This window comes from Leptidea sinapis, chromosome 13 (assembly GCF_905404315.1).
Source record: "Leptidea sinapis chromosome 13, ilLepSina1.1, whole genome shotgun sequence".
NCBI lineage: Eukaryota > Metazoa > Arthropoda > Insecta > Lepidoptera > Pieridae > Leptidea > Leptidea sinapis.
Genome location: NC_066277.1, coordinates 9,670,291 through 9,742,379, shown reverse-complemented (window position 1 = coordinate 9,742,379; position 72,089 = coordinate 9,670,291). Strand labels below are relative to the sequence as shown.

The window sequence follows — 72,089 nt, the reverse complement described above, 5'->3', positions numbered from 1 at the left end:
TGATAAAAAGATTATGGGTATCGTTTCCGAGGTTCTCGAGGGTGCTGAGAACGATTTTGTGATCATTTTTCAAATCCAAGAGCGGCCGCAGCACAAAATTATGATTTTAGCAATATGGATATCGTGTCCGAGGTTCTCGAGGGTGCAGAGATCAATTCTGTAATCATTTTTGAAATCCAAGAGGGCTGCCGTAAACAATTATGTTTTCAGCAATATCGATATCGTGTCCGAGGTTCTCGAGGGTGCAGAAAACAATTTTGGGATCATTTTTAAATCCGAGATGGCCGCCGCTCAATTGTATGATAAAAAGATTATGGGTATCGTTTCCGAGGTTCTCACGGGTGCAGAGAACGATTTTTTGATCAGTTTTCAAATCCAAGATGGCCGCCGCTCAAAAGTATGATTACTACATTATGGGTATCGTATCCGAGTTTCTCGAGGGTGCAGAGAACGATTTTGTGATCATTTTGAAATCCAAGATGGCCGGCGCTCAAAAGTATGATAACTATATTATGGGTATCGTATCCAAGGTTCTAGAGGGTGCAGAGAACGATTTTGTGATAATTTTTCAAGTCCAAGATGGCCGCGGCTCAAAAGTATGATAACTACATTATGGGTATCGTTTCAGAGGTTCTCGAGGGTGCTGAGAACGATTTTGTGATCATTTTTCAAATCTAAGTTGGCTGGCGCACAAAATTATGATTTTAGCAATATGGATATCGTGTCCGAGGTTCTCGAGGGTGCAGAGAACAATTCTGTGATCATTTTTAAAATCCAAGAGGGCTGCCACATACAATTATGTTTTCAGCAATATGGATATCGTGACCGAGGTTCTCGAGGGTGCAGAAAACAATTTTGTGATCATTTTTGAAATCCAAGATGGCCGTCGCTCAAAAGTATGGTAACTACATTATGGATATCGTATTCGAGGTTCTAGAGGGTTCTGAGAACGATTTTGTGATCATTTTTCAAATCCAAGAGCGGCCGCCGCACAAAATTATGATTTTAGCAATATGGATATCGTGTCCGAGATTCTCGAGGGTGCAGAGATCAATTCTGTAATCATTTTTGAAATCCAAGAGGGCTGCCGCAAACAATTATGTTTTCAGCAATATGGATATCGTGTCCGAGGTTCTCGAGGGTGCAGAAAACAATTTTGGGATCATTTTTAAATCCGAGATGGCCGCCGCTCAATAGTATGATAACTAGATTATGGGTATCGTATCCGAGGTTCTCAAGGGTGCAGAGAACGATTTTTTGATCAGTTTTCAAATCCAAGATGGCCGCCGCTCAAAAGTATGATTACTACATTATGGGTATCGTATCCGAGTTTCTCGAGGGTGCTGAGAACGATTTTGTGATCATTTTTCAAATCCAAGATGGCCGCCGTGCAAGATTATGATCATTAATATATAGGTATCGTATCCGAGGTTCTCGAGGGTGCACAGAACGATTTTGTGATCATTTTTCAAATACAAGATGGCCGCCGCACATTATTATGATTTCAGCAATATGGATATGGTACCCGAGATTCTCGAGGGTGCAGAGAACGATTTGGTGATCATTTTTCAAATCCAAGATGGCCGCCGCACAAAATTATGATTTCAGCAATATGGATATCGTGTCCGAGATTCTCGGACACCACCACCGCCCACACGTGGAGGTTTCTGCTAAGCACCCCCTCTACTGGTTTATTTACACCGCATTTTGTATTTGAAGTATTGAAATTGTAGGATGGAATAATTAGCGAATTTAGTTTTAGTAACTGTTCATGTTTTACTAACGCACTTATTTACGAACCACAAATAAATAAAATAACTTACCATCTTTTTTTTTCAAGTGGTAACCTCAAAAATTTTTTATGTAACAATAAAAAAAATGTTCCCTTTTTGAAATATTATGTAATAATACCTATCAGGCTAGCGAAACTCTAAAAAAAAGCGATTCACTCGATTGTATGAAACGTGCAGTCATTGACAGATTGACAGATGACGGCTATGATGTTGTAAAAAAAGGAGATAGCCGAAATACACTATATTTGTTTTGTGTTGTAATTGTTTGCTTTCCAACCTAGCCAGATTATACTTCGTGGCCAAACGCGATACTGTTGTTACTACTTTATCAAACTTATGTCAAATGACTGCACGTTTTATACTATTAATGTAGTTTCATTTCAATTTTACTTAGGCAGTCCCGCCCCTTATTACGTATTATTTACATCCTCTTTCTTACCTATGTCTAGTTGTTACGTTTAAGTAAGAATAAAGAACTGATTTTTCTTATCATATGTGTTCCTATAGTATATCTGTTCATATTGTACAGTTCTTTGAAGTCTGAAATTTTTGTCTTTACCAAGGTACGATAAAGTGTCACAGACTTCAAAGAATTGATTTTCTTATCATAATGTACCTTCTAGTTTGTCGTTTCATTGAAAGTATCATATTATTATTAGAATTTAAGACATCACGGTAGTTGACTACTGAAATAAAGTCTGCATTGTACAACCTGGAATTTATGATGGTCACCCTACAATTACAAATATCAATGTCAATAATATAGCAATTGAAAGACTTGCCAATTTGGCAAGTCAATAACACAGAGTGAAGGAGACAAAAAACATCGAAAAGGAAAATTTTAAACTTTTGAAGTTGGTTGAAAAACTATATAAACAGTATTTAATATGATTAAATATGGTTGAAATTATCACTACGAAGAGTGTACCAAGAATACTGGCAGCATTTGCGCGTTGGATAGTGAGGCTGATGCGTTGGCCAAAATAAAAAATTTCAGTAGCTCCATTATGACGCGTAAATCGTCCTTTGTAGAATCTCCGCCCCTTTGGGCCTAATATTTGCTGTTGTAGACAGTCGATGCAGCAGCCCCAGCACCCTGGAGTATCCTGGACAAGAAAAGAAATCAGTGTCGAAGCAAATCCTCTCCGGGGAGGGCTCCCCGTATTCAAGGCACAACGTATGCCACTGAGTTGATGCCCGTGCTAACACATTTTTCCCATTACTCATACCCAAAAGACGTATTCTCGGATTCATGGAAGTCCCTTGTCCATCCAAACCTAAAAAAGGTGACAGCAGTCGCCTAACAGTTTTCTGTCTGAACTGTACTTCAGGCATAGAGCTCTGACACCGCGGGATGCTCGGCGGTGTTTTTCCGTTATCGTCAAGAGTCGAGTTGGAGGCGAAAAAAGCGCACAGGAGATCAGCTTTCTCTTTTGCCGTATGGGCCAGGGTGTCGTTCCTCACGTGCAACGGCGGCATGGACAGCGGCATGGACGGCTGCTTGAAGTTACCAAGAGCAGCTTTCGACAACGACCAGAACTTGCGTGTTCTGGTCGGGTAACTGGATAGCTGCTCGCCGATTTTGACGACGTGCTTTGACCTCGCACGGGCGATTTGCCGCTTAAAAAATCTGGAGGCACGGCTATATTTCCTCTTCAGAACATTGCTGTTCGGATCCTTTGTGCCCAGCGCCGCAACCCAAGTTCGATACGCCTGTTTTTTGCAGTCAGATGCTGCTTTAACTGACGCATAGAATCAGGGCTGTGATCTGCCACCGATCGGTACTACAGAGCTTAGTATAAAAATATCCATGCCCTGCAGTATCACATCGGCTACTGCAACGGCGCAGGCACTAGGATCATCCGAAGGGAAACAAACCTTGCCCTGAGGGTAGGATGAAAAAGGAACGCATCCTATCCCAATCTGCTGACTTGTAGTGCCAAACGCGGCGGGTCGCTGGTGGTCTACGACGGTGGCGTCGGATGGGCAGTACACTCCTGACCAGACAATGGTCGGACGTTCCGAGAGGGCCGTCGACAGAGACCTGGTAACTATCGGGATGTGTAGTCAGCAGAAGATCTAATAAGGACGGCATGTGGCTATCCACTTCCTGGAGCCGCGTAGGCGACTGAACCAATTGGGACAGACCATACGCCAATGCAAAATTGTGCACAGATCACCCTGCGAAATCTGTGGTACGTGATCCAAGCCATTCGGCATTGTGCCCGTTGGATTCACCCAAGACTACAATTTTCGCGGAGGGGATCTGTGCAAGCACGTCCTCAATTGCCGCTTGAACGCAGCCCATGAGATGATCGGTTTCTGCGTTACCACTATGGGACCTGTAGACACACGCATAGATGCGGACGCGGTCCTAGAAATCTTTAGAAATCTACGCGGAGCCAGAGAATAGACAGGTCCCTACCCTCAAAATTGCCGAGACGGCGACAGCAGATATCCTCCCTACACACATACCCCGGCATGAGGCAAAAAATTGTGCTCAATTTTGTACCCGGGGTACGTTAAATATGACGTATCGCTAGGTCGAGATATCTGCGTGTCCGTAAAGAAACACAAGGCCGGCTGCGCCGTCTCAAGCTGGTGGTGGACGGCGTTTAAATTGAAGTGAATTCCCCTGATGTTACAAAAGTCCACATTAAGCGTGGAGCGGGGTGCCGTGGTATTGCTGCCCTGTTTGTCCTGTGACATACGCGGTACTGCGCCCTCCACATTATACGAGAGGCAGCCCGAGCGCGAATGATCGGGGAGGGATTCCCCGGCTCTACTAGAGCCGGTACCCTCCTGGGATAATTTCTGTATAAATACCGCTCTCATATTTTGTTGGGGGGAAAGGAGGGGGAGAATGGCCTCCGGTCCTCGACACGGCCCGATTGTGCTGACGTCAAAAGACGGTAGCGTGACTCTTCCACTTTCAATAAGCCCGAGTGGCCTCTTACGACACCCTTGGGCCTGGGACTACCCTATTCTTTTTACGCCCCGGGGAAGCACAGGACAATTTCTTTGTTAAGGACCGTGTTTGGCATATGTCATGCAAGGTTTAGTGCACATATTGAAAACTTTGCTGTTAAGTTTCTGCGAGATTTCATTAGTTTTCATTTTATTTTTGAAAGACCATTATCTTCTCTAAGAACTTACCACTCTTTGCTCTATTTCCTTGTACATGAGGTTTGTTCTTATATGTATGTAATATGAAGATATTATACACATGTATCAACCTGGGGGAGGCCTTTGCCCAGCAGTGGACGTCTTCTGGCTATGATATGATGACGATGATGATTAAATTATAAGTTCACTTTAATTTAATTATAAAGCTGTAAACATGAAAATAGTAACAATATTTTCTTGCCCCCTCTCCTTAAGACCTACTTTGGTAAATGGCAAAAATATAATCTATATCTATATATTATATATATAAGTTTCCTCCGATATATTGACTTGCTTACTTATTTTACCATAAAGCGTAGAGACTTGAAATTTGGTAGGAATATTCCTTTCGCCAAGTATCAGCTAAGAACGGATTTTACGAAATTCCACCTGCAGTGAGTAGTAAAACGGATAGTTATCATAAAATTATAAAAATATGTACAGAAAGAGCCCACAGATTTATAATTAATGATAAAATATATAAATGCATTATTCAGATAGATTGATACATATCAACTGTATAATAATACACTTATTTTATTTCATTGTTATTGGCATAAATCATGTCCGTCGTAAGGGCAGAAAAAATCCGATTATTTAAAAAAAACGCTATATTTGACTTTTAACAGGATTAATTTCCGTCCGCTATTAGTACTAAAAATAATAGTAGGTACCTAAGCATTTTTTCGTCATCCAGTAATGGTGACATCTTTTGACTCTTATTTAATAATTAAAATGAGGCAAATTACATCAGTTTCTGTACATGCCAGTTGAAAAGTTACTACGCGGATTTTAATCAGCTACATAATTCCGCGTGGTTAAAAAAAACCGCAATGTGTGCTAGGCCTACCATTAAGGTCATTAGGTGCTTTATTAAAAAAAAAAAGTTATTCAACGGGTGCGTGTTCGTGTCTGCCTAGTACCTATCTACCAGGCACAACCTTTTGAAGTGTAACTTCTTTAGAATCGTTGTGATTTCAAACCGGATGCAACGGAAAAAACGACAGGTAACAAATACAAAAATGTGTAGGATGAAGCCGGCAAAGAATGAGACAGAAATATGCAAACTATTGAAGTGAAAACTTCTTTATCATCGTTGTGATTAAAAGTCGATGAAACGAAAAAGCGACAGTAAAAATAGCAGTCACATCAATTCATAATATTTGGAATGGGATTAACATAATGACATAGGAAGCATAATACAATATTTTGGTACCAGGCGATCATAGTTAAAGAAGAGATTGTCTTAAGTATGGCGCGAGTATACCTTAATATATTCTGACTCCAAGCGCACGATGTACTACTATATAGACACCAGGAGAACATATTATTATATATATTAGCAATGGTAGGAATGTCTTTCATAGCGGTTGAAATCATGGTTCATCCTAGCAACATGTACCAGGAATTCATATGCAGTTTAGAGGTTCATGCAGCTTGCAGGTTTCACTTCTGACATGTGTACTTTGTACGCACGCAATGTTTTATTTTTCAGCTTGATTCTAGCTTTTTTCCTGTTATGACCTTAAACCTAAGTTTTTATCATTTTAATTACAATCTAGCCTCAGGCAATTTGGCACAGAATATATAATAGTATCTTTAGGCTAATAAGCAATAACATTTTAACTTAATTTACTAAATTAAGCTTAGATTATTGCATAGATAAATCTGTGTGATGTAATTCAAGTAGGTACACTCCGGGTGGTAGGTATGAATGTTCAACAAATAAATACCGGCGCGTCAACGAACAACCGTGCAAGAATGTTAAGGCCGTGAATCGTGATGTGTGAATAGCACATATAGGCCTTCCTCTGTGTATTTCCCCAATACGCAAAGTTAAAACTAAAAAAAAACACGATCTTGATGAAAATGAAATGCGGGTGCACGTGCGTAGATTTCGGCGTAACATTTCGAAGTGAAAACTGTATTTAAATCGGCACAAACACACATTTTGTTTTCAAAAACAAAATTATTTTTAATGTTTCATAAACATACAAATAATTTTTAATATACAAAATTAACAAAATATTTAAAGTTCTGACGCCAACGATTTTATTATATTATGTCCCATACTCATCAATTGATGACTACCTAAAATAACAACTTACAAACTACATTAACTATGTATTCTAATTTCAAGCCACTAACAAGTCAATTAATAAATTATCTATAGTACTACTAATGTGAACATTTAGTAATAAAATTAAAAATAGCTCAGATAAAATAAAATCAACATGGCAAGTAATAAACAGTGAGACTGGAAGAAACAAACCTCGCAACTTAAATTTTAGTTTCGTTTAATACACACCTAAGTACGTACCTATAAACCATTTTCTTATGCAATGGTGGTAATAGCATGGAATATATAATAGTACAAGTAGCAATGGCAATAATTATAGTAGTGGATGTGTCGTAAAGTAAGGTTGTAGCGAAACGAAATACGTTCACATCGTACATAGCTATATACTTTAATTTGAAACTCACCCGCCAGCGGTGAGCACGCATCGTGCGCTCCGATGTCTTGAATAAATTAACCGCGAATAGATCGCGTTTCGTGGTCAGAATAATTAAGTGTTAGCAAATAATAAGTCTCATAAGTTGCAGCCATGTGCGGTTAGAGTTTGTACGTGCTTGTGGTAAATAACTTCCATTCTTGTGCTGCCGTTTCAAGGACAAGTGTGCAATAACAATGCCTGGACACGCCAGTAGCCCTTATTGGACTGCAGTGGATTTCGACAGCGAAGACGAGCGATGCCCGTCTAATAACAGAATGTATCTCGACCCATGGGATAACGACGCGTATTTAAAAATGCAGGGTGAATCCCCGGTGTCTAGTGAAGAACATCTGAATTCTTTTGCCGGCGAACCAGTTAGTGGCAGTTTTTATTATGTACCAACGAAAAATTATGATGCGTGTGAAGATAGAACTCCGGTGAAGAGAATGATACCTGAGGAAATGGTTGCGCCCGACTATCAGATTTATGGTAGAAGACATTCTAGGGCTATGGTGCCGGATTACCATGAGGGCTCTTTGTACGGCTACGGGCCCATGCGTAAGTACTTACTCTTTGTTCTTTTAGACAACCTCAGAATTTTTAATAGTTGCAATAAGAACTGTCTTTTTGAAATTAGAACTTTTACAAAACGTAAATTATAAAGATGTTGGAGGAGGAGCATGAAGAAAAATTTACCAGAGTAATACACAATTATGATTAAATAATATTTTGTAAATTACCTACTCTATGAATATAAAACAAAGAAAAAATACTTTTTCTTTAAATTGTATTCCGTATTATGAAAGCCTTGTTCAGGTATTCATTGTATCAACTGTATCGAAAATCTTAAGCATACACCGTTTTTAGGGTTCCGTTAGCCAAATGGCAAAAAATGGAACCCTTATAGATTCGCCATGTCTGTCCGTCCTTATGTCACAGCCACTTTTTTCCGAAACTAAAATAATTATACTGTTGAAGCTTGGTAAGTAGATGTATTCTGTAAATCGTATTAAAATTTTTATACAAAATAGAAAAAAAAACAATAAATTTTTGGGGTTTGAATGTGAAAAATGAGTCCCCCCGCTATCTTCTGAAATAAGAAAAGGATAAAGGATTAATTACATGTCCAATTTATTTTTTGTTATTCTCCATGTGAACAGATATCCATCGTTTATATAAAGGGCTCCTGATAACGTCAGATATAGCCGTGAGAATTTTATTTTTTGAGCTGCGCAATCGACTTCAAAATGTCGCGACTCTCGTTCTTATCACAGCGAAGAAGTCAGGGACCCCACCCTCCACGAACATACCTGATGCGCTGCAGCATCTCGGAAGACTCATAAGGGCCCTGTATGTATCATTATACTGGACCCTTATTCTTCTAAATGCTTTGTGTGTAAATGTTACCCACAGCTGACAGGTGTACATGCCTAGGCAGTAAGCTTGGAATAGAGTAGTCTTTACATCCCTACTGCATTTAGCGAATCGTCGCGCAAGCATGTTTCCTCTGACAGCGAGGGCCCTTCGTTCTCGCTCGATATCTTCGTCATCTTGCAGCCTCTCCGTAAGCACGTGACCTAAATTTGAACTGCTTAACAACAGTAATAACCGCTCCGTTTAGATATACCTCAAGTACCCTATCCGGACCTCCACCTGCAGGGAACACCATCATTTTGGTTTTGGAAACGTTATATTTCAGACCATGAGCATTAGCATAATGCTCACAGACTGAAAGCAGCTTCCTCAACCCCTTGATCGAGGGGCTGAGAAGCACCATATGATCAGTATAGCTAAGGTTACTGACACAATATAATATCTGATATAAACTAACTATTGTTCGTTAACAATAGTACCCGGTAGTCGAGTTCTGGTGTCGAGCAACATAATGGATTCGATTCCCGCTGTTAACCCGTAGCGTAACTATCTGTCAAAGTATATTTATGTATATACAGAGCGCGAATGCGCGGAATGATTAATATAAATTACCACGTGGCAACGAACCACCGAAAATGAAAACTCCATAAAGAGTGCCTTCGATTGATATGTCATACCCATAATAATGCATTGCCGCCCAGAATTCTTGAAAAATCAATATATTCTGAGCGGCACGACAATTGCGCTCGTTTCCTTGATTACTGCTTCACGGCAAAAATAGGTGCCGTCGTGGTACCCAAAATCTAGCCAGCACCCTATGCAAAGGAGCCTCCCTCTGGTAATACGCACAGGCAGATACTTCAAAATTCACAAATTACAACACCTCATATTCAATATACTTGTTTTAAATCGCTATTTGAGCGCCAAATATACAAATATACACTGTTTGTTTGAAACGACATGCCCCAGACCTGAGAAGAACGAATGCAAGAACTAGTAAGTGGGCCCCTTTTATAAATCGTACAAGTGCTTACCCGGCAAACGTTGTTTGTCACATTAATTTAATACCCCGCGCCCGCTCATCGTATAAATTATTAGTATTTGTATTTCGAATATATAGGTATTTCTAAGTCAAAAAATTTAAAGTTCCGGGTAACTAATCATCAACATATCATCTATACATATAAATAAAATTGGAGTGCCTGTTTTTAATATGTAAATAACCGTTTTTTACAACATGTATATGAATATATATACGGTACATACACCAAAATAACATTTTTTACAATTTTTGTCTATCTGTCTGTCTTTTAGTTCTAATCTCTGAAATGGCTGGACCGATTTTGACGGGACTTTTATTAGCAGGTAGCTGATGTAATAAGGAGTAACTTAGGCTACGTTTATTTTAGAAAAATTCTTTTATTTTAGAAAAAAAAAATGTTGCAATGTCCAAGAAACGGTCTAACTCTAAAAATAATTTATATGGCAAAACAACGTTTGCCGGGTCAGCTAGTTATTAATATACTAAAACCTTAAAAAGCCAAGTCAACCTATTTATTTAAAGCATAAAATATTTTCAATTTTGATATGGTCACTATAAGATGTTGTTAGACTAGCTAATTACGTTAAAACTTAAATTATTGTGTGCTAAACAAATAACAGAGAACGGCAGCAGTCAGGAGGTTAAGTTATAACGTAATTAGCTACGTAAATTAAGTAGGGACTAAATAAATTGACCGACTTGGTCTTACATGGATCTCACAACTTTTTACGGTAGAAGAACTGGGTTATGAGACTTGGTTTTTTACAAGTTATGTTTATATGTTAAGTAGGAACTAAATAAATTGACCGACTTGGTCTTACATGGATCTCACAACTTTTTACGGTAGAAGAACTGGGTTATGAGACTTGGTTTTTTACAAGTTATGTTTATATGTTAAGTAGGGACTAAATAAATTGACCGACTTGGTCTTACATGGATCTCACAACTTTTTACGGTAGAAGAACTGAGTTGTGAGACTTGGTTTTTTTACAAGTTATGTTTATATATTAAGTAGGGACTAAATAAATTGACCGACTTGGTCTTACATGGATCTCACAACTTTTTACTGTAGAAGAACTGAGTTGTGAGACTTGGTTTTTTTACTGTTTTTAATGGCATTCCTTTATGCATGCATGACAGGATTTAAAATATTATTAACTTAAATAACGATTGTAGTGTTTTACTTAACATTAAAATAAAATAATACATCACAAAAGTTTTATTTATTAATTTAAAGTTTTTATATTACAATATTTAATATTTATAATATATTTAGAAACAAATACTATATACAACACTGTCACATTAAATTTGGCGCCTAAGTATGAAATAGTATAAGTAATAGTCTGTAGTTGTGACCTACATCCATCGACCATTCTCGATTAAATATTAGGTTTATATACATCCATGGCTAAAATATTACAACGATATCTGAATTCATTATATATTACCTATTATAGTTAAAAAATCGTGTTAAGTGTTTGTCACAAAACTCCTGCGAGACGGCTTGACCAATTTTTATGAATTTATTTGTTCGTTTTTGTTTTTAGTTCGTTAGCTAATTTTTTTATTAATGTATATACCTAGCAAAACAGCCTTTATCTTACGTTATAATTTACAGATGAAATAGAAAGAAGACGTTCGGTGTATTGTGAAGAACCCATGTACATTCCTCATCCGATGATGTACGAAAGCATGTATGGTCCAGCGCCGGTACCTCATCCAGGGTACGCGCCTTCCAGGCCTCGTGTGTCTGCACCACGTCCTGACTATCTACCACTGCCACCACATCCGAGTTACGAGAAATACAGAAGACATTCTAGGTACTTACCTTGTTATCAACTCTCAGACTCCAATCACATTAGCCTGGGCCCGTCGTACTGAGACTAGAAGTAGAACTAGAGGGGGCGGTATATTAAAAACGGTAATTTCTAGTCGAACGGTAACAAATTAAAATGTATAGCGACGGACAGATATAGGGCCATCAATAAATAACGTAACGGTTACAATTGTCAGACCCCCCCCCCCCCCTTACCTAGTGTGATGTCACATATTTCTCAATTTAACATTTAGAAATTTATGTTTAAACAGCAGCTGTTCCGAAATTATTTTCTTTTCCATTTAAATTATTTTTCAATAAAATGAACATTAAATCAAACAAAGGCATGAAAATTAACAAAACAGAAAAAATTCAAAATATATTATATTTGCAAGTTTAGCATAGTATATATTATTATATCAAAGTATTACAACACCGAATAACCTAGTGTTGTAATACTTAGGTATAAAATATTATATTGTGAAAATATGTACGTAATGTCACAAAATTTGGGACCCCTCCCTGCCCCCTGTCACACCTCATCAACCCCCTCCCTCCCCCTTAACGTGTGATGTAATTTAAGGATGGCCCCTATTTCGCTGAGTAATAAGATTTGTTTGATACTAAATGTAAAAAATCCATGACACCTTCCTTTGCCTTCAAATACCATAAAATATAGAATATTTTATGTGAACAAGTTCAACGTCCAGATGATTCATATTGATTGAAATTCTTTTGCATCTTGTACTTACAATTATTTACAGATGCTTCATCGAAGCTTATAATAGAGGGAGTCTAATAGACAAATAGGCTTCATGGAAACTGCTTAGATTAAAGAATGAGGCAATAAATAACGCAGGCCCATAGGCTGGCCCTCGCTCCTCAGGTGGAGGTCCGCTCATATATGGTCTACTGCTGGCTAAATCTCTGTTTTGATGCACTCCATATTAGCTCCAATCATTTGATCGCGTGCAACGCAGAGCTGCTGAAATTGTCGCCCATCCAACCCTCGCTAACAGCTCCATTTGTCGTTGTATAGAAATATCGCTTCACTAGGGAATAGGGAAGTTCTAAGTGTATCGTAAGAGGCGACTATAAGGGCATTTACCAGTCGCAGGCTCCTTTGCACTGGATGACATGCCGGCTAGATTGTGAGTACCACAGCAGCGCCTTTTTCTGTCGTAAAGCAGTAATGTGTAAGCTTTACTGTGTTTCGGTCTGAAGGGCGCCGTAGCCAGTGAAATTACTGCGCAAATAAGACTTAACATCTTATGTTTCAAGGTGACGAGCGGAATTGAAGTTTCGCTCAGAATTTTTGGGTTTTTCAGGAATCCTAAGCGACACTGATGAAAGCAGCTCGTCTCGTTCCTTATTGTTATAAAAAAATACTATGCATCTTCTATTTCTCTGTATATATCACGGTGAGTGTCAAGTGGCGTCAGCATCAGGTCAAGCGAGCTGCTTTCGGATTCCGACATCACCTCAAACTAAAATATCATCGTACTCAACAAAACTGTTAAATAACCTTCCTTGCGCAGTATTTCCAGGTCGATACGAAATGAATATCTTAAACAAAGCGTGAACAAAGGCGCCTATGATTCCTCTATTATTGTTATATCCTCCAGTCAGGTGCCAGGCGTACGTTAGCTTGTTCTCCAACTCCATAAATAACTGCTGATAAAATTGCAACCGAAGGTACTGCTTCCTATTGTATAGTTAATGGACCTAGGTCAATCGTAGAAACAAGTTTCTCCGCGTAAACAAGAATCGTGCAAAATTCTCACAGATGCAACTTTCATTCGCAGTAAACAAAAACCCATGTTTGTTCACACGATGGATACAGCGTTATCGTACTTACATACAGTGTTTACCTCCACTCCGACATAATGCCATAATATTGACCTTTTTGCTGTCTAATGTTTTCCGTGGAATTCCTATTCATGGGAATGAGAATTTACGCGTCCAGTCACTAGTAAAAGTTAATATAGGATTCATTACTTCCGGTGAATCTTTAGTTTTTATTCCAGTAAACTTAGTGTTTTTCTACTATTCTACTGTTTAAATGAACTGGTTAGTTAACAAATAATATAAATACATATTATTTAAAACACATTTAAAAAGTGATGCAAATAATGCAATACATATTGAAAAGCGTCAGCAATTAACTTAAAAATTGTCTGATTGAATATTAAGTAATATTCACAAATTCAAGAAAGAGTCAAAATACAATAGGCTAGATGCGTTAGATAGTGGTTTAATATTCAAAAAACTAAGGAGTCAATGCCAAGCTTGGCTGACTGTTTACGACTTGTCAATCACAATAGATTCGTTTCCTTTTCTATCTTGCTGTGTCTGCTTTAGAGGCTTTCTTCTCTCTCGCACACTTCGTTTGTCATTATGCTAGTATATTGTAAGTCTATGGAACTGCCACTCACACTGACTGTTTAAAAGTGTTGTGTGAATGATATATTATAATATTAAAAGTCGCATCTGAAGGATAATTTTAATAAGTATACGGTCTATTTAAAATATTTTGGTAACATATATCTGTACCGTTTAAGTTGCAAATTATGTCGCAAGTCGACATTATGTAACGAAGCTATTTTGGCTATAATTAAATAATCATCTCGGTAATTTAGTTCATTAAATACCCACTTAGTAATTCATCTTACAATGTCCCGTACATAACAAACTAAGTAGTTAATTATGTGAAATTATTAGTAATCACGAAATCGGAATGATATTATAAATAATGTTGTTTCTTAATCAGATACAGCATTCCCGAGTCACGGTCTTTGATTCTGCATTAAGTTTTTGTTCTTCAATTTTCGTGATCTGCACGCAAGGAGATTCGTAGATGATTCTGCAATTAAACACAGTCTTTACATTAGTTTTACCTTCAACAATTACGATTTCACCTGATTTATTGAAATCTAACTTTATCACCACGAAAGTTAAAAGATTATTATATTGTCTTTTGTTGATAATCCTGTTTGCTTCATGGTTTCTACCGCTATGTTTTTATTTCTTGCCACTGAATTCCACATAATACACAAATATACTTACAACTAAACACAACATTTACTAATTGTAGAAATATTATTGCCCAAAGAATTAAAATTTAATTAAAGTAAAACCTAAGAAATTTAAGTAAAATTAAAGGGATACAATTCCACCGTGATTAACACCGACATACCACCTGCTAATTCTATACACGACCGAAAGCCACATTAACACGAAGACAGCTTGGCAGTAAACAGTTGATGTATCTTGACGAGAACAGACTCCATTATAAAATAATTATACTCAATAAAGACACAAAATTGTTAGCAATAAGCACTGAAGTTTTCGATAAACTATGGAAATCGGCTTAGTTTGCTTGCAAGTTTTTAAATCAGATCGACTCCATGTTTTTCTCTTCATCTTCGGTAAAACGTTCTTAATTAGGTACTGAACTAATATTGAATGGTTGGTTTCTTTAAAGGTAAGCGTAGACTGTAATTTCACGTCTAGTTGTTGATTGCGTGATCATTTTTAAGCCATCTAGAAAGTTCCATTACTCGTGTTTACATTCGTAACATCAAATACTGCTGTTTGCAACGAAGTCGCTAGGAAGTTTTATTTGTTATCTAATCCGTACAAGGCATCACGATGTTGATATGCTTCAGGGATTTTATGTGCACAATTATTATAATTAATACATATCAGCTGGTTTAATTGCCTTTTGGAATGTTTGTGAAACATGTATATTGAACTAGCCTGCTTTGTACTAGTTTGTGCATTTGGTCAAATATTTGGAGCGAAAATTGGCGAAAAAATTTGTTGCGAATGCTAATGATGGTTTCAAATTAGTCAGTGCATTTGTGCGAATATTTGGAGCGAATAATAGTTCGACAAGTACTGGCGAAAGCTTGTAATATAGCAGATATCAGTAACATTATATAACTGATTAATACTATACCTTAACAGCTACATGCCTTATTTGAAATGTGAAACTACAGTGACAATAATATTATCATACCTACTTACTTACTATAAATAATTCTAGTATATATGTAGCTATTCGATATAGTAATTCGCAATTTTGTAGATTAATTATTGCCATTCAAAATGCCGCAGCAAATAATCATCTTTACCAGTAATGTGTAAGCATTACTGTGTTTCGGTCCGAAGGGCGCCATAGCTAGGGAAATTACTGGGCGAATGAGACTTGACATCTTATGTCTCGAAGGTGACGAGTGCAGCTGTTGTAGTACCGCTCAGAATTTTTGGGTATTTCAAGAATCCTGAGCGCCACTGTATTGTAATGGGCAGAGCGTATCAATTACCACCAGACTCTTATTCTCATAAAAAATCATCTTTTCTGCGATTACTACAGAAATTGTAAGTATAGGTAGGTACTTAGGTACTTCCGTTTACTACCTATACACTTATTAAATCCTCTATAATGGTCTTATAAATGTTGAAGTATCGTATATGATCACTAACCATCTATTGACCGCCATGTAAGTGATCATTATGCAACCGGATATTATTCTCATATACAGGTTTCATATTCATGTCACGGTACCGATTATGGCTACTGTGTGAACTCTTAGAAGGCCTTATGCCTCTGCTACATTCTTGAGAATTCCAACTTTGTCTTGATAAGCCACATTTATCCCTGCAGCAGTTAGCCTAGGGGCCTCTTTGTATTAAGCTTAACATTTAATGAGGATATATAAAAGGTTCCAATTTCGCAAATGGTACGGCAAATGAGAGAGTCGTAGGCTGAGATCTATAGAGTGTAATTAGACTTTGCTCAGAATTTACTTACGTAAAACTTAACTGAGTGTAAGCTTAGCATATTCTATGATATTGTTTTTGTACGGCCGTTTTCAATAACCTATCTATCCTTAGTTTAACTTACTACAGGTAGACAAATCTATCCTTTTACGCTTACTTACATTTCAATAACCTATCGACAGATAGCATTGGACTATAACTAATAATAAAACTATATTGGACATAACTATGGATAGATAAGATCTTGTCATTAAACGGTGATGAGCAATATATCCGTAATTAGACATACCTCATTAAAAACGGCCGTAACAGTCGTTCCCAATATTCAGTCTTTCTCTCACTTGAGATAAAAATCGTAACTATCGTTGACTTTTCTGTCACAAAACTTATCGACGGTAACTCACCTTATCCGTACACGCCGTCTGTCAATGGGACGACGTATAGCTTACCAGCGATAGAAGTTTGTATGGAAATTGCAATTCACACGTCCCAATAATAAGGCGATAAGACTGACTTATCAGTTATATTGGGACAGCTTCAGATTATTGACAGCTAATTACTGACAGTAGAAGGAAGTAATTTATCTCCATCTGTAGATAGTTTCTATATTGGGAACGGCCGTAAGTCACTCGACAGCAGACAGCCCAATCCAAAAGTCTAGTTCGCGTCACATCACTCTCACCTAAGCCTTACCTATGTAATGGCTGAGCAAAGTCTTAGTAAGCTTTATAGTCTCAGCCTTAGTTTGTTGTATACCTACACAAGTCCAATGGATCTTTACTTCTTGGTTGACTATGAGAAAATATAACTACAAATAAATTAACAATCTAAATTTTATATGTGTGCACAAAAAGGACTTAATTAAAATTATAAATATTTCGCAGGATGGCAGATGCATACGAACAATATCCATATGAGAGACCTGAGTATGAAGATTGGGCACGGCCTATGCCCAAAGCAGCACCTGACAACTTCCACCTTTCAAGATACGGACACCTGCAAATTGATTATTCTTGCAGCTGGAATTCGCTCGACAGACTTATAAGGAATAGTTAACGGCTTATAACATGTGATACAGTTATACCCAAATTAAACGTACCGTTGAAATGTATTTTCGTCATATCCATATTAATTTTTTTATAGTAGAAAAATATGGATATGCAGACGATTAATTTAAAAGTAACGGACATCTTTATTCTTATTATTGCCTTGTACATACATGGGACATCACATTTTCTATCAGACTTATAAGGCCTATGCGCCTCATACACTTTTTCCCTTTCGTGTGGTATTTAATGTCTAGATCCTGCAACAGGTAAAAAAATTATATATTATAATATTCTATATATTATAATAAGAACAGTATTTGGCCGAATTTAATAAAGGTCATACATATTAAGTATTAAAAATAAATAAGTTTATAATGAAAATAGTAGAGTTTATAATTTTTGCCAAAATAACGGCTTTCTTGTGGATCGTACGCACATTACAAAAACTAATTACGTAAGCCTATGATTAAATGCGTTTGAAGTTTTCATTAAATAATAAGTATTAAATATTAGGCAAAGGCCAAAGATATAAACTAATTAGTTAAGATTATAGTTAGTTATTCTTATAATTACTTAAAGCTACAAATGAAGTCGCGAAGCAGAAATTTTTTCGGACATCGAACTCAAATCTGTTAATACACTGTGCCTTAATTGCGCGTCTATGTGTAAGCGAGATGGAAAGCTTGCTGAAGAATTGATAAAGAATTGTATGCCGGCGATTGATACAAGTACTAATAGGTCCGAAATTCGTCCTATAATTCTTTTGAGCGTCGTCTAATGAAGTTGTTTTAAATTAACATCAGTGTATCATTACTTACTTGTTTAAATGAAATGAAAATATTACACTTTCACGCCTTAGCCCTCGATGTCTATTGTCAGCGGCACAGAAAAGCTATAGCGTATAATCATCACCATTTTAGCAGGTTTACGTCCCCTAATGCACAAAGGACTCCCCCAAAAATTTCCATCGGTGCGGCGCTGCCCTCATCCAACCTATTCGGGCCATGCGTCTTTCAGTACGTGGTCGTCATTCGAGGACTTTACTGGCCCAATGGGCGGCTATCTGTCCTTTGATCTATGTGCCCTGCCCACTGCCACTTTAGTTTCGCAATTATCCAAGCTATGTCGGTGACTTTATTTCTCCTACAGATCTCCTCATTTCCGATTCAATCTATCAGGGTAAGTTCGACCATAGCCCTCTCCATTGCCCTTTCTGATAAGTCCCAAAGATAGCGAACAAATTATCTGCGTTCTGTATGTCATCGTAGCGTATGTATGCAATAAGAATTAAACTTGATTTTTTTAGATCCCGAGGGAAAACGATTTAAAGTCGAGTTGTCAGGCCCCTTACAATAGTGACAATATTTTGATCTGAGATGCAACTGGCTATGGCATAGCTTATCGGGATATGACTGATAGCCTAAGATGTAGACGCATATGTCTGTAACTGTTCCGGCATTCACACAGGCACATAGTTAATAGTATAATATATTATATATTCTTTATAATGTGGTACAAGCACCGACATCTACTGTACCTAAAGTACAATAGATGTCGGTGGGTACAAGCAAGTGTGAAGCTGAGTTAAATTTATCTTCTGATCTGTTTTTAACTTTATAAATTTTTATAACCATTTAATAAGCACATTCTTCTCAAATGTGTATTGTAATTTATCATACACCCACTCTTGTTACATTGTATCCTTATATTTAACTACATCAACATTGTATTATCGTACTTACACACAATAAAGTTGATTTTACATAGCTGTTGTTTCACTTATTAGCAACTCTTACTTAATTGCGGAGATATATCCAATAATATTGTTTTTGAATATGAATGAAGAAACATATACTTACTTTAAATATGAATATATGGAAACACAGTTAGAGCGCTCTAGTTTATCTAAGATGAGTGGTCGAGAATAATTATTATTATTGTCACGAAAGCTAGCTCTAGCTCTTGTATGTGACAATAATAGCTTCTAGCTCAAAGGAAAATACCCTTATAAAGGAGGATGGCGAGAATGCATGTATTTTGGGACCCACTCAAATAAGTTGCGTACATAGTGGAAACTTATTAATAATTGTAGAACGTAACAAAACTTAAAAAAAGAGCAAATCGTAAGTAAGTCTAAAAAAGTGAGAGAAAAAAGATATAAGTAGGTACCTAAAAGTAGAATATAGGTAAGCTAAAATAAGTAATCAACTAGCTGACCCGACAGACGTTGTTCTGTATATAATAAATAAAATAATGTTATTATATGAATTTGTCAATAATATATCATAAAATCAAAAATTACTTCGTAAAATATGCACCCTGCTGTCGTAATGAAATTGTTTCACAGCAGATCTGTCAAACCGTGCGTCAATAAATTCTCTCATAGAAATTATGTATGGACACATCAAAGTAAAAACAAATTTGTTGTTTTTATTTAATTTAGCAGCATTTTCCTATTTATTCACCTTTTAAACCCTCTCTGGATTTCCACAAATAATTTAAGACCAAAATTAGCCAAATCGGTCCAGCCGTTCTCGAGTTTTAGCGAGACTAACGAACAGCAATTAATTTTTATATATATAGATTATTTAACCGCAGCATGAATTGAGCCTACGTTTCGATAGAATCCACTTTTACGAGTTCAACAATGACACTTTTTCACTTATGTCATTATAATTTATAGATCGACGCAGCAATTAGCAAGCGGCAATATGAAACACATGATTTTCATTTAGATGAGATGTTGAGATAATTTGTAGAAAGTATTCTGTTAGCTAATAGTCTCACTTTCTCTCCATTATAAATCCTTCGTAATGTTACTGCAGAAAGCAAAAGTTTCTAGAACTGATCTGAAACATTTGCACAGATCTTGAAGAGTCTGCACATGTCTCCCATTGAGATCCAAATTTTTATTCGACGCTCTGGACAAGACCGTCTGTTTTTTTTAAGTTGTTTGCTAGAGTTGAACATCATCATAAGCCGGAAGACGTCCAATGCTGGACAAAGGCCTACCCCAAAGATTTCCATGACGATCGGTCCAGCGCTGCCTTCATCCAACGTATTAGTAGTTGAACACCAGAGTTTAATTATTAATTGTTTTTTGTTATGGATATGTATGAACCTGTTATGTTGAACGTATATTATGCTAGCTGACCTGGCCTTCCTTGAGCTTCAACGAATCTATTACAAAAGATTTCATTGAGATCGGTCGAATAGTTTAGGAGTTATTAGGGAACATACAAACATACATTCTCTTTTATATATATAGATAATATGTATGTATCAAAAACTATTTCGTATAATTAACCTTGCCTTAATGAAGTTTTCACTTCTATCTTGTGGTTTTTATAGCACACACCGTTATTTCTATAACTCATAACTGTTATAAGTATGTGCCTGAAGCCGACGTCGACGATATAGAGCAGAGCTCAGTCAGCTCAGATGTTGTGTAGTAGTAAGTCACAGGCTAAATAAAACACGAGATAAAATATTCTCATATCTTTTTTATTTCAAACAAACTAAGTAAAAGAAGACTACTTACTTACTACGCGAATCTATAAAATTAAGGAATAAAAACACATTAAAAAATATAATAGAATCTACTCATTACAACACAAAATATTATAAAGCATTAAGATCAGTCTAATCTTTCCCCGCTGTATAATTTTCTTTTCTTGGTAATATTAAAGGAGCTTTTTTTGTCATTCTTTCTTGTCTTGCCATCGTAGTACATGACTTGCAGTGTGTTTTGTGCAGGCCCTTTGTTTATAGGCATATGGGATGTTTGATTACCAAAGGCGGATGTTTCAACAGAGTATGACGAATTGGGTTCTACAGAATACGGCCGTTCTACTTTGTTTTCGTACTGAGAAGGGCATGTACTTTGTGCCAAGTATTCCTTGAACTGACTCTGTTTTAGTTTTTCTTCTACTTCTTTCAATTTCTATAGCAAACAAATAGAAAATAAATACAATAGATATATTAGGTTGTAAAGCTCTAAAGCGGCATAAAACATTATTTTGTTTTATGCCACTTTTCAAAAATTAATAAACCTTAATACTTTTCCCGTAATTACCATTTGCCCCGTTTCTACTTCCTCTGAGCGGTCAAAAGATACGTGTATGTAATGTAAGTGTCGTTGAAAGAATTAAAAAAAAACTGAGAAAATACATTTTTTATGACAATAAGGTACGAGACGAGCAGGGCGTTCAGCTGATGGTAATTGATACGCCCTGCCATTACAATGCTGTGCCGCTCAGGATTCTTGAAAAAACCAAAAATTCTGATCGGCGCCACAATTGCTCTTGTCACCTTGAGATATAAGATGTCAAGTTCCATTTCCCCAGTAATTTCACTAGCTACGGCGCCATTCAGACCGAAACACAGTAATGCTTACACATTACTGGCAGAATTAGGCGCCGTTGTGGTACCCATAATCATCCAGCATCCTGTGCAAAGGAGCTTCCCACTGGTAGATCGACTTTTATCGTCAACCAAAGATTTTAATGTGAAGTGCCATTATATTTCTTTTGGTATAATATTCTACAATATTAAATAGTAGATAATATTTAAAGGAATTAATAATATTGTTTTCTAATCGTTTCGGCTTACTTTACGAAATTGTATTATGTGATCTATCTATTATTGCTTAAGTGCTTAAAATTCCATTAAGGAAATTACGCTTTCTTTCATTACCACATTAATACCTCGATATTGTTTTAAACTTATCTAACAATGCAGTTTTATTGTATTACGTAGGTACTTATTATTACCCATGACCACCCCATGACGAAAGTGCGTATGGACCTTATTTTGTGGTAGTTAAAAGGGACAATGCTTGATTACGGCGGCGTCGTCTACCGGGTCGTCTGCGTTCATGAAATATGTGCGACGGGAACGATGGCTAGTCCATGCGTAACTCGTGAACGAATGCTGCTTGTGACACCTGGTCGACATGTTATAATGACGATTCAAAGATTCAAAAGCGATTCAAAAACGATTCAAAACATTTAGTTTAAGGCTATTTGAATTTGATTTGAATGAGTTTCTTGCCCCTACTCATTAAGCTCAACCTTTTCTAATGTATAACTTTGATTAAAGTGATTTTTATTTGATCTGATTTACGATCCCCGCCCGTCTATGTAGATTTCCATAAACACTACCCGCCTTACAAATAAACTTGGTTTAAAATTATAACTGAAGATAAACAAAGAAAATGCAAAATGTTTACATTATCGTTGACAACACTGTCAATACAATGATAATTTTGAAGTTTTCCGAATGACAAGCTGCCTTGCAAATAAACGCGGGAAACGTTATACGTCCGAATAAACCATTCGTAAAGCAAAATGTCTATTTGTAAACATTTTACATATTCTTGGTTTATGCTTAGTTATAACTTTATGTCAATTTTATTTGTAAGGCCGTACATATACACTACTTTTATGATTATAATGACATGTCGTACATTGTTACTTCGATTACTACACATTTTCTCCCAAAACTGAGGTCTAATCAATTTGTTGAGCATTTTTACAATCCGAAAACTATACGAATAACATTACAAACGGCCATAAGTGACGATGAATTTTATCACAATCGTTACTATGCAGAGCTTTGAAGTATCAAATAATATTGAAAGAGTATGTGTATTGAATGAAATTGTTTATCCAATAATCCGCGAATTAGTATTGCGAAGACATACATATCTCAAGCATATCTCATAAAATTCAATTTAAAATATCAAACGCCAGTGAACGTCGGATCCAGCCATACTATGAGTATCATAAAAATAAATCTATACTAATAATAATGGAGAGCCGTTTTTTTCTTCGGTTACACTGCGAAAACTACTAAACCGATCGGAATAATACTTATACCATAAGTTGCAGCGTGTTTTGGAGAAGGTTTAAGTATAATAATTTATGATGATTACTTATCCGGAACCTATATTTTTTTGCCTTAGAAATACCTATATATTTGAAATACAAATAATTCAGTTAATGATATATCGTACATATCGCAATTCATACAATGCGGAGTACTTTATTTCAGTGCCGGATTAACCACGTAGCAAAAGTAGCAACTGCTACAGGCCCCACACGAAAGTGGGCACATTTAAAACCACCTATCTCTGCCTAAGCGTAATTATTTGAGTGAAACTTATTAATATTATGTGTTTTTTTTTATGGAAGAGAGGACAAACGAGCGTACGGGTCACCTGATGTTAAGTGATCACCGCCGCCACATTCACCTGCAATACCAGAGGATTCACAAGTGTTCCTGGCTCTTTTAAAAAATGTACGAATGTCGTATCGTCCTGAAAACATCGCATATGGAAGCTCATTCCACATCTTGGTCGTACATTGAAGAAAGTTGCTTGAAAACCGCACTGTGGAGAAACAACCCACATCCAGATGGTGTCGATGCTGTCCTAATTACTGGCGTGGTAAAGGTGGAATTCGGCGGCAGGAATCATGTCACACAGCTCTTCGGAACGCTCCCCGTGATAAATTCTGTAGAAGCGACGTCGCTACGCAATGCCATCGTGGTCTATTGAATATACTTGATGTCACAAAACGTAAAACGTTACAACTTTTCTACGAAACAATCCACGGTAGACACTCGGTAACCGATTATATTAATATAAATTAAGGGCTCTTTGATAGCATTTGCTACGGGCCCCACGTAAGACGAAGCCCCGCATATTTTAACCCACTCATCTCTGCCTGAGCGTATTTTTTTGACTGAAACTTGTTAAGGAGTGGTAAATTGAATTTATTTGATGTCACAAAAACAGGAAATGTAACAACTTTTCCTCCTAAGACAATCCACGTCAGACACTCGGTAACCGACTATTTCCAATAAAGCTTAAGGGCTCTTTGAAAGCATTTGCTACGGGCCCCACGTAAAACGGGACCGCATATTTTAACCCACTCATCTCTGTCTGAGTGTTTTTTTTTGAGTGAAACTTATTAAGGAGTGGTAAATTGAATTTACTTGATGTCACAAAAACGTGAAACGTTACAACTTTCTTACGAAACAATCCACGTCAGACACTCCTCCTAAGACAATCCACGTCAGACACTCGGTAATCGACTATTTCCAATATAGATCAAGGGCTCATTGATAGAATTTGCTACGGGCCCCGCGTTTGCTTAATCCGGCACTGCTTAATTTACTTTTATGGCAAAACAACGTTTGCCGGGTCAGAACTTTATATAGCAGTAATACATACGCGGTGATATTCATGAATGGTAGCGTTGGTTATTGAAGATTCCCTCGAAAGTTGCTCCTGTAGCTGGACAACTTGTGCCGCACTGCGTTGAATCTTCTCTTCATACTCCAACACTACTACGTTTATCTTTGAGATAGAAAGTCGCATTAATAAATATTAAATATAGTGTGATTCAAATTATTATTTTATTTTTCAAAATAGGCTATGAAATTTCTTAGTAAACGTTTAAAACTACCCCATTCGAAAATTTATGCCTATGAAACTCAGCAGGCTTCTTTTTTTTTATAAAATTTCGTTACAATCTAATTTATAATTTAAATAGCCTGACGGCGGTCGCTCCATTCGCAATATGTGGTATCATTCATCGTCTTTTAACAATTATTTTGAATTTCGTGATACATTTGTTTTAAACATTTTCTGGGAACATCTTGTAATAAATGTAAAAGCATATAATACGACATCGATCTACAAAAGACTAATTAACTCGAATTAGCCGAGTAGTAGGCATAATAAGTTTATGCTTGTTCCTTGCGACAACTCTTTCTACATATAAATTGTATCCCATACTTTAACACCGACGATACACGGAAAAGATAACTCTTTAAAGTAAGTTTGATTTCTGATGCATGTTCCTTACTTTATATATATATTTCAAGAAAAAAACAGTCATATTCGAGCATAATTACATAGTATATTATTCAAACAGACCTAGCAGTTCCATTACATATATACAGGGTGGGTTTTCGAGAAGGGCGATGATGGCTGAAGAGAGCTTACAAAGCTCAAAGGTAGATATTCTATAGAGGATAAATCCTGTCTTGGTATCAAATGCAGTAGTCTTCCGTCAAAAGTTCAAAAAATTATATAAAACTATTTATGTAATTATTATTTTCTTATTTATCGAGGGCAAGACTCTTTTCACGACTTTTCACTAAGTCTCACAGTTTCCGACTTGGCCATCACCGCCCTTCTTAAAATATCCGTTACTGCTCGTTGCAAAAACTTTTCAACTCGTTACCAAAACTAGAAGTAGGATTAGCAAGTCTCCTAAAAAAAATTGCGTTCGTACAAAGAACAGATGTCAGAAGTGAAACCTGCATTGTGCATGAACCTCTAAACGGCATATGAAGTCCTGGTGCATGTTGCTAGGATGACACATGATATCAATGGGCTATTTGCCCTGTGCTTCCCCGGGGTGTAAAAGAGGTAAAGTAAACATTTTAGACTAAAGGTAGGTACCGTTTTCTATTATTCTTGGTTACTTTCATAAAAACCTTGAGGATGGCTCATATTGATGAGTTTAAAAGTAACATAATACCTGCTTCCTAGTTGCCTAACAAATAACAATGTGTTCATGTTCATTGAGCATTAAACAGTCACCTACCTGGTCTCGATGTTCACGCTCCATGTCTTTTTGCTTGCTACGTAACTCTTCAATGAGGTTTGTCAGTTGAGCTACATGGGTGTCGGAGTCAGCTTGGATCTGTTGAACTACGAGACGTTCATGAACAGAAAAAAATACGCAATTTCAGGAGTTCTATTTTGGGGCTGCAAGGATGAGGCTTTTCGTAGCTGCTTCAAGAGAGCATAGACGGCGGTGATCTTCTGGTCCTATTTCTTAGAGTAGATCCATCTGATGTTAAGCGGTATTGGCTCTCTATAACAGTGACTATATAATCTTAGGCGTAATATCCCCATAATCGCGATCTCCTAATGTATCTATCTGACCTAAAGAGGTATAAAAACAAGGGAGAAGTTTTAAAAGTTAGTCTGACTAAGCGAAAGCTTAGATAATTTATACATTCTAGATAGGCTAAGAGCTGTGATCACGTCGAAAAAAATGGCGGCGAACTGTTAATCTCTATTTTCAGCAACTTACGCACACTTTGACGACCTGTATAGCCGAGTGGTTAGCGATCCTACCTACTAAGCTAGAGGTCCCGGGTTCGAATCCCGGTAGGTGCAAGCATTTATATGATAAATATGGATGTTTGTTTCCGAGTCATGGATGTTTAAATGTATTTATGTATGTTTAAGTAAGTATATCGTATCAAATATATCATTGTCTTGTTACCCGTAACACACGTAATATGCTTAACTTGGGGCAAGATAATTTGTGTAAAAAGTGTGTCAATATTACTTAATCAAAATGACATACGTATCGCGAGTGTAAGACGTAGCTTGTCACGAACACTAAAGTAATAAACCTGGCCTATTGTCATGCGGAGCCTAAGAGCAAGATGCTATATCTACACGTACTGATAAAGTATCTAAGAGCGAATGCCTTTGATTGAGTATGGCACAAGGCGCTTCTCCCGAAACGTTCAATTTATTGGCTTTATTTGATCACCATCTACTAGCTCACTAGGCTCATCATACAAGTTGTTGCTCAGACCCCTAAGCCCGAGAACGCTGGCATATCAATTATATGTTCTAATGTAAATATGTAAATCTTCGACCAGTGCTGGATGAAACTTACATCTTCTATCTTATCTTGGATGGGCACAAATGGCCCTATTAAATGGCCACCACGTTCACCCGATTTAACACCGTTGGATTTTTTCATTTGGGGGTAACTTAAAGGTAGAATTTATGCAGACACTTACAACTCGGTACAAGAGTTAAAAGACGCAGTGCATTATCATTTGAACAACATACATCACAACGCCTTGTCTAAAGCTACCAGAGGTGTTCTGAAACGCGCTTGTGCCTGCATTCGACAAGAGGGAGGCCACCTTGAACATTTACTTTAATGTAAAATTATTTTATTAAATTTACCTAACTTCTGCTGTCCCGATTTTTTTCTTCCCATACAATAAAATGATCCCCTCATGAAACTGAGTAGATGTGCGTCAAAAAAAAATTTCATCAAAATTAATCATATTTAGGGACAACTCACACTTGACCAAAATTTTGACTATACCAATTTTTTTTTCACAAAAAAGTACCTAGTGTTTCCTAAGACAGTTTCCCTGTATCTCTTAAAAAAACTACACTGTATATCTCTGTTGTGAAGGCCACAGAATGGGGAAAATTTAACTGTGATCAGTTTTACACCAAATACCTACATGCAAGTTCGCGACAAGGACATTGCGCATACCATGAGCCCTACTGCTACTGATACTAGATAATTAATGTGAAATAAAAGTTAATTTATTAAAACAAAACAAATCTTATAGCTATATTTACAATACTATGACTACATAAAATTAAAACTATCATTACGTGGAAGCGTACCAAGAATACTGGCAGCATTTCCGCGTTGGATAGCTAGGCTGATCCGTTGACCGAGATAGCTGCCAGCGCTTGGGTTTCCAATAGCCTTATTGAGGCGTGAAGATAGTATTTTGAACATTCTCCGCCCCTCTGGGCCCCACGGGCCAAGTCTCGACACCAAACGGCACAAAGATGTATGACTCACTGAGACCAACATATTTGCGACGCTTGTCGTCTTCGGCAGTCGAAGCAGCAGCCCCAGCACCAACTGACGTAACTTGGACATGAGAAGGAGCCAGAGTGTCGACGCAAGTCGCGTCCCACACCAGCACCCTTCCCCGTGCCCAAGCCACCAGCGTCATTCCATCAGGACGCTTGAGCGTTCATGTCAATTTATTAAAAATTGTATTGAAACGGCGTTACAAATAAACTCGGTATAAAGTTATAACTGATAATAAACTAAGAATATGCAAAATGTTTACAACTAGACATTTTGCTTATGATTGCTTTTTTGGACGTTTTAACGTTTCCTGATTGATATTATTTTGATATTATTATTTTGTTTGATGATTGATATTATAGTTGTCAGCGATATAGTGAACATTTTGCATATTCTTGGTGTATAACTTATAACTCAGTTATAACTTTATACCAAGTTTATTTATAGGACCGTACATGATTAAGTTTTTTTTACTTTTTATATAAGTAATATGAGATTTATTTTACTTTCATGAGTGCACTGAAGATTTACAACAATCAAGTTTCTGTGTTGAACTAAGTTCAGACGACTTTCCCCAAAGATTCTAAACGTTGGCTACGTCGAACATATTTCCCCGGGAAATGTTTCGAAATACATTTTATATTTTGTGTCAACATGCGACATATTATATTCATAGAATAAAACTACGAATTATTGATTTATTATAATATATATTGAAGATATTAGAGAGAAATTTGTCCCCGCTAAAATCGGAAGTAATTTAACTTGTTTGGATGCGATGATTTCCAAGATGTTATATAGAAAGCTAACCATAAACTTACCTTTCCTTTCATTTTCATCTATTAACTTTTGCAACCGTTTATCATGTTCTTTTTGTAATTCGGATAAGACTTCATCATGCTTGTGGCGAATAGTTTCTTTTTCCTACAAAAACGATATTTTTAACAATTTAATGATGCTTCGTCAATGTGGAATAAGAAAAGGTAAGTACTTGAGTCTAATCTTCTCAGGCTTTTTTATCTTCGATTCGGTGGCAGATTCTGACTATATTCAAGTGATTTTAAAATTTAACCACTTCTATAAGTAATAAATAAAACTGTGGAGTCGACGTGTACATGGCATATTTTTTCTAAAATTGTACATTGTAGGTGTAGTTTTAAGAAAATTTACCGTTAACGCTAATCTCTGGAACTACTCGCCAGACTTTCACGAATGCCTTCAGCAGAGACTGGACAAAAATTTACGCTGTATTTGATCAAAATTCGGTGCACGGAGAAAAAAGTTCTGTTTTTGTTTGCATCTTTTACATTAACAATAAGCATTCAAACTAACGCACCCTAATTTACGTGAACAAAGACATGGACACAGCTACACAGTTTCGAATATAATTAAAAAAAAATATAAAACCACTTCGATAGAAGCGAGGAGAATAAACTGGTGCCAAAATGTGCAACTTAATTTTTTAACAAAATGTGATCGGAATGAATTTTTTTTAATGGAAGGAACCTTGGAAACGAACATACATATCGGGTCACCTGATAGTGTGTGATCAACGAAGTTTGAGTACGTACCTACCTACCACTCATGTTTTATACAGTCTTGGTAAAATTCTCGAATTAGCATTACAAACGAAACACGCAAAATATGACTTTATTTTTATTTTACTTGCTTTGGCTAGTCATAAGGTAATTTTTGTCGTTATATTATCTGCAATCAGAGGTATATTATAAGATACATTTTATGATATTTGTATGATATAGGTAATATGTACCTATCTCCTAGATCTTTTTCTTCGTGACACTCTTGGCAGAGCGGTCGTGGTCATCAAGAAGTGACATCTTTGATTCGTCCAACGAGCATTCGCCATCTTTCCCTGCTGGCCGACAGCCACACATACGTTCAATGGTACACTCGTTCAACGGACCGCCCACAGAAGACTTAATTTGGTTTGGTCTACCATACCTACTCTTAAATTATAAAACAATACAGACCCGTTCTATTATAACAATAGCAGAATCCTTAGAAGAAATTTCTTCTTTTAACTTTTTCACGTCACGCTTTAAATAAGCGAGATGTGAAACAGTCTCCTGTAAATTAGCAATCATTTCACGCGATGTAAGCAATTGATAACGATGAGACTTTTCTAATTCTCGTGTTTCCTTTAGCTCGCTTTCTAATTTTATATTAATTTCACGTAATGTTGAACACTCATTGCTACCATTTATATAATTCTGTAAGAAAATAAAAAATTAGGTAACCGATAAAATACAGGAATCACAATTTTTTTTAAAAGCTTTTAGAATTAAGACAATCTAATATTATGTAAGTAATTGATTATAATATTAGGGAAATCCTTACGAATTTGCATTTCGTTAGGTTATTTAAAATATTTTGTAGTCTTTCACTTAATTCGCTTTTATCTTGTGCTTCCATGCTTTTGTAGGATTATCTGTACACTTACGAGCAACGAAAGTAAAATGTATCATATTTTGCTAAAAAATAAGAAGTCCCGCTTCTTTTGTACTAAAATCCCCAATCCCGCCATTTGTTTTTTTTATATCGACGTTTTGGCTTAACGTTCGTCATAGATAAAGAATTTGCAGCATTTTTTTTTGCTTTAAAAAGGTATAATCAATAATATAACAATTTATTATTAATATATATTATATTATACTGAGAAACTGAGATGAACACTTATAACTTCAAAATTAAATGTTGATTTCTATGTACCTAAGTTTTTACTAATTTATCAGCCGTATTGAAAGCTTCTGGACTGGCATTTTGTAATACAATAATTTAAAAAACAATAGCAGTATTTGAAAATGGAACAGGAGTGGGTCAACTTTTATTATAGTTTTTTTACCTACTCGTAATTTTTTCCACAATTTGGCATCAAAGAGAATTAAACCACTGTGTGGCATTACGAACTTAGTGTGGCGACAGGAATGTCATTCTGTACACGTAATATATGGTCGTATTAACGGACATATCATTCGCAGCCTGATAGTGGTCGTGTGTCAAGGTCCGAATCAAATCTGAATTAAATTAATGTTTTACATTGCTGCTTATCGACCAAGAATATTTTAAGCAACTCGAGTAAATACGAAAATGTATAGATACACTAAGCAGTCGAAAAAAAAATTAAAAAGCGGAAAGTGTGAGTATAATTTATGCAGCAGGTCACAGAACACTATTACTCTAACAAACAGGTATTCTGTAGCAATGAAATAACAAGAAAAAGAAAGACTTTAAATAAAAGTATATGCCTTAGTGGTTATAAATCAGTTCAGTGTGAGCTACTTTGCTATTAACATTAGTAAGGTGTTTAAAAATAATCTTAATATTATATTATTGCATAACAATGTATAATTTCTATGTCATAGTTAATATAATGATAACATTTCAACAGATCAATAATCTCTGCAAAATGTATTTACTGGTTATTTATCAAAAAGTTATAAAATATTATTATTCAATAAATAAAACAAAAAAATCAATGTTTGAAATTTATTTATTAATCTAAGATTGTCATTCAACTTCCAACTCAATCCTCTTGTCTTGCAATGTTGACTTTAGCTTAAATGACTTCTGTAAATTTTCTATGTTAAAATCAACTTTTGCAAATTGTTCACTGTCTGGTTTATCATGCAGTGTAATACTAATATCTTTCACCTCAGAATTATTATCAATGTTAATGACGTTTTGTGTGAAAAGTGCACTTCCCTCTTTAAAAAGCTTTTCTGTTTGATCAAAATATTTTAAATAAATATCATGGCCAAGGAATTCTACTTCAGTATTCATATCAGTTAATGATAAATTAGGAAAGTCTAATATCAATCCTGCTTGCTTGGCACATCCAACAGCAATGACTTCATCAGGATTTATGCCTGATAATACTTCAGCATTGGGTAACAAGTTTGCAATAGCCGACTGCAACTTTGGAGTCTTCATACTGCCACCACACACAACTATTTTATTTATATTTCCATCAAAGCTATCAATAACTACCTGAGCAGGTTCTATATATTGTGAAATTTTTGATGATATTATATTCTCAAACCTTGCTCTGGTCACATTTTGACTCCAATCTACACCATCTAACAGGGATTCAATAAAAACATGGGCTGAATTCAAAGTTGACAAAACATGTTTACTGTTATCAGCATGATGCAATAACTTGGCTACTGCTCGTCTGCTCTCTTGAGGATCTAACTTCCACTTTTGTTTAAATTCTTGGGATACATAATTGGCTAAATCCTTTGTAAGGCATTGGCCACCCAAGTCTGAACGAAAAACATTTTTTTCAACACTAATAAAGCCACCAGAAACCTTAACTATAGAAGCATCACAGGTTGAACCACCCAATCGGTAAACTAATACATTAATGTCTTCAGTGGATTCTTCTAAGTTATAAGCTAATATTGCTGCAGCTGGCTCACTTATCACTTGTAAAACATCAAAACCAGCTAATTCTGCACATTTTGCGAGCCTTTCTCTACTTGTGCTTGACCAATGCAATGGTGCAGCTAGCACTAACTTTAAGTCCCCTTCATCTTTAACCGAGTGACTGGCTATAGTAAACAATTTCGCATAAATCTTTGTAGTGATATTATCGGGATTAGAATACAGCTTTGTTTCAGATGTTTCGAACTCGTACACTACTTTTTCTTCATTTTGTACACTACAGGATGAAGATGCTTCAACATATGCTAGATCTTCTTCATTCCAGTCAGAATTCATAAGACGTTTGTTATGTTTGATAACAGCTTTTGATGATGCTTGTCCAGATTTTGCTGGTAATCCCACTTCCCATTCTGAACCGTTCAAGGCTACCACAGCCGGTGTAACTCTGTCGCCCGCATCATTTGCCAACACGGATGAAGCTCCATTAGTAAAAGCAGCCAAACAACCAGAACTGTTACCTAGATGAATTCCATACGCAAGGGCCATTTTAAGTTTTTAGGTAAGGGTTTGTTCTATACCATGCGTTTATAGGTTAGAATGTTTTCATGAAATCTAACCTTTATTATGTTTACACTTTGCACACGAAATGGACCTATTAACCTATTCTAATCTTATAAATCCCTTTGTAGTTAATATAGGTACACTTTTCCTCGCTACATTAAAATGCACAATCCACACATTCAATGGGTAACTGTATTAACAAAATATAAAATTCTTATTTCTTTTTTTGTTGCTTATTTTTTTATTTTTTCGTCGATTATTAGGACAGGCAAAGGGTTCAAGACCATACAGCCATACCTTCGGCGTTCTTTTTCTTGTTCAAGTCCGATGAAAATATTTGACGTGACAAAGTTTTATCAGTCGATAAACAACGGCTGTATGCACAAAAAAGCATTACTTATTGTTACGTTTAGGGGTGAGACGTATTTATCGTCACAGGTATTTGTAACAGGTATTAAAATATCACCGGTTGTCACTGTGACAGGATATCAAAAATAACAGTGACAAGTATTAGGATTATTTTTTAACAACTAGTATTTTATAACACCTAGTATTTTAGTAACGACTGTTATTTGAGTAACACCTGTTACTGAACAAGTAATTGATAACAACTAGTATTTTAGTAACAACTGTTACTGAACAAGTATTTAATAACAGCTAGTATTTTAGTAGCAACTGATATTTCAGTAATACCTGTTATTGAACAAATAATTAGGAGTATTTAGTAGATATTTTTTTAACAGTATTTTGATACAGTTATAATTGTGTGATTTGTAGGTCTGTTATATTATTTTTAATTCAATGGGTAATGACATAGTTATGGTTCAACTATTCTTCTAAAATGTATGGGATAAGAAAAACCCTGTTTACTTTTATTGTTTACTGAATATTTTTCTTTTAGACACATTTGTAAATAATAGATACATCACTTTCATACATTTATTTAACATACTATTATTAAGATTAGATAGGTAAGTAGGTACCTAATTAAAATATTGAAGTAAATTTCAAATGCAAGACCCTGTCTCTGATATCATTTTTCGTAATCGTATTTATTCACAGTTATATTGTGCCTACGAGCAGGAAAATACGGCTCACCTCTTCGAAAGAAAAAACCTATATTGGTAATTTGATAGTACCTACTGAATAATATATTTTTATGATGTTTATTTCTACTTTATTGTTGAATTATTCGTATTATAAGGGCACATTTTTATTGTGTACTAGGTAAGGATCACTGTTTAAGCATAGGTAGTATTGAAACATAATGAATACGAAATTATAATGATTATTTTTATTACATCAAAACTATAAAAATAATGAATAGGTCTCTACAGCTTTACCTAAACAGAACTTTTGAAATTCGAAGTTACCACAAGAGAAAGTACTATGTAATACGTATAGATGGCGCTAACAAGTAACACCAAACAACGAAAAATATACGCCTCACTATAGTATCTAGTATTAAAATAACAGCTAGTATTTTGTAACAGGTATTTGTCGCTGTTACTTTTGAGTCACAGTCACCGTCATACCTAGTATTGCATTTTTAGTCTCAACTCTAGTTACGTTCTGCCTGAGCCGGTCGAGCAAGCGAGAGCGTGGAACAAGCAACAAAGAGGCACCATCGGCCCAAGGTGTGGTTTAGTTTTAGTTTTATCTATTTAGAGCATTTGTAAATAGAAGTACTTATTCTGTGGTCCTAAATTTTCTAGACATAGTATTAACATTTTACATTCTCTTTTATACAAACGGCAAACGCTAAAATGCCAAACAGTAAAATTGTGAACATAGTGGTTATATTCTCTGTGCAAAATTGCAGCTAAACTGCAAACTTCAAACTTCAAAGAGAATGTAGATAATAGAAAGGGCGGGAAACTTAAGATCGGTCGCATGTAATTGTGATAATTTTTCATTTTATTTTTAAATTTCATGTAAATATTTAGATATTTTGATCAGATAAGTTGTAGTTTGTATATATTTTAGTAGTTCGTTTTTATTAAAGTGTTAATTTGTGTAAATTTCATCCTATTGGTAAGTCTTCTTTTCTTCACTTTTCTATGATATGATGGACCCCCCGGATGATCCTGGGGGGACAGCCCCTGATATAGGTCATGTAGTGACAATTTCTAATAATGACGAAGGTAGCGCTATGGATACAGATGGTTCTGTGTCTCAGACATCTAGTGGCCGTAAAAGAGTGTCAGCTCGACCCAGAATATGCAGACACTGTAATAAAAGACGACGAAAACACCGTGGTGATAAGAAGGATATTAAGGAAAGTGATTGCAAATGTGTAGACATTAGTGACAAACAAATTCTTTCCAAAGTCGATTCCTGCAATAATTCTTCTATAGTAGTAGAGACCATACAAAAAAATAACACAGACACTCCACAACAGCCACAGCCCCCTGTTGCAAGGCTGTTATATAACTCATTAGATGCTGCTCCTTTTGTTGTACACATTCAGAAACAGTATTCATCTCCCGATGATAATGTTACTTTACATCCAGTTACATTTGGTCGTTTTCTCAAAAGAAATTCTATTAAAAATATTGTGAATGGAAGTTTAAAAAGGATAGGCCGGAATAGGTTATCTATTTCTTTTTCTAAGTACCAAGATGCAAATGACTTTGTTGAAAACAAAAATTTAGAAAATGAAAAATATAAGGCTTTTATTCCATCATTTTCTGTGAGTAGAATAGGAATAGTCAGAGGAGTACCAGCTGAGTGGTCTGAAGAGGAAAGATAATGTTTCTGTTCCTATTGGCTGTGGCCCAATCATAAAAATTAGGAGAATAAAACGAAAGATGATGATTGATGGACAAAACCATCTTAAATGTACTAAGTCTGTGGTATTTACTTTTGATGGACAGTTTTTGCCTAAACGATTATATATGTGCTACACTTCTCTTACTGTTGACTTATATATATATCCTACTATTCAATGCTACAATTGTTGTCGGTTTGGTCATGTGAAATCACAATGCAGATCTAAACCAAGATGTTTTAGATGTGGTCAAGGACATAGTGGTGATAACTGCTCTGTTCAAGATGATTTTATATCTTGTTGTTTATGTAAAGGTTCCCATATTGCAACTGATAAAAAATGTTTAGAATATGAAAGACAAAGAGCTATAAAGGAATCAATGGCTAAAAAATGTATTTCCTATTCAGAAGCTTCAAAGATACATCCATCTGTCTCTCGAATTTCATATGCAGATACATTACTCTCATCACCTAACATCACTCCTAATACTTTTCCAACCCAGCATCAACATTCAACACCTAAAGCTATAAACAATACTTCATATAAAAAAACTGTTTTTGTTAAACCAAAGCCTCCACCTACACTTAGCAAAGGATATGACAAATCTGCTCACCAAGAAATTTTAAGGGATTTTAATATTCCCCAACCCTCTAATGGATGTGCATTAATTAACAAAGAAAATGAAAATCCTTTGGAATCCTCAGTAATTGATTTAATTATTTCTCTTATAAAATCTCTTAGACAATCGAATGAATTTTCACCGTCCTACGCTGCCTTATTAGTTTCTGCAATTACTCAAATTTATAAACCAAATAATGGACAAAGTTCTTCAATGGAATTGTCAAAGCATCACTCCTAAAAAAAGTGATCTTATTTATTTATTAAATAAATATAAACCTTATATCTGTGCTCTTTAAGAGACATGGTTGAAACCAGGATCTTTATTTAAGATTCGTGGTTATTCATGTCTCAGAGAAGATCGTGTGGATGGGCATGGCGGAGTTGCCATGCTTGTGAAACACCCTCTTTCCTTTTCTCTCTTCTCTATTCCTTCTCACAGTAATGATTTTTCTATTATTGCTGCTTTAGTTGAAATATCTGTTATGTATCTATTTATATACCTCATCCTTCTTCTGCAATCTTAAATGAAATTAAAGATATTATTTCCATTCTTCCGAAGCCTTTTATGATCCTTGGTGATTTTAACTGTCGCCATGAATCCTGGGGTTACTTATCTTCTAATAGTTATGGTAACACATTAATAGATATATTTGATTCAGTGAATTAGTGTATATTAAATGATGGTCGTCCTACACGACGTTCTCATCCTGACGAGGGCCCAAGTGCTCCAGATTTAACAGTCACTACACCTAATCTTGCTTCTTTGTCCTGGGATCCATTACGATATACTTTTGGTAGTGATCACTTCCCACTATTATTATCATTTCCAACCTGCAATAATAACAATAAAGTATTACATAAAACTTATTCTCCTCGTTTAAAATATAAGCTTAATGATGTTGATTGGGATTTATATAAATATCTAATAAAAAACAAAATTATTACACTTCCAAAAATTAATCCAGGTACAGAATCTCAGTGTGCAGATTCTTTAGCAAGAATATTTATTGAGGTTGCCAATGAGATATTTCCAAGTAAAAATAGCTCTTTGGGTTTTATTCCTTCTCCTCCTTGGTGGGATAACGAATGTTCTGAGGCAGTAAAGAGAAGAAAATATGCTGAAATTACATACTGTCAATGTTCCACTGATGAGAATTTTGAAATTCTTACAAAGAGTATGTCAGAAACTTCAAAATTTCTAAAGAAAAAGAAATTTGATGGCTGGAAAAATTTCTGCTATTCAATATCACCTGATGTCAAACCATCTCTTGTATGGCAAAATATAAGAAGGTTTAGATCTGCATACAAAGATTCATCCCCAAAATCAATCCCTTTTCATTTAGTTAATAGCTTTTTAGATAAATTGGCTCCACCTTTCGTTCCTGAAGACTTCATAATTGATTATCCTGTAATAAATATAAATAATGATAACTGTTTTGGTTTAAACAGTATATTTTCTCTCACTGAACTAAAAGGTGTATTGTCTCATGTTAAGGATTCTGCTCCTGGACTGGACGGTATTCCGTATTCCTTTATCTCTCATTTAGATGATGATGCTTTATTTTATTATTTATCTCTTATAAATTCCATAGTGACATCTGGTAACATCCCCTCCACGTGGAAACGTCAAGAAATAATTCCCGTACTGAAACCTAATAGGTGTTCTTCAGACCATTCTGCCTATCGCCCAATCGCACTTTCTTCTGTTTTGATGAAAATTACAGAACATCTTATAAAAAATCGTTTAGAATGGTTTGTTGAGCATAACGGTCTATTATGTGAATCCCAATTCGGTTTCAGACGTGGGAAAAGTACTATTGATAGCTTAAGTATATTCATTTCTGATATTCAATTATCATTTTCAAATAATAAATCAGTAATAGCTGCGTTCTTAGATATAAATTGTGCCTATGATAATGTCGTAATAAGTATTTTAAAGAGTAAGCTTTTACAACTTAATATACCTTTGCTATTAACAAATTTTATCATAAACATGCTTTCCGAAAGATACATAATCCTGAAACTAGATGACAGGAAGTCAATTACTCGACTTGTTTCAAAGGGCCTCCCCCAGGGATCAGTACTTAGCCCAATATTGTATAATATTTATACACACGATTTAAAATCATCACTTAATAGTGTAACTGTTCTTCAGTATGCTGATGATCTACTGTTGTGATATTTCTATTGAAAAAGCTAGTTCTTCTATAACACAACCGCTGATAAATTTAAAAACTTGGTTGGACTTAAATGGCCTTGATCTATCACCTGAAAAAAGTACAATAGTTTTATTCACGAGATCAAGAACTCCTCCTCCTATTTCTATATTTTATGAGGGTTATCAGATTCCAGTTAAAGATAATGTTAAGTTTTTGGGAATTGTCTTAGATTCGAAACTAACTGGTATCCCACATTGTGATTACCTAAATGCTAAATGTGAGCGTACTCTTAATATTTTAAGATGTCTGTCAGGTGTTTGAGTTTGGGGTGCGCACCCTTTTTGCATGAAATTGTTATATAATGCTCTTATAAGAAGAATATTAGATTATGGTACATTCTTGCTGGAGCCTGGTAGTGTTAAGACATTTAAAAAACTAGATCTCATACAGTCCAAAGCTTTACGAGTAGTTTCTGGTGCTATGCGGTCAAGTCCTATCAATGCTCTTCAAGTAGAATGTGGTGATCCTCCACTACATCTACGTCGTCAATATTTAGCAGACAAATTTATATTCCGATCTTTTCAGTTTCTTAACCACTCTCTTTATAACAAACTTCAGAAACTTTCTCATCATATAGATTCATCTGCATATTGGTCAAATAAAAAACCACCTTGTCTAATCAATAGTTTTAAGAAATTTATCAACATAAAAGCTCCTATTCATCGATCCATTAATTATCCTCTTTTCAGTACTAGCTTTGAAGCATTAATGTTGCTTCCAGAAATTAATTTTGACTCAGGTTTAAATAAGCACGATATTAGTACAAATTTTTCGTTTAATCTTCTTAAAAATACTATTTGGGTTGATTACCATCATATTTACACAGACGCGTCTAAACATTCCTCCTCGTATCCCGTTGGTGTAGGTGTCTATCACGCTCAATTTAAAATATCACAGAAAATTAAACTACCTCTGGAAACATCGGTGTTTACTGGGGAATGTTATGGTATTTTTAAGGCTATTGAATATATTATTCTATTTAAACTTCCAAAAACAATAATTTTCTCTGATTCAAAAAGTGCCTTAAAGTCTCTCAATAGGTTCCCATTTAAATCAAAAAACATTTCTTCTGTTGTCATAGAAATAAGAAATCTATTAAATAAATGCAATCACTTTGGTCTTTCTGTGTTGTTTGTATGGATCCCCAGCCATAGCGACATTCCTGGTAATATAAAAGCAGACCAACTAGCTAATGAAGCCGTGGTCGATGGCGACATTTTCCCTTATAAAGTTTTTTGCCAGGATATAGGTGCTCTTCCTATAGTTCACCTTCAGGATTGTTGGAATAGACTTTGGACTGAAACTAGTCAATCAAAAGGCAGGAAATATTTTAACCTTCAGCCACTTATTTCATTTAAACCATGGTTTTTCCGTGCCAAATGCAATAAGTTAGTATGTTCTTCTATCATAAGAATGCGTTTGGGTCATGTTTCCACTCCTGTTCATCTTAATAGATTAGGCATTGTATCTACTGACATGTGTGAATGTGAATCCGATAAATGTGATCTAGATCACATTTTCTTTTCATGTTCTCTATACGACCGCTCCTCATTCCTGAATGATCTAATATCTCTTAATGTTCCTTTTCCTACCTGTATATCCTGTCTAATTATGTATCCATGTAAATTTTATAAAATATTGTCATCTTTCATTCTTCAGAATCATATTAAAGTTTAAATATTTGTAATGTTGTGTAAGTAGCAAGTATATATGTATATTTATGAAATTTTTAATATCCGTTTCAATCCTCTCTCTACTTATCTGATCCTTTCCCGTGTTCCGTATCCTTTTTTAACTTAGTTTCCCAATCTTTTAATTTACGTTATTGGCAAAAAGTAAACGCTATTGCCAAAAGAAGAAGAAAAAAAAAAAAAACTTCAAAGAATGTAGATAAACAAAGTACAAACATGAAATAATCTAAATCTTAACAAAAAATATAAATTTTCTTAATCGGAACCCAAATAATAATACAATGAATATCAATTTATTAAAGTTTGTGTTTATGTACTTGTTAATTACCTGTGCCTTAAATATTTCCTGTATTAAGCCGGACGATATACGCAATTATTTGGCGACTCGTACACCTTACCGTTTCAAACATAATAAAAACGACACTAGATTAAACTTTTTAAGTAAGTTATGCGTGATAAATTTTAAAATTATAAATATGTGTTTCATTTCTTATGTAGGTATAATATGTAAAAAGTGCATTTAATAATAAGAAAACCAACACTTGTCTTAATCTTAATGCTATTTTATATTATTATTTTTATTCAGTACAATTTTCTAGAGTACAAACATTGCATACACTGGATGTTAAGTGATACATACTCTATTACAATACTTGAAATTGAAAAAAATTTATGCTCCTAAGGAGATTCTTTACCTACCATTTAAAAGATGAGTAGATATTTTTCTCATTGGCAATTAATGTCTTGTGTGCTAAACAAATAACAGAGTACTAAAAGGTCTCATGCTGTTGCCATATGGCAAAGGCAGCAAACTAGAGGTTAAATTTAGTTGACCTTAGTACATATTTAATGAACAGGTAATCATAAATAGATAAACCAGGTATTATTAGAAGTATTTTGCTTGTCCATTATGTCAATTTTGATAAATGTGATCATAACATTTTCAGGTTGTAAGGAGCGAAAAATCTGGATGTTGGTGCGTCATGGATCCCGATTGCCAAGTGCAAAAGATATAGTAGGTGCACAAACATATTTAAAGGATTTGAAGTATGAAATTTTAATGCAACATAGAAATGGTAGAGGTGTGTAATGTTTTAAGCTTTTTTAAAACATAAAAAACATCATTGAAGACTGAATGTAAACGGCAAAAGAAAAGTTTCAAGTTTTGCAATAGCTGCTAAATCTATTTAAAAGAACAGTAGCCCCATATTACAGATATTATTAAAAGGCATAAAAGGCATTTATTTTCTCATAATTGATTCCTTTAGAATTCTTTTTGATGTCATTTCTAATAACTACTAGATACTACTACCGCTTCGGAAACAAATAGCGCTCTCAGAGAGAAGAATTGGCGCAAGAAACTCTCCCAGAATTCTTTTTTTGTGCTCTTCAATAAAAATATACAATATTGTACATTCATTTCTGTCGCTATAAAATAATCACAATCTAGTCCCAGGCTGTCCGATCATTTAGATATTCAGCAGTGGAGTAATAGGATTTACGGCAGAGCCATTTTTTTATAAAACCATTATATTTTTTTATAGATAATGCCTGAACTTTATTATAGAAGTGTATACATTTACCCTTAAAGCTATTATAAAAACAAACCTATGAAGCCTACTAGAATTAGTTACAAGCAATCCCTTATTTCTAGTGTTATAATAATGAAATTCACTATTAAGAGCAAAAAGGTAACGATTTTTGTGAACATATATTAAATTTTCATAAATGTACTGAGAATGATCAGTCATAATATTTATTTCTTTAATTTTTTCTTTGAGAGACTGTCTATAACCAAGCTGAAAATTACATTGAAACTCACCAATGAGAAAAATTAATAAATCATTATATTTCTATGATTACAAATTGTAAATAAGAAAAATAAATTATATCAAGTAAATTTATAATATGTTGTTAGATATTTTCCCAATAATGTTATGTTAATTTTATTAATATATCAATATTCCATTCTAATTCCATTCCTTAGCTTCTCTTAAACACTAGGCCAACTAGGCGTATGTTGGTATGAAGTATTGAGAACATACAAATATTGATTTTCAGTATAATAAGTACAATACAAGATAAAAAGAGTAACAACATACCCAATTATAAAGGTTTGGAGACCTCTGGATGTGGCTATTTTTATTTTTTCCCCTCCCACACTCATTTTTTATTTTTTTATGGAATAGGAGGACAAACGAGCGTACGGGTCACCTGTTGTTAAGTGATCACCGCCGCCCACAATCTCTTGCAACACAGGAGCGTTGCCGGCCTTTAAGGAAGGTGTACGCGCTTTTTTTAAAGGTACCCATGTCGTATCGTCCCTGAAACACCGCACAAGGAAGCACAGCTTTGTAGAACATTTCATTTCATTCCGCCTTATTCATTTGAGCCGCCGCCCAGCTGATGTTAGCTATAGGCCATTGGACTGAGTTCAGGGCGATGACCTTAATTTTCTGGTAGAATAAATAAGTCAGGGGCTCTCAGGATTTTTGAAAACATTTAATATGCAATGTCTTTTTTACTGTAGCATTTAATCAAAGGGTTTTTTTTTATTTCATTTTTAGTGGTGTCTCCGCATTCTACATCACATCAATGTCAATTATCATACTGGGATTTTTATATAGACAGATAGTAGTACATTAAAATTCAAATATTTAATATAGTATTGACACACTTTTTACACAAATTATCTTGCCCCAAGTTATGCATATATAGCCTGTGCTATGGGTTACAAGACAATGATATTTATACTATATGATATTTATAATATATATATTTAATACAATATACTTACTTAAACATACATAAATTCATATAAACATACATTTAAACATCCATGACTTGGAAACAAACATACATATTCATCATATAAATGCTTGCACCTACCGGGATTCGAACCCGGGATCTCTAGCTTAGTAGGTAGGATCGCTAACCACTCGGCTATACAGGTCGTCTATAGATAGTTTTTAAAAACCCAACTTTTTCAATATTCATATTCATACAATTGTTAATTTTTTATTTAAAATAGGAGAATTAAATGAAGAACAGTTAAGGAGACTAGGGGGATGGACATGTGATATGCAAGTTGAAAATCAGAAGTATCTGACACTTGAAGGACAAGATGAAATGATATTACTTGCAGAGAGGATGCAAAAAAGGTTACCGAAAATAATAAAACATGAATACCAAAATCAAACATTCCAGGTTTGTTCTAAGCTCAATTTCATACTAATTACTATTCATAGGATGTTGTTATATTAAACCTGACATTACGTCAAAATTCAAAATTTCATCCGCATCATGTGACGTCCGGCATTCTACAACCGTGCGACTTACAAATATTTCTTTGCCTTGCACAGCCACTTTGCGGAATCAACTACAGGTTACTCTTTTCCATAACAGACATGACATACTTTGGCCCTGCGGATGTCCATGGGTTGTATCAACACATTCATCATGTGACCCTCTGCCCGTTTGCCCCTCTTATATATATAATATAAAATACCAACAATATATTAGGCATTTAAAGGCGTAGTAGAAGCCCTTAGGGCTTCTAAGTTTAAAAAACCACCAATTTAAGGGGCTGTTTCACAATGTAGAAGTAAATTGTCATAGGCTAGATAAATTAAACTGATAGTGTTTTGCACAATCACTTCACAGTTATGTTTATGTACTAGATGACTTACTGATGATGAAGGATATGGTGGGCTAGTCCGCTGTTTAGCAAGCTGTAATTGACTTTCAATTCGAGCATTCGACCCTAAAAATTCACCTCCCAGAGTGTAAATTTAGTCACGTGTCACGGTCAAATGTTTTCGTTCATGTCCGTTTTCGCTTCCTATTTGATTTAAGATTAGATAGACATGTGAAACTGTAAGATTATACCATCGTAAAATACCATGTTTATACGCAAATAAAGAATTTGATTGATTGATTGATAATTTTTTTAATAATTTCTCGAACGGGTATACGATAAGTATTGTTATAATCGGGGACGTAACCGCAACCAAATTTAAAGCTCTGTTCAGTGAGGCAAATAACGCGCGGGACGTGGGACTTAGAGCAATTGGCTCGCTTGCTTAGCCTCTCAAACTGACGCGACGTCCCGCGTGTCATTTTTGGTTCTACAGTGGAGAAACATCATGCATTGTGAGCCCCTGCTCACAATTTTCACGCCCATGCGTGTATTGGTTTTCTAGCGAGGTAGGCACTCTAGATTTAACTAGTCGTAGTTGTGTTTAGTCCGACAATACTAGGTTTTCAGGTCTAAATATTGAAGTTGTACATCGAATATGCAATCTGGAGACGGACTGCCTACCATAGGTATTTAGGATTTAGCGTAAGGAACCAAATTAAATTAGCTTTAACACTAGTGCTATTTTTATGTATGTTATAAACAAGGTAGGCACTGCCTAATTGCCTATATGGTATGCACGCCCCTGATTGTGAGATCAAACAATCCCGCTAGATGTCGCCCTCTTGTTTCGCTTCAACTTGAGCGACTACTCGCGTCAATTTGAACACGTCCATAGAAGTTAGCTGACACAATCGGCGCGAGCGACACCCGCGTCCCACGCGTTATTCGCCTCAGTTTGTAAATATATATATAAAGCTTAATTTTGTAAATATATATATAACCTTTCACACACACCAACTCCTGCCAAATGATGCTAGATCCAACCGAAAAATTTTATCTCTTTAATGGCAGTGGCAAACATTAGTCCAATTCAACCCCAAGAAGACACAAGTTTGTGCGTTCACCACTAAAAAGTCTCCCTTTGTCGTATCCCCTCGATTCGAGATCACTCCTCTAACTGCCACAGCCTGTATTGGCATACTTGGCGTCGATATATCGAGCGACGTTCAGTTCCGTGGTCACTTGGAAGAGAAGGCCAAACTACTTCACTAAAAGCCACCGCCTGCAACCTTATAAGGCGCAAATTCGGCCTCACATGGAGTACTGTTCTCACCTCTGGGCGGGTGCTCCCCAGTACCAGCTTCTTCCATTTGACCGCAAACAACGAAGAGCGGCTCGAATCATCGACGATCAAGTCATCTCCGATCGGCTTGATTCTCTAGCATTGCGTAGAGATGTGGGTTCTCTCTGCATCTTCTACCGCATTTATCACGGGGAGTGCTCAGAGGAGCTGTTCGGGTGGATTCCAGCGGCCGAATTCCACCATCGGACATTACGTGCAAAGTACCATCCGCATCACGTAGACGTCTGGCATTCCACAACCGCGCGTTTTCTTCGAAATTTCTTGCCTCGCACAGCCACATTGTGGAATCAACTACCGGCAGCGGTCTTCCCGAACAGATACGAATTAGGGACCTTCAAGAAAAAAGCAAACTCCCACCTTAAAGGCCGGCAACGCATTTCTTGACACACCTGTTGTTGCGGATGTCCATGGGCGGTTGCCTCACCTCTCCCCATCCCGTGAGCCTCTTGCCAGTTTGCCCCCTCTCATATAAAAAAAAAAACTAAAATTCAATTTAAATAGGTTTAATTCCATTTATTTATATTTAACCAATATTTTATACATTACAGTTCCGGTACACTCCCACTCAACGTACACAACAAAGTGCGAGATACTTTGCGCTTGGTTTGTTCGACAAAAAAATAGCCCAAGATGTTGTTTTTGAACCCGCCGTCAAAGTTGATACAACTTTACGTGTAAGATTTATTTTATTATATTAATACGTTTATGTCTAACCGAAGATGAAACGGTCACTCATGTAATCCTGGAATGTTACCTGCCACCCCAGCGGTGGCCAACCAACGGGCACAAACCTTAGTAAATACAAGGTCGCTCCAGGAAGTCTGCGAACACCCCAGGAGTGTTCTGAACTTCTGGAAGGAGCTGGGCTGGTTGGAATGACTGACCAACACTGCACGCAAAATTGACCCAATTAAGCGGTCTAATTGCGGAAACAGGAGCCCTTTACCAATACCAATACGTTTATGTCTTGGAGGAATTACCCACTGGACCCGACGACCCTTCGCCGTTTTTGCCTTTACCAGTCCGTCACCTTAGTCAATTACTGATAGCTCTTATAGCCTCAGTAAGCAATAGGCATAGTTGTCAGTATGCTGCGAGATCTCGAAGTGAAACATTATTAGAAAAATGGGCAAATGCGCTGTTTTCTTCAGTAAAACTAATATCCGGCCATCAAAATATGTGTCTTTTCAAATGTAAGAACAATTTGAACCTATTATAGTAGCAAGTTTTTGTGAAATAAGTGAAACATGGCGTGTAAACAAAATATATAATACTTCAGTTTTATAAGTTCACTGTGCCACATGCTTCAAAGATGTTGCATAAGTAATTTGGTTGGATTATATGTATCACTCATTCATTCACTCGTCATTTTTATTTCGTACTAGCTGACCCGACAGACGTTGTTCTGTATATAATAAATAAAATAATGTTTTTATATGAATTTGTCAATAATATATCGTACATCAAAATTACTTCGTAAAATACCACACCCTGCTGTCGTAATGAAATTGTTTCACAGCAGAACTGTCAAACCGTGCGTCAATAAATTCTCCCATAGAAATTATGTATGGACACATCAAAGGAAAAACAATTTTGTTGTTTTTATTTAATTTAACAGCATTTTCCTATTTATTCAACTTTTAAACCTTCTCTGGACTTCCACAAATAATTCAAGACCTAAATTTGCCAAATCGGTCCAGCCGTTCTCGAGTTTTAGCGAGACTAACGAAAAGCAATTCATTTTTATATATATAGATAGACAGAGCTTGAAGCACTTCTGTCATTATCTGTAGTCCCTATTCAACCCACAAGAATTCGCCTTCTGGTCTTCATGTCCAATGGTTGATTCGTCTACGGCTTCTATATAATATAACCCACGCGCGTTGGAATATGGACTGATCAAATCAAATCAAATCAAAGCGTTTATTGTATCATTGATTTACAATGGCTTAAGTTCAGTCATACACTTAATTTCATAATAATAAATAAATAATATCAAACAGATAAAATTAAAATCAAACAAATCAAATTAGTAATATAAATAACATCAAACAATTAAAATCATATAAAACAAATCACACTTAAGTAGAGCAATTAAATTCCAGGCTGCTTTATCATTTAAATAATCTTGGATATTGTAATAGCCTTTGCTGCTTAATTTACTTTTTGTGAAGACTTTGAATTTGTTTATAGACATATTTACTATATGTTTGGGGAGTTTATTATAGAAGCGAACACACTGACACCTAAAAGAATTACTGACTTTATGAAGTCTTGTGGCAGGCATGGCAAGTCTACCCTTATTTCTAGTATTGATACTATGTAAGTCACTTAGTTTTGTGAACTTATTTTTATTCTTTTGTATAAACTGAACCTTGGAATAACATGTAGTGATGGCTGATCGGTGATTTTTAAACCGTATGCCTGGACCAAACGTCACTATGACGTCAGCAAGATGGCGGACAGTCCTTACTTTAACGCACGGGGATTACAGCTTTTTATCTTGTTATAATTGAAGTTAAATAATATTGCCTAAAATTATTTTTTGCAATAAATATTTTCAGTTTTACAAGCATTGTGACAGGTGGCAAAAGCAAGTAAAGAAAAACCCTGAAACTTATAAAGAGCAAATGCTTTATGGAAACAGTAGAGAAATGAACGATACCTTGGAAATTGTTTCGAGAAAGTTGGGCTTTGATAGGGTTTTAAGCTTGGGTTTGTAATAAGTTGTCAAAAATTTATTTTGTGTAATTAATCCCAGAATTGAGGGTTGTCTCTTTGAAAAAATAACAAATTGTTTAAACATAGTTAGATTTCTCGTGCCGCTTTTAAAGCAGCCTAATAAATATACTTTATTCTAACTTTCATCACTAATAATGGTTAAAACTTAGCATTCCCGTAGCATGAATTATGAGGTAAAAAATATTGTAATTGATAGAGCTTTAGCCCACGATTATAATGATACCACTCTTATTACAAGGTAATATACCGTTCCAGAGAAAAAAGCATTATAAATATTATAACCTAACCTCAAATTATGGCATTTTTAAGGATTGGGACATTTTTATGGGGAGGAAAGAAAGGGAAACGCTTAGAATTCGTTTCCGGCACTCGCCGCCCGCTGCCGCGGCCCGCTACGCTCGACTCGTGCGTTTTTTAACTGTTCTAACATAACCTAACCTAACCAATGTTTATAAATTATAGTTGATAAAGCTTTGGTCCACGATTATAGTGCTACTAATCTTATTATAAGGTATAATGCACAGTTTTCAAGAAAATTCGAAAATAATTACAACCTCTAAACGGATAAAACACAGAACACAGGAAAATTCACGCAACTACGATAATAACGGAATAAAATATAAGCAATAAACATTAAAGGAAAACGGAATAAACAACATAGGAAATCTAAGAAAAATAATTATTGTTTTTTTACTGGCTTTACAAGTTACAACTCTGGGTTCTAGCCTTTTTAGTTCAAAAATTATAATTGATGAAGCCGTCCAGTCTATCACACACTATTTACGTTTCATTTTACTGTTTGACATTTTTAATTGACAGTTATTAGCAAGTTTTTTGCCTCCGGGCGCCATGAAAGCGCGCGAAAGTTTTATTTACGTGATTTACCCGTTTTAGGTTAGCAGTTAGAATTTTTTTTTCTTATTTTCTTAAAAACGGTGCATTACTTTGTAATAAGAGTGGTATCATTTTAATTGTGGAGTAAGCTCTATCAATTACAATATTTTTTTCCTCCTAATTCGTGCTACGGGATACTAAGTCCAACCCCTAATAATAATATATTATACTATGATTTTTATTGCAATCATGAATTTTCAGATATTGTGGCACTGATGTATAGAATATGTGGCTTTGAAACATCACAGCACAAACACTCTACTTCACCATGGTGCTATGGATTTGATGAGAGAAGCATTAGGGTAAGTCAAATAACTTATTACTGAATCCGAATAACCGAAATATGATTAAAATGGTGCTGGATGGACACTCCGAAGGGATTTCAACTATGTATCGAGGCAAACCTAGAACCCTCAAGGAATACAAACGCAACAAGGAGAAGAAACGCGGCCGTCCAAAGCAAACCTGGCGGCAGACTGATTTTGTTGAAACGAAAGACAACGGAAAGTGAAACGACCTGGAGTGAAATCAAGAGATATGCTCAGTTTGCGTTTGCGATGGAGATGCACTTTGGATCCTTTGCCCCAGCTAAGAGTTACAGGAACTTAAAAAGAAGATGAACAACTAAACGGAGTTCAGTTACATAAAAATAATGTTCTTTTAATTGTAAACCAGAGCGATGATCAAAAAAATAATACTTTTAATTTTAAATGTGCAAAAATATTTTATATTTATATGGAAATTTTCAGGAATAAATAGGTATGATACTTTTTGTTATGGGAGTATTTTTTTGAAGATGTAGGTATTAAACGTGATTTGGCCTTTATATGTAGTGCAGCCGGATATTAATACCGTCTATGTGCTGCAAACGAAAGCTATTCGCACTATTTATAACCTTGGTCCTAAAAAATCATTAACAGCAAAATTTAAAAAAATAAACATTTTAACTGTTGCATATCAATATATTGTTGATAATGTTCTGTATGTTCATAAGCACATTTTATTAAACTTCGCGTTCTATGCGAGCGCTCTTCCACTGAGCCAACTGTTCGAGTGACGTTCATCTTGATATGTCTTTTTGTTCAACTCTCAGGTTGTGGCTTCATAAAGAGCGCTCGCACGGAACCTGAGAGGTCGCGGGTTCGCGTCCCGCGTCGTTCATAGATTTTGTTGTGAAAATTAATTTGTGTTATGTGCATTTGTGTGGTGTGGAACTCGAACCCGCGACCTCTCCCGTTCCGTGCGAGCGCTCTTCCACTGAGCCAATTGTTCGAGTTACGTTCATAAATCTTGATGTCTTTTTGGAGTTTACTCTTTAAGAATCTATTTTCATATAAGGCTCCCGTAAGTAGTAGGGATTCGCCGGTTCTGGCTCACAGTAGTAGGGATTCGCCGGTTCTGGCTCCTCGATTCTGGCTCACTTGTTCGTGATGCCTACTAAAAAAAAAAAAAAAGAAGTTTGGTGTCAAACTGGGGGTTTTGAAGTATTTCTGAGCGATTGCGCTGATCCGTTTTTCGATATCTCTTACAGTTTCAAAGTTAGCTTTTTAAGTTAAACAGATCCATACTCATTACTAATCAGTGATAATTAACCTAATGATTGGTGAGCGACTCAATGTCGATTCTTTGAAAGTGATAGATGTAATTAGTAAATTACCTCTCACATTCGTTACTACGATTAAAACGACAGTTTTGTGCTGTGTTTATTATTAAGTTAACAGATGATATAAATAAAGTATATAATAAAACATCTTTGCAGATTGTATCATTTTAAAAATATTTGAAATCATTCAAACTCTTCTTATTAAACTTAAAGTATAGACACATTAAACAGTACTCTCAACACATGCTGCGGTAAATAAATTCTTTACTCTTGTAGTTTTGTAGATATACTTTCTGCAATTGCTTTGTAAAAACCTCAGCTGGAATCCCTGAGTTGGATGATCATATGAATTGAAGTATTGTCCAATACCCTGCTCACCAATGTGTATTGCAACCCAGTGAGAGCCTGGCTTATTTTCACTATTTACATTGCTGACAATATAACAGGGCGTTACAACGTATATCGACAATCGATTTGCTGCGTAAACATTATTTTGAATACTGAGATCAATTTTATTCAAATAATTCTGTATCTCGATTGTATTCGTATTACCTTAGAATAATGTATTTAAAAGTTATTGGATTACAACTTACAATAAAACAAAACATCATTTTAAGTACATATTTAATTTCAAAATTATAAGGCAATATAGTAGTAAGTTTAACTAAAACGAATACACACCCTTACAAACAATCAATTCAAACAAAAAATCAATCAAACGATCAAACATAAACATAACTGCGGTAATCTACTGAAATATTATGATTTTTATCAATTTTATTGTACAAGAGCTTACTCAAAACGAACTTTGATTTATGAAATATGTAACTTGAGTTAAGTGATAAAGCTCTTTATCATTTTCTTAATGTAACAAATTTTGGGATAAATAAAATACACTTTAGTTTCTGTGATTACTTCCTTTCACGAATATATCAATAATTCGACCATCAGATTTCCTCATCGGGTCATTAATTATTTTTAGTATTAGTTTAACATTTTTCTTCCGCCAAACATATTATAGAGATCAGGTAGTTATATCTTGAAACTAATTGACATGGTTGAGATTGTATAAAGGTTTCATTTCATCAATGCATCAGGTGATTTAGATACAATTTGTGTCACTGACACTATTCAAAAATATTATAAAATTATTTACGAAAACTGATTTTCCACACCCACACACAACGCACCCTCTACTACAAAAAGGGTTCATATAATATAATGAGACTATTTATTGTTAAACTACCATTTATTGAATATATTTAAATAGAACAATCTATAAGTAAAACAATATACAGTATCTACATCATAACTTACTCCACAAGTTATATATCTAAATAAAAGATGTATCTACTCTCATTCTTTTCAAAAAAATAATTCAAACTTAAAACTTATATAACATTTATTTTATTTTATGATGACTCCAAGCTAAGGTATCATTATAATTTGCTTAAATATACCGTTTGGTATGACAAACTAGATTTATTTATTCGTTAAGTGAAAATATTATGCTTTATTGACTTAAGTCTATGCATTGAACAATATTCATTCTTATTTTTAAATAGGCATTATTCATTTCCATATACTTACTTAGTAACATTTATAAAATTTGGAGTTGCATTTTCCCGCAACATCTTACACATATCTATCTAAGTCCTAGGAATTCATTAAATATGTTAACTTTGTTCCATCTTTAAAATAGCCTAACTATTATTATTTTATATATTGAGGTTTAGATAACAAAATATTTTTTCTGCATTGTCAGATGTTTCGAAACGCAAGTAAATCAGGTTTTATATCTCTTTAAAAATTTATACATTAAAATATAAGTATCAGTGTACAATAATTTTAATATATTTCGAAACTTATTTAACATATAGTTATAGTATAAGTCATCGTATTAGAGTTTTAGAAATATCCAATATACCTGCAATATACCAAATAAATATGTTTATTGAGGAACAATTTAGTCTTTTGTAATTGAACTGCAACCAATTTTCATTTTAAAATAGATAAACTTTGGAATTCTATCTTGGCAATTAAATCATACAGTGCAATTATACATTTACTCTTTTTTCAATATTTTCCATTGTTATTTAAATATTTGATGTATTCATTCATTTATAAGAATCTTTTCGAAATCAGATGTAGGTTGCTTGCATGTTTGTATTTAAATCTATGTAATTTTGTACCCATACGCTTTGTTTGAATTTTAAAATTCTATGATTTTTTTATAATGAGACGATTTATTGTTAAACTACCATTTATTGATTATATTTAAATATAAAAATTTATAAATAAAACAATATACAGTACCTACATCATAACTTACTCCACAAGTTATATATCTAATCTATTCTTTTCAAAAAAATAATTAAACCTTAAAACTTATATAATATTTATTTTATTTTATGATGACTCCAAGCTAAGGTATTAATATAATTTGCTTAGATATACCGTTTGGTATGACAAACTAGATTTATTTATTCGTTGAGTGAAAATATTATGCTTTATTGACTTAAATCTATGCATTGAACAATATTCATTCTTATTTTCAACATCTAATACATACGTTTAGATCTAAGTCCTAGGAATTTATTAAATATGTTAACTTTGTTTTCATCTTTATAATTATCGTACCGTACTTCTTTTTATTGACTTTTGGGTAGCAAAAAAATTTTTCTGCAGTCAGAGGTTTTGAAACGCAAATGTAAATCAGGTTTTATATCTGTATAAAATTTTTATATATTAAACTATCAGTATCAGTGTACAATAATTTTAATTTATTTCGAAACTAATTTAACTAGTGAAAGTCATCGCATTTGAGTTTTAGAAATTTTCAATATATAAAATCCCAACTAAATAGGTTTATTGAAGAACAATTTAGTTTTTCGTAATTGAACTGCAACCAAATTTTCATTTTAAAATAGATAAACTATGGAATTCTATCTTGGCAATTAAATCTTGTACAATTTTACATTTAATCTTTTTTCAATATTGTCCATTGTTCTTTATACATTGAGCTATTCATTAATTTATAAAAATCTTCGAAATCAGATGTAGGTAGCTTGTTTATGCATGCTTGTATTTAAATCTATGTAATATTTTAACCATGAGCTTTGTTTGAATTTTAAAATTCTATGAATATTTTGTTTTTTGCTGTGGGTGTGTGTGTGTGTGAGACATTGCTTTAAATTTCTAAAGTAAATGACATATGTATTTTTATTACGAAGGTTTTGAACAAATTTTATGCTTTTTGTATCATCAATACTTACATTTTATATTCTCGGGGCATAAGGATAGGTCAGAATGTAAATCATGCAGTTCAATTGAATATTCTTGGTCTACTTCCAAAATAAAACCAAATTCAAAATCATCCGGAACATCAAAATTTGTAGGAACATCTACCCATTCAAAACCTTCTGTAGGAAGGAATGGAGATATAGCCCATCCGTAAAGGTTATTAGCATCAAAATAAGTTATAAACGACTTTCGTTTTTCTTTGTCCTGTTCTCGCATAGTCAAAGTCGAAGTTCTTTATTTGCCAGAAATATTCACAAGTAAAGTCGTTACAAATTTAAGAGTAGGCACATGTTTCGTCTTGAGAGACATGCAAATATTTCAGTGGTTTCTTTTTATAATATTGTAACCTATACTTAATTGTTTAAATTCGCTTTTTCATAACGATTCCGACATTGAGATATACAGTCTCAAATACCCGATCCAATAAAAGCTATTTGTTCAAAGCCCTTAAGTAATTCTAATTTAATTTTTGTGCATTTTAACATAGCACCCCAACTTAACCCAATACATTTACCGACACACACATTTCCGATGAAGATTATAAGTTAGATAATTCAGATTTATATCTTAAAATCAATGTTTCACTTTAAACAAAATATGTATTTGAAAATTTCCCAGCTCTATGTTTACAGACATAATATGGTCTAGATCCAGCACATTATTATACAGCGCTTGAGTTCTGCGGTGGGAGTTCTGAAAGTTTAAAGCAATCGTGTGGTGTTATAAATTCAAATGGATCAATTCTTTTTTTCTAAGACGTAAAAAATTATTATTATTTGGAAAATTTAGTCTTAAATTTTGAAATTGTTCTTCCTTCAAATATTTGACAAGTTTGTCTAAACTGAATGGAAAAATTTTAAACGAATCAACATGTCAGTTGAATTTTACGATTATTTATTTTTATAGTTTTTGTGAATGCCTTGTATTTTTCTTTCACAAAGGAATAATATCAATTACTTTTTCAATAGAATTTAATGCATGAACAACGGAAAAGATATTATTCAAATCATCTTACAAGTAACCTATATAAAAATAACGTAATGCAATTATATATTACTTTTAAAACGTCACAGTTAATGATCAGCTTTTTGTAATAGAATAACTTCATATTAAATTAAGAGTAAGTAAATCTTACAAATTACAAACATTCGAATCACCAGAAATGTTTTTGAACTCTATTAAAAATGATGTGATATATATTTGAGAAATCAGTTCTATTACAATTTTTTACGTTAATTTTAGTCTGCACACTGATTTTATTCAAGAAAAAAAATATTTCTAATGAATGTTTGTGTTTGTTTTGTTAATGTTTCACTTTAAACAAAATATGTATTTGAAAATTTCCCAGCTCTATGTTTACAGACATAATATGGTGTAGATCCAGCACATTATTATACAGCGCTTGGGTTAAGTTGGGGTGCTATGTTAAAATGCACAAAAATTAAATTAGAATTACTTAAGGGCTTTGAACAAATAGCTTTTATTGGATCGGGTATTTGAGACTGTATATCTCAATGTCGGAATCGTTATGAAAAAGCGAATTTAAACAATTAAGTATAGGTTACAATATTATAAAAAGAAACCACTGAAATATTTGCATGTCTCTCAAGACGAAACATGTGCCTACTCTTAAATTTGTAACGACTTTACTTGTGAATATTTCTGGCAAATAAAGAACTTCGACTTTGACTATGCGAGAACAGGACAAAGAAAAACGAAAGTCGTTTATAACTTATTTTGATGCTAATAACCTTTACGGATGGGCTATATCTCCATTCCTTCCTACAGAAGGTTTTGAATGGGTAGATGTTCCTACAAATTTTGATGTTCCGGATGATTTTGAATTTGGTTTTATTTTGGAAGTAGACCAAGAATATTCAATTGAACTGCATGATTTACATTCTGACCTATCCTTATGCCCCGAGAATATAAAATGTAAGTATTGATGATACAAAAAGCATAAAATTTGTTCAAAACCTTCGTAATAAAAATACATATGTCATTTACTTTAGAAATTTAAAGCAATGTCTCACACACACACACACCCACAGCAAAAAACAAAATATTCATAGAATTTTAAAATTCAAACAAAGCTCATGGTTAAAATATTACATAGATTTAAATACAAGCATGCATAAACAAGCTACCTACATCTGATTTCGAAGATTTTTATAAATTAATGAATAGCTCAATGTATAAAGAACAATGGACAATATTGAAAAAAGATTAAATGTAAAATTGTACAAGATTTAATTGCCAAGATAGAATTCCATAGTTTATCTATTTTAAAATGAAAATTTGGTTGCAGTTCAATTACGAAAAACTAAATTGTTCTTCAATAAACCTATTTAGTTGGGATTTTATATATTGAAAATTTCTAAAACTCAAATGCGATGACTTTCACTAGTTAAATTAGTTTCGAAATAAATTAAAATTATTGTACACTGATACTGATAGTTTAATATATAAAAATTTTATACAGATATAAAACCTGATTTACATTTGCGTTTCAAAACCTCTGACTGCAGAAAAATTTTTTTGCTACCCAAAAGTCAATAAAAAGAAGTACGGTACGATAATTATAAAGATGAAAACAAAGTTAACATATTTAATAAATTCCTAGGACTTAGATCTAAACGTATGTATTAGATGTTGAAAATAAGAATGAATATTGTTCAATGCATAGATTTAAGTCAATAAAGCATAATATTTTCACTCAACGAATAAATAAATCTAGTTTGTCATACCAAACGGTATATCTAAGCAAATTATATTAATACCTTAGCTTGGAGTCATCATAAAATAAAATAAATATTATATAAGTTTTAAGGTTTAATTATTTTTTTGAAAAGAATAGATTAGATATATAACTTGTGGAGTAAGTTATGATGTAGGTACTGTATATTGTTTTATTTATAAATTTTTATATTTAAATATAATCAATAAATGGTAGTTTAACAATAAATCGTCTCATTATAAAAAAATCATAGAATTTTAAAATTCAAACAAAGCGTATGGGTACAAAATTACATAGATTTAAATACAAACATGCAAGCAACCTACATCTGATTTCGAAAAGATTCTTATAAATGAATGAATACATCAAATATTTAAATAACAATGGAAAATATTGAAAAAAGAGTAAATGTATAATTGCACTGTATGATTTAATTGCCAAGATAGAATTCCAAAGTTTATCTATTTTAAAATGAAAATTGGTTGCAGTTCAATTACAAAAGACTAAATTGTTCCTCAATAAACATATTTATTTGGTATATTGCAGGTATATTGGATATTTCTAAAACTCTAATACGATGACTTATACTATAACTATATGTTAAATAAGTTTCGAAATATATTAAAATTATTGTACACTGATACTTATATTTTAATGTATAAATTTTTAAAGAGATATAAAACCTGATTTACTTGCGTTTCGAAACATCTGACAATGCAGAAAAAATATTTTGTTATCTAAACCTCAATATATAAAATAATAATAGTTAGGCTATTTTAAAGATGGAACAAAGTTAACATATTTAATGAATTCCTAGGACTTAGATAGATATGTGTAAGATGTTGCGGGAAAATGCAACTCCAAATTTTATAAATGTTACTAAGTAAGTATATGGAAATGAATAATGCCTATTTAAAAATAAGAATGAATATTGTTCAATGCATAGACTTAAGTCAATAAAGCATAATATTTTCACTTAACGAATAAATAAATCTAGTTTGTCATACCAAACGGTATATTTAAGCAAATTATAATGATACCTTAGCTTGGAGTCATCATAAAATAAAATAAATGTTATATAAGTTTTAAGTTTGAATTATTTTTTTGAAAAGAATGAGAGTAGATACATCTTTTATTTAGATATATAACTTGTGGAGTAAGTTATGATGTAGATACTGTATATTGTTTTACTTATAGATTGTTCTATTTAAATATATTCAATAAATGGTAGTTTAACAATAAATAGTCTCATTATATTATATGAACCCTTTTTGTAGTAGAGGGTGCGTTGTGTGTGGGTGTGGAAAATCAGTTTTCGTAAATAATTTTATAATATTTTTGAATAGTGTCAGTGACACAAATTGTATCTAAATCACCTGATGCATTGATGAAATGAAACCTTTATACAATCTCAACCATGTCAATTAGTTTCAAGATATAACTACCTGATCTCTATAATATGTTTGGCGGAAGAAAAATGTTAAACTAATACTAAAAATAATTAATGACCCGATGAGGAAATCTGATGGTCGAATTATTGATATATTCGTGAAAGGAAGTAATCACAGAAACTAAAGTGTATTTTATTTATCCCAAAATTTGTTACATTAAGAAAATGATAAAGAGCTTTATCACTTAACTCAAGTTACATATTTCATAAATCAAAGTTCGTTTTGAGTAAGCTCTTGTACAATAAAATTGATAAAAATCATAATATTTCAGTAGATTACCGCAGTTATGTTTATGTTTGATCGTTTAATTGATTTTTTGTTTGAATTGATTGTTTGTAAGGGTGTGTATTCGTTTTAGTTAAACTTACTACTATATTGCCTTATAATTTTGAAATTAAATATGTACTTAAAATGATGTTTTGTTTTATTGTAAGTTGTAATCCAATAACTTTTAAATACATTATTCTAAGGTAATACGAATACAATCGAGATACAGAATTATTTGAATAAAATTGATCTCAGTATTCAAAATAATGTTTACGCAGCAAATCGATTGTCGATATACGTTGTAACGCCCTGTTATATTGTCAGCAATGTAAATAGTGAAAATAAGCCAGGCTCTCACTGGGTTGCAATACACATTGGTGAGCAGGGTATTGGACAATACTTCAATTCATATGATCATCCAACTCAGGGATTCCAGCTGAGGTTTTTACAAAGCAATTGCAGAAAGTATATCTACAAAACTACAAGAGTAAAGAATTTATTTACCGCAGCATGTGTTGAGAGTACTGTTTAATGTGTCTATACTTTAAGTTTAATAAGAAGAGTTTGAATGATTTCAAATATTTTTAAAATGATACAATCTGCAAAGATGTTTTATTATATACTTTATTTATATCATCTGTTAACTTAATAATAAACACAGCACAAAACTGTCGTTTTAATCGTAGTAACGAATGTGAGAGGTAATTTACTAATTACATCTATCACTTTCAAAGAATCGACATTGAGTCGCTCACCAATCATTAGGTTAATTATCACTGATTAGTAATGAGTATGGATCTGTTTAACTTAAAAAGCTAACTTTGAAACTGTAAGAGATATCGAAAAACGGATCAGCGCAATCGCTCAGAAATACTTCAAAACCCCCAGTTTGACACCAAACTTCTTTTTTTTTTTTTTAGTAGGCATCACGAACAAGTGAGCCAGAATCGAGGAGCCAGAACCGGCGAATCCCTACTACTGTGAGCCAGAACCGGCGAATCCCTACTACTCCCGTATGAGAAAAATATGGAGAGTAGAACCTACTAATCAAATGGCATAGTAACGTTTTTGGTGCGCATCATTTCTCGCGCACGTTTCACTTTCTTATATTTTATTAATATGATATGTATTGTATATATAAAGATGTGTGCTTTGTATTTATTAAATATTGAATTATTAATATAGTTGAAACAAATTTATATGAGCTATGCACATAATTAAATGGTTAATTTAATATGAAGAGTATATATAGCGCATTTCACGCGAAAAAGACAATTTTTAACCTATTTTCAGTACCTGTTCAAAGACAATCGTTCTTGAGGAGTAAACTACAGTCATGTGTCGGAGCTGACACACACACTTTTTTGTTTAACTCTCAGGCTGTGGCTTCATAAAGAGCGCTCGCACGAAACGCGAGAGGTCGCGGGTTCGAGGCCCGCATCGTTCATAAATTTTGTTTTCAAATTTAATTTGTGTTAAGTATCCCAGAAGTAAGAGCAAATAACAAATTACTGTAGTACATTAATTAAAAGTATACATTTTATTTCAGAGGCTGGAATATTATTACGACTTAAAACATTACTGGCTCGACGGGTACGGGCATGAGTTAACGTACCGGCCTGCTTGCATGCTGATGAAGCATTTAGTTGACAACATGAGGTATGTATACCAGTGTACTATAAAATAAATAAAGCTATTGCATAGCATTTTTTATCAACTTATGCAATTATAATTATTTATTTATGCAACATTTTTTTTGATAAAATTAATTTTAAAAAAAGCAAACGGGTAGTGAGTAAAATTTAACTTGCAAGATTTGATTACAGACAGACAACGGGACAGGTGAAACTAAATAAAAATGCTTGTCATAATAATAAAAATAAGAATTTAATGAAAAAATCAAGATGTACCCCAGGCTCGAACCTGGGACCTTCTGCACAAAAAGCATACGTGATAACCGCTGTTCCACGGCAACTGTAATGACCGTGCCGAAATATCTATATACATCTAGTAAGTAAGTGTTAGGTTATTTTCGTTACGGAATTTCTGGATACGGTCTCCACGTTCAAGGCCCGCGATAGAAGCTATGCAATAGCTTAATAATAAAATTATAAAACCAAAAATATGTATATTATCATAAATTATTTCGCTTTCTCAAGATATACATCTTTAGGCGCGTTATGAAAAAATGACGAATGTGAAATTTTAAGATGCGCGCGCATCACTGTAACACAAAAGTAACAGGGTCAAGTTTTCTGACGTTTGCGACATTCGTTATTTTTTTTTTTGGTTTCTTCGTCCATTATTAGGAAAGGCAAGCATATACCATATTCGTTATTTAATAATTAATTGTCAAAGCCAAAGTTGCAAGATTTTTACAATATTGTTCTTTCTGCAAACGTAGAATAGCGCGAGGAATAAATAATTTTAAGGATTTTTGCTTTGTTAGGCCAAAGAAGTATAACTTCTTGCGTGCATACATAAGTACACACACTTTTATATGAATATTTATGGTCTCTATACTACTCGGTTACATTATCTCGGGACGTGGTGTCGATGACGTCACTTCGTCGCTTTGTTACGGTGAGAATAACAAGCATCACTAGGATATTATTACTAATAAATAAACTACGATTTTTTTGAATAAAATCTGGGTTAAGTAAAATGGTGTACTTATGTATGCACGCAATAAGTTATAATTCTTTGGCCTAACGAAACAAAAAATTATTTCTTTTATTCATCATCATTAAAATAATTATGATATTCTATGTTTTTGGAAATTTTGTAAAAATCTTGCAAAGATGGCTTTGACAATTAATTATTAAATAATGAATACGGCTGTATGTGCTTGAACCCTTTGCCTGTCCTAATAATGGTAGAAGAAACCAAAAAATAAAAAAATAAACGAACGACGCAAATGTCAGAATTTTTTGGGAACCAACTTCAACCTATTACTTTTGTGTTACAGTGATGCGCGCGCATCTTATAATTTCACTCTTATAATTTTTTCATAACGAGTCTAAAGAAGTATAGCTTCAAAAGAATATTTACTTTTCTGGCAGTTCTATTATAGCCACAGAACAATAGAAACTAGAGAACAACAAAAGACAACGTAACCTACCTAACGGCAATGAAACTGCAAACCGTACTGACGCAACAGGTCGAGCGCGAGGGGGTGAAAGGGGAGGGGGCTTCACTTCCAGCGAGGTCCAGAGATAATGTTGCCGTGTAATAATACACATTTATTCACATATCATAATCTCACACCGGAATGCCACGGGCTTGTTTTGAAACAGATAAAGCTGACGGCTTGACGAGTTAATATATACATTTGACAATTTTAAGAAATATTTTTTTCAAACCCTTATAATTTTAATTTAACTCACAAAAATAAATACAAGCGGCCTAGTGCGAGTTGAACTCGCCCATGAAGGGAAAAATAAAAAAAAAATTTAAGAGTGGGTCACCCTTATCGTTTAGGGGTATGAAATATAGATGGTGGCCGATTCTCCGACCTTACCGATATGCACATAAAATTTCATGCACATCGATTCAGCCGCGTCGGAGGAAATTGGTAACAAACACCGGGACACGAGAATTTTATATAATAGCCTAGCTGACCCAGCAAACGTTGTATTGCCGATATTAAAATCGCTATACAAAAGTAACTACTGATCGTAGATGGGTGAAAATCTGAAGTTGTATGTATTTTTTAATCAAATTTTAAAAAAAATGTCAAAAAAATTAAAAACAAAAAATTTGGCGTGGACCACCCTTAACATTTAGGGGGATTAAAAATAGATGTTGTCCGATTCTCAGACCGACCCAATATGCACTCAAAATTTCATGAGAATCGGTCAAGCCGTTTCGAAGGAGTTTAACTACAAACACAGCGACATGACATTTTATTTATTAGATTTTGTTGAAGGATGCAACGTTATTAAAGTTAATTTTACAGAACGCAGCGTCGAAATGCGACATTTTTGTTCGCCCATTCCGGAACACTGCTAAAGCTATTGACACACCTACAGCTGTACAAGCCAAATTCTCATTTGCGAGGACATTCCATAGATGATGATAGGACATTTAGAGTTTCCGACATCGATTGCTTTGCGTCTAATATAGCATTCATCTTGTACAAGTAAGTAACTAACTATAGAATAGTTTAACAGTCGGAGGAATCCTTTGCACAGGATGTCGGCTAGATTATCGGTACTACAACGGCGCCTATTTCTGCCGTGAAGCAGTAGTGTTTACGCATTACTGTGTTTCGGTCTGAAGGGCGCCGTAGCTAGTGAAATTACTGGGCAAATGAGACATGAAATCTTATGTCTCAAGGTGATGAGCACAATAATTGTAGTGCCGCTCAGAATTATTGGGTTTTTCAAGAATCCCGAGCCGCACTGCATTGTTATGGGCAGGGCGTATCAATGACCTTCAGCTGAAAGTCCTGCTCGTCCCTTACTGTCGTAAAAAAAATCTATATTCATTTTCGACAAGTCCATTGAGTAGTACACATACTATGTGCCTTTAGGGCAATGTTTCAAACAACTATTTCGTGACGTTTGATAAAAACACCTTAAATTTCATAAATTTTGCGGATTATATTTACAGGCATCCCAGGAAGTTAGTCAAGGACACTTGTGATGGCAATTCTCGTTCTTCCAGCGTACATTTCAAAAGATTTACTAAAACTTAAACAAAAAGAATACTTTGTGTGTGTGTGTATGTGTATGTGTGTATGCGTGTGTGCGAAGCGAGAAATGCAGGTATGTTTGAATGGCAAGTGATCCCAAATACTCTTGCAACACCACAAGAATTACAGGAGCCTTGCCGTCCCTTTAGAAAAATGTCGTATCGTTCTGAAAACAGCACAAGGAAGCTCATTCCGCAGCTTTCTTGTACGGGGAAGAAAGTTCATTGAAAACTGCACTGGAGGAAAGCCAGATATCCAGATGGTAGGATGATATCCTAATATGTGGCGTGTCGTGCGAAGGTGGTATTTGGCGGCAGGAATCAGGTGAAACAGTTCGGAACACTGCCCGTGATAAATACGGTAGGAGACACCCAATGAAGACATCATTTATCTAAAAGCAATTGGGATATTAACTATTATAAGATGTTCACAAATAAATATTATATGTTTATTTAATGATATCCTTGGAGGATCGTAGGCAAATCTATGAACAGATATTTTTCTATAAAATCATTAATGGGATGTTGGATTGCCCGCAGCTATTGAGCAAGATAAATATTCACATGCCAACTAGAGCACCTCAACTTGCAAAATATAAACCGTTTATACCTGATCGAGCGAACTCTAATCTCGGATTTAACTCCCCACTGAATAGGCTGTTGCGTCAATACAACACTATAATTTCAAACAAGCGACCTATAGATGTTTTTGGATTGCATTAGTAAAATGTAATGACCTAATTTATATATATATATATATATAAATCAATTGCTGTTCGTTAGTCTCGCTAAAACTCGAGAACGGCTGGACCGATTTGGCTAATTTTGTTCTTGAATTATTTGTCCAGAGAAGGTTTAAAAGGTTTGAATAAATATGAAAATACTCAGAATTAAATAAAAAGAACAATTTTGTTTTTCCTTTGGTGTGTCCCCCGTCGTTCAGAAATCAAATTGAAAGAATATTTTAAAATGAATAGCTAATTAGAATTTTTATATCTTTCTAAATTTCGCAGGAGGTAAAAAAACTTAATATTAGCTAACTACAGTTGTTAACTATCTATCAGATTATTTTTATGTAGATTGATAAGGATTAAGTTTTGTCACAAATTAAATTTCTGAACGCAAACAATTTTATTTGTCATTTGAAAACAATCTATATTATGTAGATTGATAAATCTTTAGTTTTGTCAAAAAATAAAACTTCAGAACCTAACGGCACCACAAAACAAAACAAAAAATAGAGTTTATCAGAAAGCTTTAAATTGATTAACAGACATTTACAAAATATATTGTACCTATATTGTATTTTAGTGATTATATTGAAGTGACTGTATTGTAGCTTGTAATGATTTGTGGAATTCATTTATCTTTTTATATTGTTTTGACATGTTAGCGTTATAGGACTTCAATTTACTTTTATATAATCAAGAACTAAATTGTTTGTATGTTTATGTGCATGATGTGTTCACCTGTAATTGCAGGAACACGGTTTTTGAAATTTATGTTACAATCTTATGAATTGTCTTGTGTGTTCTGTGTTGATGGACCTTGAATAAATAAATAAATATATAAATTTCAGATGCAAAGACGGTGATAAGTTGTTGACTCTACACCAGGAAAAAGTCGTAAGGCTTCCGATGTGTGATGAAGAACTGTGCCCTTTGGATCATCTCATAGATTATTATAAACACACCATAGACAATTGTATTTATGAAGATATATGTAAATTGTAAATAGTCTATCGACACTATAAAATTGTTTGTTTTCCTTTGTTTTATAAATTTCTCGTTTGTTATTATGTAGCTCTTAAAATCGACTGACTGCTGTTACGTATGACAAGAAATAAATTCATTAAACAGATCTCAATTAATTTACCATGATTTTTATTTTACCTGTATTTTGCATTCAGTAATCTTGTTAAGTTGTATGAAATGTCTTTCATTTTACAATTAAGCTTTTCAATCCGGTTCAAGTTTAGTCTTCAGATTTCAATGAGCAAATTTCGATTGAGTTACGAGTTTGATTACTACTTCAAAATTAATTTCCCAACACAATAATTAGTTTTCATTGAATACAGAATAAAAGCCTACCTGGAATATTAATTACACACACACACACATACTCACGCCTTGTTCCCGTCGGGGTAGGCAGAGACAATAGAATGCCATTTGCTTCTATCCTTACAAATCTCACGCGCTTCCTCTACATTCATTACTCTTTTCATACATGCTCGCCGGTTGCGGGTGCTTCGGACCTCTCCTTTTCTCAAAACGTCCCCAATTTGATCGACGAATGTTCTACGAGGTCTCCCGCGACCGGCTTGCCCACACACACTTGCCTTATATATTTGATGCGTCATTCTTTCTTCACTCATTCGCTCCACGTGTCCAAACCATTTAAGCATTCCTTTTTCAGTCCTTGTCACAACATCCTCTTTCAAACCACAGCGCGCTCGTATTACCGCATTCGGAATTCTATCAGTCAGTCTTACCCCACACATACTACGCAGTGATCGCATCTCAACTGCGTTAATTCTGCTTTTATGCTTCTTCTGCCATACCCAACTCTCACTTCCATACATTAACGTGGCGACAAGCACTCCATTATGTACAGCCATTCGCGCTTCTTTTGGCACAGTCTTACCGTTTATAAAGGCATGCAGCGCTCCATTCACACAATTTCCCGCAGTCACTCTCCTTTCAATATCACCTTCATATCTTCCGTCTCTTGTAAACATGCTACCCAAATATACGAATTCTGTAACTTGTTCTACCCTTTCATCTTCAATCGTGAAACACTCAGTCAACCTTTCATCCTTCTCAAATACCATCACTTTCGTCTTTCTTGCATTTACTTTCAAACCTCTCTCTTTAAAGCTCCCGTTCAAACAGTCAATCATTTGTTGCAACTCATTTACCGATGATGAAAAAAAGACTTGATCATCGGCGTACAAGAGGCACTTAACACACAACCCTTCCATATTGATTCCACATTGCGTTTCTCTCACATCATTCATGCATCTATCCATGAACAGGTTGAACAACCAAGGCGACGCTACACAACCCTGTCTGACACCTTTGGAGATATCAAACCAGCCCGTATAGGCACCATTAACACGAACACAGGCTTGAGAATCCCTGTACAGAGATTTCAGAGCCCTTATCAGAAAATTGTCCACCCCATACATAGATAAGACCTTCCATAATGCCTTTCTATTCACCCTATCATATGCCTTTTCCAAGTCTATGAACGCGCAATATACTTTCTGGTTTTTTTCCAGACATTTTTCAGTGATGCAGCGTAAGGAAAAGACTTGATCCGTACATCCCATTCCCTTCCGAAATCCCACTTGCACATCCCATACCTTGTCATTAGTCATATTCATTACTCTTTCAATCAATATTCTGGCATACACTTTTCCAACAACACTAAGAAGGCTGATCCCGCGATAATTTTGACATTCCTGCTGCGAGCCTTTGCCTTTATAAATTGGGACAATCACTGCCTTCGTCCAATCGTCTGGAACTTGGCCCTGTTTCCAACATAAATTAAAAAGGCGATGCTGCAGGCTCACTATTAGTCCATCGCCAGCCTTCAACATTTCAGTCGTCACTCGATCATACCCAGCAGACTTTCCCGACCTCATACCTCTTAACGCTTTCATAATTTCATCCAAACCTATTTCATCACTCGGGTCCACAAACATATCTATTATCTCTTCCTGCTCTTTTTCACTTACATCTTTCTCGTATAAGTTCTCAAAATAATTCTTCCAGCACTCTAGTATCATACTTTCTTCATGTATGACCTCACCTTGTTCATTCCTAATCAGTTTCATAGATGAATTTATATTTGTTCCCCGCGCTTCTTTCACGAGTTTCCAAAACAGTTTTATATTATCTCGGAAACTTGCGCCGAATTGTTCCTTATATTTCACCTTTTTCTCATTCCTTTTCTTCTCTATACATTCTTTAACTTTCGCTTTCACGCATCTATATTTGTCCTTGATTTCTTTAACATTATCTTCATTCATACCGCCACTCGCTCTATTTGTTGCTTCTATTGCCAAGACATCCAGCCATGCTTTTTTCTTTTCCTCAACCATTCTTCTAGTTTCATCATCCCACCAGTCGGCATTTTGGCATTTCTTGCGCCTTCTTTTACTCACACCGCATACATCATCAGCACATTTAATAATGTTGGTTTTAAATACCGACCATACATCATTCACACTTTCCTCATTAACATCACTCCAGCTTTTTTCTAGCCGTTCACTCAATTGCTTTTTATACATCTCTTTTACTTGCTGATCTTTCAATCTTTCCACTTTTATACGTTCTAATTCAGTAGTTGACCCTTTCGATCTGTGCCGCCAGCGCTTAAACAAACCACTTATTCTGCTAATTACCAAATAGTGATCTGTGCCGACATCTGGTCCACGATAGGCTCTAGTATCCACTACTTTCATTTTTATTCTTTCATCGACTATCACAAGATCTATCATACTCCTTAACACAACATTGCCTTCCTTCTTTTGCCACGTGTACATATGTATCATCTTATGCTGAAACCACGTATTTATCACAGACAGACCCATCTCCACACATATATCTAACAAGTATACGCCGTTGTCATTCACACTCTAATCCCCAAACGTCCCAAGCACATTTTCATACCCATCACGCTTCACTCCAACCCTTGCATTGAAATCTCCAAGCATGACAATACGTTCATTCAACTTACGCAATAACAAAACCTCTCTCGTTTGTTCCCAAAATTCTTCTCTTGCCGCCTTACTATGGGAAGAGTCCAGAGCGTATACACCTACCAAAAATAGAGGTGTCAGACCTACTTTCAATCGGACCCAGATAAGGCGGGGACTTACGCACTCATACTCTCGCATGCATTCTGACATTCGCTCTGAAAGAAGTATACCGACGCCTTTACTGCCATGTTCTTCATCTGGAAGTCCCGACCATTTTTCTGTGAACGGGCCGCGCGTCTGTATCTCTTTCCCTTTACGTTTTGTCTCATTCACACACAGCACATCTAATTTTCTTTCATTCATTAACTCGTAAATTTCATCCAGTTTCTCATTCATTCCTCCTCTAACATTCAAAGTCGCAAAATGGCATTCCGATGCCCACTTTCCGCCCCGGCGAGAACAATTTGGACTTAGGTTTTGGCGTGACGTATGGCGAATATCGTCGCCGCCTACAGCTGTTAGGTTGCTCCCCCCAGAATACGAGGAGCAGCCTCGTCCTGCAGATACAGGAGGAGGAGGGGATTCTCCGGCTCTGCCGGTACCCCCCTGGGGTACAGTTACAGTATTTTTTCCTACAGCCATGTTCCCGACGGTAATTGTTTGTTAGGCTGTATGATGTCTTTGGGGTTTGACAGCCAGCCCCTAAGCGGCGGGACAGAATACCGGGTCTATTTCAAGTTTTCCTTCTCTAAGATCGGAGACGTTAAAAGCTTGATGATATTATGGACGTCAAAATACCTTAGTCGGCTTTTACGACGCCTCGGTAAGAGTGAGGGAGGTCTATTCTACTCTGCCGGATACCCCACGGCACTATCAATATACTAATATAATAACACACGAATATTAATTATCCGAGTATATAACTACTAAAGTTACGCTTACGGTTTTTTGTGTAAGAGGGGGCAAACGAGCAAGATACTGTAACGCGTGAGTCCTTTTAAACTATATTTTATAGTGGGCCGAAGGCCGACCGTTCTTACTTTACTTCATTTCTATTCTCTATTCAATTACTATTCGATTGTCTTTTGATCCGCGTCAATATTTTAAATTATAAAAAAATGTTCTATCTTTAACTTGACGGCCAGCCATGGAACAATGAGTTCTTGAATGCGCATAACAACTCCTTGTTTCAATACTCACATGGGTATTGTTGAGGCATCGCCCATGGACACCCGCAAAACCAGGGATCAAGAGATGTTTTGCCGGCCTTTATGTTGGGGGTATTTCTCCGCAGATTTAATCCAACTAGGATTATCCATTTTTTAATAATAATATTGTCCCCACCTAACACATTTATAGTCTCACAGAGCTCAACACCGCACGAAGTACCTTCGCACGACACGCCACAAGTTAGGATATCATCCCCACCATCTGGATGTGTGGTGGTCCTCCACAGTGTCTTCCTCCACGTACTGCAAAGCTGTGGAATGAACTTTCTTGTGCGGTGTTTCCGGGACGATACCACATGGGTACCTTCAAAAATGCGCGACACCTTCCTTAAAGGTCGGCAACGCTCCTGTGATTCCTCTGGTGTTGCAAGATAATGTGGGCGGCGGTGATCACTTAACACCAGGTGACCCGTACGCTTGTTTGTCCACCTTTTCCTTAAAAAAACCTACATATTTGGCATTAGGAACTAAAAGACAAAAGTGGATAACGTGACAGTAAAAACATAAGATTTGTTTATTTATATAACAAAGGCGAAAAAGAACGGTTTTTATAATAATATTTCTTTTGTATTTGGTACGATATCTGAAACTAAGTACCTACACACCAAAAAAATTTGATTTTGAAAAAAAAATTGAGAAACTTTAATCAAAAAAATAAATAAGTCGGAATTTTTAATAAAGTTGGAATTTAGTTAAGAAATATTTTACGATGTTGCTATATATGAAAACTGAGAACCAAAGAAAACAAAAAGTTTCTTACATATTTAACCTCTTCGTCACTCATTAAGTGCAAGCGAAGCGTCTGTAGATACCGCGGGCTCTAGAAAAAAACTAGTAATAGTAGTTTACATTTTTCAACTAGATTTTCAAGATGAAACCTCCGGCAATAGGTCAAATACTATATAGGGCTCTACAGAAGAGCAGCTATGTTCCCATTTATTTTGCCGGCTAGTGTTATGGGAGTGTGATATTTATGATAGGGGATACCCGTAAGGGGGACTCGCTGGCATCGTAAGTACATCAGGACATAAGACTTTCATGTAAAAAGAAAAAGTGTAGAGGATATCACAAAACCTCGGGGAAGCCCACGGTTCACGGGCTTGAGGACTGAAGCAACAACCATCGAAAGCAACGCACGCACTGCAACCAGCGAGGAACCTGGTCATCCATTTCAAAACTCAATCACTCGATCAATGACTTGTATGTGCGAACGCCATATGCTCAATCAATGATGAACTGGCGGTCTACTAGACATACCAAGACCTGGCAGTTAATGAATGCTCTCCATAATTTTTGAGATCAATGGATTATTGTTTAACGCCTGTAGTTAACCGGAATCTGATCTTTTTTATGGATCAAATAGACTGGGACTAATTAGGTACAGTAAGAGGGCCTAGTATAGTGAAATTTCTTGGCGAATTAAACTTAACATCTTATGTCTCAAGGTGACGAGCACAATTTTAAGTGCTGCTCTGAATTATTGGGCTTTTCAAGAATCCTGATCGGCATTGCATTGTAATCGGCAGGGCGTATTAATTACCATACCAGCAACGTCCTGCTTGTCTCGTTCCTTACTGTCATAAAGAAAAATGGCAAATAATGGCAATTTTGAAATGACAGATAATCTCGACCTCCTATTTATTTTGGCTTAGATATATGTTTTTGTACCTCAAAGAGAAGGGATTCGAAATGAGAACTCTAGCCGATCCGTTTTTAAAGTAAAGTAAAGTATTCATTTATTCATGACAACACAAAACATTATATACATAGTAAAATTAACAAATTTAAAAATACGGCGTCATGAAAAGGACGCCGTTCCCACTCAGTATTTTTTGGAATTGAAATAAGGATCACCCCAATTCCAACACTGATTTTCAGTAGGTACCTACCAAGTCGACCTGTTGACAGTAGCCGTAGACAACACGGTTCCTTTATTTATAGGTCTTAAAAGTGACCGTCTACAAATATTACAAAAAGAAAAGAAGCTAAACTAAACTAGATTGAATTCTAATGGAAGTTTTAAAAGTAAATGACGTTGCCTGTGCCTTTTTGTCTATGCCTGCAGAGCAACGAACGCTACACGAGAGGTGGACGAAAAACAGGAGAGCTCCTGGTGGACGAAAATCTTTTTAATTTAAACTAATATAGCTGAATGGTTAGTGACCCCGTCTACTAAGCTAGAGGTCCCGGGTTTCGATCCCGGTAGGTGCAATCATTTATATGATGAATATGGATGTTTATATGTACATAAGTATGTTTATATATGTATATTGTATTAAATATATCGTTGTCTTGTACCCATAGTACAGGCTATGCCTAGTTTGGGACAAGATAATTTGTGTAAACGTGTGTCAATATTATTATTATTATCATCGTCTCTTCTGACAACTCTGTAACCTTATAAACTTCTGTAGTGAGCTCGTAAAATAGGTAAGTTTCTGATTTGGCCATCCACGCCCATTAGAAAAATTCATTCTGAAGATATACTAATAATTAATATCTACAGGATAAGATTGCTTACCTATAGAAATTCATATTATCCTAGTAGTTATAACTTATAATGGAGTGAAAAATAGAGCCCTAAATCTGTTAAAATCATATTTAAGCGAAAGAGTTCGGATAGTCGATGTAAATGGCAAACGGTCTTGTAAATGTAAATGTAAACCTGTGGAAATAGGTGTTCCACAGGGTTCTATTCTCGGTCCTTTCTTGTTTCTTATATATATTAACGATCTACCGTTTGTGGTAGATGATAGCCATGAGATTGTATTGTTTGCTGATGATACTTCACTTATTTTTAAAGTGAAGCGACGTGCGGATATTGATGACGAGGTAAGCAATGCACTCTCAAAGATAGTGCGTTGGTTTGAGACGAATAATCTGCACTTAAACAGTAAAAAAACAAAGTGTTTACGGTTCATTACACCAAACACAGCGGAGGTACAAACCAACGTTCTTATGAATGACCAGAGATTGGAACTTGTGGACACTACGGTCTT

General features: G+C 34.9%; 4 protein-coding genes and 1 long non-coding RNA gene across 6 annotated transcripts; 2 read left to right on the top strand and 3 right to left on the bottom strand.

Moving 5' to 3' along the window:
• The first annotated feature begins 7,454 nt into the window (after nucleotides 1–7,454).
• On the top strand, nucleotides 7,455–19,288 carry LOC126967454 (uncharacterized). Its single transcript, XM_050811921.1, has 3 exons — nucleotides 7,455–8,011; nucleotides 11,491–11,692; nucleotides 17,358–19,288. Exons 1-3 carry the CDS (start codon nucleotides 7,648–7,650, stop codon nucleotides 17,527–17,529), a joined length of 738 nt encoding a protein of 245 aa, XP_050667878.1. The 5' UTR covers nucleotides 7,455–7,647; the 3' UTR covers nucleotides 17,530–19,288.
• Nucleotides 19,289–21,106: 1,818 nt separating this feature from the next.
• On the bottom strand, nucleotides 21,107–30,719 carry LOC126967453 (uncharacterized). The gene is made up of 6 exons (XM_050811920.1): nucleotides 30,554–30,719; nucleotides 30,187–30,426; nucleotides 29,017–29,119; nucleotides 26,144–26,250; nucleotides 24,760–24,885; nucleotides 21,107–21,465 (listed from the first exon to the last, which is right to left on the bottom strand). Exons 1-6 carry the CDS (start codon nucleotides 30,626–30,628, stop codon nucleotides 21,160–21,162), a joined length of 957 nt encoding a protein of 318 aa, XP_050667877.1. The 5' UTR covers nucleotides 30,629–30,719; the 3' UTR covers nucleotides 21,107–21,159.
• Nucleotides 30,720–31,688: 969 nt separating this feature from the next.
• Nucleotides 31,689–33,543, bottom strand: LOC126967449 (heat shock 70 kDa protein 14). The gene has a single exon (XM_050811914.1). It carries the CDS (start codon nucleotides 33,143–33,145, stop codon nucleotides 31,724–31,726), a length of 1,422 nt encoding a protein of 473 aa, XP_050667871.1. The 5' UTR covers nucleotides 33,146–33,543; the 3' UTR covers nucleotides 31,689–31,723.
• Nucleotides 33,544–36,627: 3,084 nt separating this feature from the next.
• LOC126967456 (uncharacterized) lies at nucleotides 36,628–38,510 on the bottom strand. Its single transcript, XR_007729998.1, has 2 exons — nucleotides 37,497–38,510; nucleotides 36,628–37,382 (listed from the first exon to the last, which is right to left on the bottom strand). It is a non-coding gene; the product is annotated as an uncharacterized LOC126967456 (long non-coding RNA).
• Nucleotides 38,511–40,641: 2,131 nt separating this feature from the next.
• LOC126967450 (multiple inositol polyphosphate phosphatase 1-like) lies at nucleotides 40,642–65,026 on the top strand. 2 transcript variants are annotated; one of them, XM_050811915.1, is made up of 9 exons: nucleotides 40,642–40,902; nucleotides 41,409–41,543; nucleotides 43,493–43,668; nucleotides 46,013–46,138; nucleotides 48,029–48,179; nucleotides 49,302–49,402; nucleotides 60,011–60,120; nucleotides 62,420–62,602; nucleotides 64,736–65,026. In XM_050811915.1, the coding sequence occupies exons 1-9, from the start codon at nucleotides 40,743–40,745 to the stop codon at nucleotides 64,887–64,889; spliced, it is 1,296 nt and encodes a 431-aa protein (XP_050667872.1). In that variant the 5' UTR covers nucleotides 40,642–40,742; the 3' UTR covers nucleotides 64,890–65,026. The 2 variants fall into 2 exon arrangements, with proteins under 2 accessions (XP_050667872.1, XP_050667873.1); XM_050811916.1 differs by lacking the exon at nucleotides 40,642–40,902 and adding an exon at nucleotides 41,159–41,318.
• Nucleotides 65,027–72,089: the final 7,063 nt, after the last annotated feature.

Excerpts from the sequence above, each read along its gene's own strand:
- LOC126967454 (XM_050811921.1), top strand. The coding sequence starts at position 7,648 with ATGCCTGGACACGCCAGTAGCCCTTATTGGACTGCAGTGGATTTCGAC. Across the intron at positions 8,012-11,490 it reads GTACGGCTACGGGCCCATGC|ATGAAATAGAAAGAAGACGT; the intron begins GTAAGTACTTAC and ends TATAATTTACAG. Across the intron at positions 11,693-17,357 it reads AAATACAGAAGACATTCTAG|GATGGCAGATGCATACGAAC; the intron begins GTACTTACCTTG and ends AATATTTCGCAG.
- LOC126967453 (XM_050811920.1), bottom strand. The coding sequence starts at position 30,628 with ATGGAAGCACAAGATAAAAGCGAATTAAGTGAAAGACTACAAAATATT. Across the intron at positions 26,251-29,016 it reads AGATGAAAATGAAAGGAAAG|TTCAACAGATCCAAGCTGAC; the intron begins GTAAGTTTATGG and ends AACGTCTCGTAG. Across the intron at positions 21,466-24,759 it reads CCATTCATGAATATCACCGC|AAATTGAAAGAAGTAGAAGA; the intron begins GTATGTATTACT and ends TGTTTGCTATAG.
- LOC126967449 (XM_050811914.1), bottom strand. The coding sequence starts at position 33,145 with ATGGCCCTTGCGTATGGAATTCATCTAGGTAACAGTTCTGGTTGTTTG.
- LOC126967450 (XM_050811915.1), top strand. The coding sequence starts at position 40,743 with ATGAATATCAATTTATTAAAGTTTGTGTTTATGTACTTGTTAATTACC. Across the intron at positions 46,139-48,028 it reads AAGTTGATACAACTTTACGT|TTTTACAAGCATTGTGACAG; the intron begins GTAAGATTTATT and ends AAATATTTTCAG. Across the intron at positions 60,121-62,419 it reads CATTTAGTTGACAACATGAG|AACGCAGCGTCGAAATGCGA; the intron begins GTATGTATACCA and ends TTAATTTTACAG.